The 60948-nt window shown below is 31.8% G+C and overlaps 4 protein-coding genes and 1 pseudogene across 11 annotated transcripts; all 5 read right to left on the bottom strand.

The window, feature by feature from the left end:
* Positions 1–4993: 4993 nt before the first annotated feature.
* LOC144568722 (uncharacterized) lies at positions 4994–9256 on the bottom strand. 2 transcript variants are annotated; one of them, XM_078319091.1, is made up of 2 exons: positions 8739–9256; positions 4994–5214 (listed from the first exon to the last, which is right to left on the bottom strand). In XM_078319091.1, the coding sequence occupies exons 1-2, from the start codon at positions 9073–9075 to the stop codon at positions 5015–5017; spliced, it is 537 nt and encodes a 178-aa protein (XP_078175217.1). In that variant the 5' UTR covers positions 9076–9256; the 3' UTR covers positions 4994–5014. The 2 variants fall into 2 exon arrangements, with proteins under 2 accessions (XP_078175217.1, XP_078175218.1); XM_078319092.1 differs by having other exon boundaries at positions 5000–5127; positions 8739–9250.
* A 2392-nt stretch (positions 9257–11648) lies between these two features.
* On the bottom strand, positions 11649–13763 carry GLIP6 (GDSL-motif lipase/hydrolase 6). The gene is made up of 5 exons (XM_078318314.1): positions 13523–13763; positions 12994–13139; positions 12173–12654; positions 12047–12054; positions 11649–11893 (listed from the first exon to the last, which is right to left on the bottom strand). The coding sequence occupies exons 1-5, from the start codon at positions 13761–13763 to the stop codon at positions 11649–11651; spliced, it is 1122 nt and encodes a 373-aa protein (XP_078174440.1).
* Positions 13764–16272: 2509 nt separating this feature from the next.
* Positions 16273–20283, bottom strand: LOC144568561 (uncharacterized). Of its 6 annotated transcripts, none has more exons than XM_078318929.1 (9): positions 19964–20283; positions 19442–19464; positions 18810–19072; positions 18635–18706; positions 18481–18548; positions 18216–18360; positions 17670–17750; positions 17129–17218; positions 16273–16680 (listed from the first exon to the last, which is right to left on the bottom strand). In XM_078318929.1, exons 3-9 carry the CDS (start codon positions 19068–19070, stop codon positions 16666–16668), a joined length of 732 nt encoding a protein of 243 aa, XP_078175055.1. In that variant the 5' UTR covers positions 19071–19072; positions 19442–19464; positions 19964–20283; the 3' UTR covers positions 16273–16665. The 6 variants fall into 6 exon arrangements, with proteins under 6 accessions (XP_078175055.1, XP_078175050.1, XP_078175053.1 ...); XM_078318924.1 differs by having other exon boundaries at positions 16273–16659; XM_078318927.1 differs by having other exon boundaries at positions 16273–16656.
* A 10809-nt stretch (positions 20284–31092) lies between these two features.
* LOC144568183 (uncharacterized) lies at positions 31093–35377 on the bottom strand. The gene is made up of 9 exons (XM_078318443.1): positions 35080–35377; positions 34371–34567; positions 33948–34117; positions 33110–33394; positions 32940–32998; positions 32761–32797; positions 32574–32645; positions 32142–32469; positions 31093–31548 (listed from the first exon to the last, which is right to left on the bottom strand). The coding sequence occupies exons 1-9, from the start codon at positions 35249–35251 to the stop codon at positions 31213–31215; spliced, it is 1656 nt and encodes a 551-aa protein (XP_078174569.1). The 5' UTR covers positions 35252–35377; the 3' UTR covers positions 31093–31212.
* An 8586-nt stretch (positions 35378–43963) lies between these two features.
* On the bottom strand, positions 43964–45379 carry LOC144568396 (putative ribose-5-phosphate isomerase 2 pseudogene; annotated as a pseudogene). The gene is made up of 2 exons (XR_013515653.1): positions 44089–45379; positions 43964–44029 (listed from the first exon to the last, which is right to left on the bottom strand). The product of XR_013515653.1 is annotated as a putative ribose-5-phosphate isomerase 2 pseudogene (transcript).
* Between the last annotated feature and the right edge of the window lie 15569 nt (positions 45380–60948).

Raw genomic sequence — 60948 nt, 5'->3', positions numbered from 1 at the left:
GCATTATGGAGACACAAAAAATGGAAAGACATTTGAACCCTCTCTATCATATTTATCCTCAAAATTGTAAACATTATTATATTTGTCTTGTACAGTTTTAAAATATATAAAATATATCTAAAAGTAATAAATCAATAATATTTTAGACTCTTAAAACTCAAAATACGATATTATTAATAAATTATAAACCATTAGACTGTTTTACTTTCTCCACTTAATTAACATCATTGAGAGCTAAAATTTCTAAGTGCTCCACTCTTTATTTATTTTTTTTTCTCTTATTCCTCTTCATTTATTCTGCACAACATCGATTATGTAAATGTGGTTGTCAGTGATTTCTCAAGATCTAAATAAGAGAACATTGATTGAATCACGCACTATCAAGTAAATTTTAAAGTTTAGCTTTTGCGTTAATTTTTTGATCGAATCACGTACTTTAGAAGAATAATGTTATTATTATAGATTTAATAAAATACGTCATTTATAGTTTGGAAGATTATATCTCAATTTGAACTTTAATATTTGTTCATAAGACTGCTAAGAACAAGTCTAGAAATTCAACGTGTCACATTTTTTTTTACGGTTTGATAGTGATGCAATGACTTGCTATAAATTCTACCGTTATACTTCTGCTGCAGGGGTGTTTCCGTTTCTTTTAGGCCCTGTTCGGTTGCACCAGTGGGAATAGGAATGGGTACGGGAATGAAAAATTTTAAACTGAAAATTACTGTTCACGTGGGAAAAAAAAATTCAGTCTGAATGAATTTTCATTTTCCCACGTGAACAGTGATTTTCACGGTGCAGCCGAACAGGCCCTTAATGTCAATGACATGCCAAAGCTGTGACATGTGACTATTTCGTACATTAATAAAATTATTTACTAATCTGGAAACAAAATACATTTTTAGTCAGATATTTATTAAAAAATGAAAGTCCACTCCATCTGCAATGAGAAAATTAATGGGTCAATGAGAAATGTTCAATACTTCTTTTTTTTTTTTCAATTTGTAGGTTAAATAACATTTTGTTACAAACTGCCTGTCTGACTGCGAATTATTCTCATTTCGGAAAAAGGTTGTATTTTTTTAAATGTTTTTTTCTCCATAAGTACCATGTATATATACCGATAAATATTGTACTTTTTTTTTTTTTTTGAGACAGATGTCGAATATTAAGATTAATGGGTAATCCTTTATCGGAAAAAATAAATTAAAATATTCAACTTCCAGAAAAAATAATTGTCAAAATTTGAAAACGAAAAAAAAAAGTACTTCCAAATTAATGGTAAACATTTTTACATGTTGTGAATAAACAGGAGCTATTAATTAATGGTAAGCATATTTAAAATTTCTAAATATTGTTACCTAATAAAATGCATCTAGTAGGCCCAGTTTTATAAAATGGGCCAAGCCCAATCCATAAATGAATTTGTCATATAATGTTGGAATATTTAGACAATAAAATTACTAACACACGAACTTCAAAAATCATTACAGTTTCTTTTTCTTGGAGAAAACCTAATTAAATCAACAAGCACAACGAGAAAACAAGAAATAAAAAAAGACAATAAACTTTGAGGGTAACAACTAACGTATACCAAAATGGGTACTATTTTATTGGTAAAAATTAAATTAAAGAATTCAACTTTGAGGCACGAAATTGTAAGAAAATTGAAAAAGAAAAAGAAAAATTACTTTCAAAATCCGGCCTAATATTTATTAGGCGTTGTCTTTGCTATTTCTTTGATTTCAGAATTCTCATTTGCAATTTAAAATTGAATAGAAGACCAGACTCAAAAACCGACCTTGCAACGGAATAATATAATTACTTAATTACGGAGTTTTTAAGTTCATATGGTGATGATTTGATATTTTTCTAATATTTATTATAAGTTACAGTTCATTGAAAATAAAAATGACAAATCCACAAGGCTAGGTTGATAGTGCAGTTTGGGTTCGATTTTCATCGGGTTGAATCCGATGAGTATGGAGCCATCCAATACAATTTAAGATTTGTCTGCATGAATTTTAAAAAGGGACCAGATACGGATTTTAAAGCGCATCAAACAATTCTAATACCTATCGAATCCATATTTACTTTTAACAGACATCGGATACAAATCAGATAGTGTAAAACTATATCTGTATCCGTTTTTATTTTTTAGATACCGATTAGATATTAGATAAATATGGATACATATATAATATTAAATGGATACTAATACGAATATTTGTTTTTCTTATAATAATAAATAACATAATTTTTTCATAATATATATATATATATATATATATATAGAGAGAGAGAGAGAGAGAGATGGGCTATGGTGCATTGCAATGCACCAACCCTCTTATGCATTGCACTATAATCACGGATTTAAAGTTCAAACGACCGATCCGAACCGTTAGATGTTTAATCCATATTGAAATGTGCTTGGAGACCAAATTTTACATTTTTTGGAATTTTTTTACTATTTATTAAGTATTTTTGAAAATTGCTGTTTTGCTGTGAACAGTAAAAAACAGTAAAATTTTCTGGACCATCAGATCAGCGACTTTCAAAATTGCTTAATAAATAGTAAAAAAATTCCAAAAAATGTAAAATTTGGTCCCCAAGCACATATTAATGTGAAGAACAAGATGAACGGTTCAGATTGGTCATTTGGACTTTAAATCCATGATTAATAGTGCAATGCATAAGAGGGTTGGTGCATTGCAATGCACCATAGCCCATCTCTCTCTCTCTCTCTCTATATATATATATAGAGTTAGGCTGGGGTGCTATGGATAGCATAGTGACCTCTATGCTACGGCTCAATATTCAAGTTTTCAAAATCCAAACGGTCGATCCGATCCGTTCATCTTATTCTCCATATTAATATCTGCTTGGAGACCAAATTTTATAATTTTCTGAATTTTTTTTACTATTTATTAAGCCACTTTGAAAATTGCTAATCCAACGGTTTTACTGTTTTGTGCAGCCACTGTTGGATCAACAATTTTGTAAAATACTTAATAAATAGTAAAAAAATTCAGAAAAATGTAAAATTTGGTCTCCAAGCAGATATTAATATGGAGAATAAGATGAACGGTTCGGATCGACCGTTTGAATTTTGAAAACTCGAATATTGAGCCGTAGCATAGAGGCCACTATGCTATCCATAGCACACCAGCCTAACTCTCTCTCTATATATATATATAGGAGGGATCAAGTTACAACAATTTTTGAGTTACAATAAGTTACAACAACTATTTTCTACATTTTCAAAGTCCAAATCGTCAATCTAAACCGTTAGATGTGATATCTATAATAAAATGTGCTTGGAGATCAAATTTTACATTTTTTGGAATTTTTTTACTATTTATTAAGATGGGTACAAAAACTAGTCAAATTCAGACCATTGAATTTTGTACTCATCTTAATAAATAGTAAAATAAATTTCAAAAAATGTAAAATTTGGTCTGGAAGCACATTTTATTGTGAAGATCACATCTAATGGTTTGGATCGACGATTTGGACTTTGAAAATGTAGAAAATGGTTGTTGTAACTTGATTTGGATCATAAAAAACAGCGATATTCAATAAATCTAAAACAATAGTAAAAAAATTTCAAAAAATATAAAATTTGGTCTCCAAACAAATATTAATATGGAGAACAAAATGAACGGTTCGGATCGACCGTTAGGATTTTGAAAACTCAAATATTGAACCATAGCACCATAGTTCTCTATGCAACCCATAGCACTGTAGCCAAATCCTATATATATATATAGAGAGAGAGAGAGAGAGAGAGAGATGGGCTATGGTGCATTGCAATGCATAGGCCATGGTGTGCATTGGACCATAAATCACCGATTCAAAGTCCAAATGACCGATCCAAACCGTTCATCTTGTTCTCCATATTAATATGTGCTTGGAGACCAAATTTTACATTTTTTGGTATTTGTTTACTATTTATTAAGCCACTTTGAAAATCGCTGATCCAACGGTGACTGTTTGGATCATAAAAAACAGCGATATTCAATAAATCTAAAACAATAGTAAAAAAATTTCAAAAAATATAAAATTTGGTCTCGAAACAAATATTAATATGGAGAACAAAATGAACGGTTCGGATCGACCGTTAGGATTTTGAAAACTCAAATATTGAGCCATAGCACCATAGTTCTCTATGCAACCCATAACACCGTAGCCAAATCTTATATATATATATATATATATATCAAATTATTCAGACATTGAATATCGAATATCCATATCTAATTTTTGAATATAGATACGTAATATCCGACCCGTTTGCACCCTACATCGGACCCATACTTTCTCTAGTTGAGAGCACGAATTGGTCGAAATAAATTTATATTAAGTTTATCTAAATGAAGCAAAGATATGGCTAATAAAAGTGAAGTGACACGCTGGAGAGAACACGAGACAAGTAATGCTTTAAAATATATGATAGGGGACCACATGGCAGGGAAATGTGGTTGTGGAAATCTAAAGCCGGACGAAAATTAATTGTCAAATCATTACTGTTATACCAAATGAACTTAGAGCTAGTATTTATATATCAAGATATACTTTTTTTTTTCAAAGTAAAATTTATAAATTATTGTTACCTAATAAAAGGTAATATTTTGTATACCTAAATCTATAAAGTGGGAAATATTTAGTATATATATACCTGACCCAAAACTAATAACCTAAATAGTTGGGCGAAGCCCAATTCATAAATGAATTTTGTAATATAATGTTTCAAGTTTCAACATTAATTAGACAATAAAATTACCAACACATATGAAGTTCACAAATCATTACAATTTTTCATTCTTGAAATAACCCTAATAAAAGCAACAAACTCGAGAAAAAAAAAATTAAGCATATAATAATTCAAAATGACATGGTCAGAGTAAATTAAACTCCGACAAATAAAAACAAAATAAAATTAGATGAAAAAGGCGAAAACGAGAAATTATATATATTAATGAATGAAGATAGTATTCATCATAAATTCATCTCAACACACCTCCATAATGGTGTCAAGTGCGGGCCGCCATGGCCGGTCCCGCCGCACTATCTCAAAAGTCTCGATGACATCTCCTGCACGGTCCTCGATGCACTCGGCACCGGCTGGAAACAAGCAGAAATCACTCAGATTTGAAATTATCCTCACAATTTTCTTCTTCTTTTCCCTCTTTACTATTCCCTTTTTACAACCTGATCAAATATTATTAAATGGGGGAGAAAAATATAAGCAAATTATTTAATGATTTTTATTACAAATTATCATTTAGCCTGAAGAATAAACTAATCTGAATGTACAATTTAACATGGCACACTATGTGATATATGTAATTTGGATTTTTTTTTATAAATAAAATTAATTTTAATTATTTAAATAAAACAAGCACCATTGATTTAGTTTTTATAAAAAATAACTCCACGGTGGAGGGGGAATTTAAATGTTGTTCTAAGGAATCTGCGATGGTCATTTCTACTTATTCCTCTCTCTATGTTTTTTTTTTTATAAAAATCAATTCAATAGTGCTTGTTCTATTAAAATTAGTTTTATTTTTTTTAAATCTATAATTTGTGTTTAGTGGGGACCATATATATATACAAATTCTAAACAATATATATTACCGTAGATGCAGTACGTGCTTAAAATCGATCTGTGTATGCAAAAATTAAAAACTAGCTTGAGAAAAGTTGAATTCTGAATAGGCAAAAAATGAATTTTGTAATAGGCAAAAGCTCACTTATATATGGATCTAGGTGTAATATTCAATATTACAGACTTGGTTTTCAAAATCCAAGAGTAATAGTTGTCTATCTCTGTTTCAATGTGACTTCGCCTCTGCTTAAATATTGTATGTGTACTAAAATGATAACATTTGAACAATAATGTCACTCTATATATGCAAATTAGAATGCTTAAGATAAATTTTCTGTCCATAGCAACTTTAAAAATGCTTTAGATAATTTGTGTTTTATATTACATTTGGTCTTACATGTTATCAGGTACATTTTCATATGGAGATAATGTTGAAAGGTTTATATATATATATATATATATATATAGAGTACGGCTAACGCGCTTCCTCTAGCATATGGGCCGAAATGCTTCCGGTGGAAATTTAAAATTTCAAAATCCAAAAAGTCGATCTGAACCGTTCATCTCCTTCTTCATATTAATATCTGCTTGGAGACCAAATTTTACATTTTTCTGAATTTTTTTATTATTTATTAAGCCACTTTGAAAATCGCTGATCCAACGGTGGCTTAACAAAACAGTAAAATCATTGGATCAGCGATTTTCAAAGTGGCTTAATAAATAGTAAAAAATTTCAGAAAAATGTAAAATTTGATCTCCAAGCAGATATTAATATGAAGAAGGAGATGAACGGTTCAGATCGACTTTTTGGATTTTGAAATTTCAAATTTCCACCGGAAGCATTTCGGCCCATATGCTAGAGGAAGCGCGTTAGCCGTACTCTATATTATATATATATATATATATATAGTAAGGCTACGGTGAGTTGCAAAGTAAAACACATTTTTACTTCACGCAATATCTTTATTTTCAAAGTTTAAATAGCCGATCCAAACCGTTAGATGTTTAATCTATATTAAAATATGCTTGGAAACTAAATTTTACATTTTTTGGAATTTTTTTACTATTTATTAAGCTACTTTGAAAATCTGAAAATCCGGGTGAACAGTAAAAATTTCTGGACCGCTGGACCGGCAATTTTCAAAGTGGCTTAATAAATAGTAAAAAAATTCCAAAAAATGTAAAATTTGGTCTCCAAGCACATTTCAATATGGAGATCATATTGAGCGGTTCGGATCGGTTGTTTGAATTTTCAAAATGAAATTTTTTTGCCATGGAGTAAAAAACATCTTTTACTCTATAGCTCACCATATATAGCTCGTCTCTCTCTCTCTCTCTCTATATATATTTATTGGAGTTAGGCTGGGGTGCTATGGATAGCATAGTAGCCTCCCGTGCTACGGCTCAATATTCCAGTTTTCAAAATCCAAACGGTCGATCTGAACCGTTCATCTTATTCTCCATATTAATATCTGCTTGGAGACCAAATTTTATAATTTTCTGAATTTTTTTACTATTTATCAAGCCACTTTGAAAATCGCTAATCCAACGGTTTTACTGTTTTGTGCAGCCACCGTTGGATCAACAATTTTGTAAAATACTTAATAAATAGTAAAAAAATTCAGAAAAATGTAAAATTTGGTCTCCAAGCAGATATTAATATGGAGAATAAGATGAACGGTTCGGATCGACCGTTTGGATTTTGAAAACTCGAATATTGAGCCGTAGCATAGAGGCCTCTATGCTATCCATAGCACCCCAGCCTAACTCTATTTATTGAGATAGGCTAATATACAATCGATTGTTTCTAGCCTCCCGTACAACCAAGTTGTTTTCCGATTTTAAAGTTCAAATGATCGATCCAAACTGTTAGATGTGATCTCCATATTAAAATGTGCTAGGAGACCAAATTTTACATTTTTTGGAATTTTTTTACTATTTATTAAGCCACTTTGAAAATCGCTGATCCAACGGTAGCTTCTGATTTTACTGTTTAGTTAAGCCACCGTTGGATTAACGATTTTTAAAGTGGCTTAATAAATAGTAAAAGAATTTCAAAAAATGTAAAATTTGGTCTCCTAGCACATTTTAATATGGATATTACATCTAACGGTTTGGATCGATCATTTGAACTTTAAAAATTAGAAAACGACTTAGTCGTACAGGAAGCTAGGAACAATCGATTGTATATTAGCCTATCTCTATATTTATTTATTGATGTTTAAACTTTTAGAATGGAGATAATCAATTATATGCGCAATGCATAGTACCGTAGTATATTCTCACTTATCTGTTAATATATATATATATATTATGTACAATATTGATGAAGAAAAAGTAGTATTATGAAAATTTATGGGGGGTGCGTATATCAGTTCCCTATCAATCTCCAGGGTACTTTTGAAATATAATGATCATGTTTAACAAAAATGGATTGCTAATAATTGGTTTGCATCTTTTGTTTCGTACGTAACTTTGAACAATTTTTAGTTCTAACTGTCAATACAATTATGATAATTATATAAAAAACTACAAAACTATTAAAACTGACAAAATGATTTTATTGTCTTCGTATCAAATCATTAATGCACATAGGACCTAATCTAAGATCCGTAGCTAATTCTCAGGTACCTGATTCAACACAATTGAAATAGACGGCTCAGATTTACTCTCGGCTGATGTCTATTCAGGATGGCGCATGGGGGCGGTATTATTTGTGCTTTGAGATCATGCCAAGTTAAAAGATAGATCCTAGACTGTCCGTTTCAATTGTACTCAGTCAGGAAATCTGAGGGGATAATTCCCTATGCTATGCATATTATATATATTGCCAACTCTAATATTTGGTTATATGCGATTATTGCTTAACACAAACACTAATTTTTGATAGAAAAATTAGAAAATCTTCCTCGTGATAAATTATTGCTTACATATATTACGATTTTTATCACACCTAGAGATAATATATCCGTAATACACATTATGATACGTACCTAATCAGAAAGAAAAAAACATATATACATTGGCATTGAGTTGGAGCTCATACCAAATATATTCCCAAATTAATTAATTGACAAACTCTAAATCTTTATATAGATTATATTTAACTGGTTAATAATATTATTACCTCCTTTTTTGAATGCAATAGATGCTTTGTAAGACAAAGAATCCATCTCCTCGTCAGTAAGCACCGAGTACAACATGTCGACGGGAAGGAGGAAGTAAAGATGGCTCGGTTGGAGCTTTTCGTCTGCCGTCAGACCAGGTACACGCAAACCGACGCCGAGTTCGGCCGAGTCACACACGAACCATCCAGGGTTCTCAACCATGAGCTCTGATGCTCGAACCGGCTTCTGAAATTTGGTGATGGTTCCATCTGTGACAGAGATGATCTTGATAGATGATGATGCTCGGGTGTAGAGTTTGCATGTCAAGGTTGGATGCCCCATATTTGCCTTTTTCATTGTGTGTTGAGGCAATTAATTAAGTGAATGCTTAGGAGGCAGATGAAGCCTCCTAAGCAATGATATGAAGTGATATTTATGTATTATGTATGTATGTAATGTGGTTGTTTTTGTACAAGTGGCTACGCTAGCATATGTTGGTGTACGTGTCAAGTTGATAAAGAGCAAACCATGAGAAAGTATAAGGGGTTTTTAGGAGAGAGGGAGAGGGAGAGAGGGAGAGATTTGGAGAAGGGTCGCTTTTGTAGGGAAGTAGGCTGAGGGAGAATGGCACATGGCTTTGAGACATGGAGAGATTGGGTCTGGTTCATTGGTTGTGCATGGAATAGGACAAACCAATCATGGATTATTGGTTTTGTGACTTTTGTCTCTTGATCCTTTGTGTCTGTGTTGGAGCTTCAACACATTATTTGTGGGTCTAATTATTACACAAACTATTTTGTTTTTGTCACAAATCAGTATTTAAAGTATACATAGAGAGAAGCGAAGAGGGTCTCATGGATATATCATAACAATTTTGATATGATTTTTGACATGCACTCCCGAATATAGAGACTTGGTAAGGAGGGGAGTTGATTTAGTAAATTTTAAATTTGTAAATATCAAGACATAATTTTTGAAAATATTGACTGTATGTAAATTATGGAATAATAATTAAAAAAAATAACAATAGAACTAAGAATTATATAAAGTGATATTTTCGCATGAACAAATGATTTTTAGATAACAATATACTTTCCTCACTAGACATTCAGGACACTAAAAGATAAAAAAATCCAATAAAATTCAGCAAGTTCATACTTATAGTATACTGACCATTTTTTTTATTTTATACCATTAGCAAGGAGATATATAAATTCTGGTTCTCCTAAGCACTAATAACAACTTTCAAATAAGTTACATATCGAATTGCCAGAGAAAATCCACAATAAAAGAACAATGATAGAGATCGACTGTTGAATCAATCAAGGAAGAATCCTCCTTATTTTGTTTCTGATTGGTTGGGCTGTCACCAAACACCCCCCTAGCTATTTGAAAACAAAATTTGGTTCATTAATTGTATCTTTCAAATTTTTAATTAATACAGGACCCTTTAGCTTATTTAATTTTATGTAGAGGTTCATTGCACCTTGGCCTCGGAATTTTCATTTAAGGTTTGGAAATTCAAATTCAAATAATAATTTAATAATGTACTAAATAGTTAGTTTTGTGCTCTTTATCCTCCAACAATAAAATTTCCTTATGTTTTTTACATTATTTATGATATACCCACATAAGTTGTCAATTATAAGACTTTCTCTCAACCTTCTAAACCCAAATGCTGGTTGCATGCTACTGTTGGCCATTTTTTTCCCCTTTTTTAGAAAAAAAAAAGGAACAATGGGACTATTAATGATCCTTAATTAGATTAATCAAATAAAGTCAAGTATAGTTCATTGACCACTAATGAATTAATGAGCTATGTCCAGCTTGATTTCATTTCTTAATGAGGTGAAGGACTATGATATAGGTCTCCTGAATCTCACCAACAAAAAACAAAGTAATAAATATATCAGACATTCAGACTCAATTGTTCCTTCATGCCAGCTATATATGTTCTTAAATCTATCATAATGTACGTCGTAGTGATTATGAAAAGTGTACATTAGAATAATGATGTTTTATTGATATAAACAAGCTAAAATATAATTATATGTGAAAAGTGATTATTCTACTTCTGTTTTATGTATTTATTTATTTTTATTAATTATTATTGTTGCACATAACTCATAATTAACTGTGTCAATTGAATTTTATCCATCCTTGATTAATTTCCATGCCACATAAGCAGTGAATCTTGTTGGTACATGTTCTGGTTGTACAATGATTATTTCTAAAATATAACTCCAAAAACTTATACTTTAATGGTTAGGAGCCTAATCCGGAGTTTAGTATGTTATGATTGGAAGTTGGAACTTCAAAAGAACAAAATATATTATATAATTATTCTGACAAGATGTTAAAGACGCGTGTCTTTTTCTTATTTTTGTTTTTATCTGGATTTGCTGTTAATTATCTCACAATCATAGGTCAATCTTAATTTGAAAGACAATTTACCTAACTTAATTTATATATTTCTGACAATTATAGAATTATTAAGTAGCTTAAACGTTAAACCATATGCAAATTAACGAAAGAAGCATTAATGTAATTATTATTTGTGATTTCTGAGAGATTTTTTTATAGTAATTTTTCCGCGCTGTTAAATCTCAATTCACAAAACTCAACGACGCACAGGAAGCGATTTTTCAATTTTAGATATCAATTATTCATTTTTGGATAACAATTTCAACAATTAAATCTAGGCCTAGACAAACCACTAACCGGGCTGAGGCCCAGTTTAGGAGTAGGCAATATAATATTTCTGACAATTATAAAATTCTTAAGTAGCTTAAAGTCCAAACCATATGCAAACGAAAGAAGCAATTTAATTATCATCCTCCAAAAATTGTATCTTTTATTCAGTATATCTTCCCTTGTGTCAACACCAAATTAATCCAACAAATATTAATTTTAACCCTATAATTTCTATTTCATTTTTTCCTTGGAGGCAGTGGCATGTTGACCAAAGTTTTCAAATTCATAGGCCTTATTTTGGAGATATCACCATTCCACATTGATCTAAAAATGAGATTATATGCATGCTCTGTTGGATGGAAAAAATCCCAAAATATATACTGATTTGGATCTTTGCATAATTCATACTGCCCGGTCCCACATTGTGACATCCCTCTTTGGGTTCCTGATCCACAACATGCACCTAAAGTTTCATTGAACCCTGCAAATATATAGCATTGGATTAATTGAAATTCAATTAATTAAAAACAATTAAAGAAATTATGGTAAGCTAAAAGTATATTTAAAGTCTGCAGTTCTTTGAAAACATTAATGCAAAAAATTTAGTTAGAATTAAGCGCTATTTGATTAAAACATATAAGCCTTTTACCATTAATTTAAACACATGACATCAATCTATGGGTGTAATGGAAGAAAAACACTATGAAATAATAATCTGACTACATATGAATAAATTTAAAATATATTCTATAGATGTCACAAATTATTGAACTTACCATATTGCTGAGGATATGTAAGGAAAAGTTCAACGACATCAAAAACATCTGCATAAACCGGTACCACTCCATCGTACCTGGCTGGCAATTCATTTACCAAGTTCACCAAACCAATATTATAGTCCATCACCATTTCATTCACGCAAGCATTACAATACTCAGTCGAACCATTCGGTAGGATGAGCCTAGCCGGAATACACCCAACAGGCCCAAGTCCGAAAATCGCTATCCGTCGGGCCCCCAAGTCATAAATGTGTTGTATAACTTGAGTGAATTCTGACAGCATTTGTCTGACAAATTCATTAGGGGCCGGCAAGTTGGCCCCGGTGGGGAAGAAGTATGAGAAAACATCGTTCAAGGCTGACTCAAAGACATAAAGTGCTTCTCTGATGGTTTCTTTGTCGATCTTGCTCTGGGTTACAAGTGTTTCGAATTGCTGTAGCTGGACTTGCAAAGGCGTGACACCCTGAAATTTGGATAAAGAAAAAGGGATATGAATGGTAATGAAATTTGATAAATATTTTGAAATATAGGAAATACTTTGTACATCCCAACAAAAATAAAACCATCTTACATGTGCCTGTACACAAAACATTTCATAATACAAATTACAAAGGAAGGGTTAATTGGATAAAATGTACGAGATATGAAGAATTTGAAGGCCGTATAGGTATGTTATATAGGAATACTTCCATTTAGTGATCAACATTTGAAACTAATAAAAAGAAGGTTAACAAACATTCATTTATTTTGAAATTATTTTTTCCTTTAATTTAATTGTGTTCAATCTAAGAAAGTTGCGTACCAGTATCTCGTTAGTTTGTCTAAGGACACCACTACCAGCACTAGCAAAGTTGATGCCATTTGCTGGATACTCTTTGAGCACTCCATTTTTCAAAAGCATTTCTATTTCTAGGTAGGGCTTTTGCAAATCCACCCCTAGTTCTTTTGCTACATGTGAAAAGATCAAAAATAAAATAGCAAAAATTAGAAAAATTGTTAATAGTATGGTAGCATATTACGATCTTACTTGGCTTCTCTGCTTCATTTCACCAGATTGAGAACAAATTATTAATAGTTTGGTAGCATATTACGATCTTACTTGACTTCTCTGCTTCATTTCACCAGATTGATACCAGTATATCTCGATGAAATTAAACATGAATTAGATGGTACCAGTCCTGATATACAGGGATCAGTTAATCATACTTTTATATACCTTTTGTATAAATATAAATTAAATCACAGAGTTTCTTCTCTTGTTCAAATTTTTTATAAGTTCCAAATATAGAGTAGTCTAAAGAAATCAGTATTTGTTGAAAAATATTACAAACCAATAAAATCAGCAACAGTACGGCCATTGGTAAACCGTCCAGTTGGCCGGTGGAAGAAATCCTGACCGTAAGGTGCGAAATTTGCCTGAATGGTGCAATTCTTGTCATAGGCATTGTTACCAGCATCTAAGATAGAGTCTCCAAACAAAAAGACGGTTTTGACCCTGCTAGATGAGATCAAGCAGGCATTGAAGAGACACAGAAATGAGAAAAGGTGAAAGAGAGAGGTGACTCTAAACATGGTGTAGCTGTGCATAGAGAGGTGCCCTTGTCTCGGGTATTTAAAATGGGTCAAGACATGAAATGCTTAATTGCACATCCACTTTTAAGTTAATTACTGTTGGTTGATTGGATCATATGTATTATTAAGGGAACGTTATATATTGCAACAGAAGTTTTTTTTATCGAAACGGTTGCTTTTACATTTGTTGAATCGACATGCCCATCAACTTGAACCGCAACTTTTCTAAATGGTCGTCTGGAGATACACTATGGTTTATTGAGCCTAGCTCTCTATTTCACAATCAAATGTCAAGCATGTCAAGTTTCTCAATGTGTGGACTAAATTCTCTGGAGTGAAAAAATTAAGATCTAATTAATATGTAAAAAATTCAATATTAAATTTCTAACATATAAGAATTCTTTTTTTTTTAAATAGTGGGGAATCCCACCAGTTTCTATTGAAACTTATAAAGGATGGCCATAACAAACTCCAAATTTGGAGAATGCAATAGCATACAAGATCCACATTACAACACATAACAAAAGAAAGAAGAAATTCAAACTACAACATATAACAACTTGATACCCTAAGCTAAACCACCACAAACTACAAGAATGACAAAACAAGGCATATTAGCATTCAATTCATGTCAGAGCCAGAAGAAGGTCGGTACCAAGCATAAGGGTTCCATCGTTGTGTTCCAGGGTGGAACCCTTATGCTTGGTACCGACCTTCTTCTGGCTCTGAACATATAAGAATTCTAATAATATAAATCTGAAATCTACATCTTTTAAAAATTCCAACATTTCATTTTATAAGCAAAACGGACATACTGACAGAAAAACTGCGCACGAAGCATTTAGGACCATAGCTTCATTCATTCAGGTGTGCACGGGATCCGGAACATAACCCATTTCGTCCATGTTCTTCAACCCGCCGGCTCAAAACATGGGTGGCTTGGGATCAGGTATAACCTGGAAGGATGCTCTCAATATAGTCATTTATTGTATGTTTTGGATCCAATTTGACCCGTTTTCGAGCTATCCATTCTCTATGTAGAAGATCAAGATATGCTACATACTTGAAAATGTCATCTCCACATATTTAATTTAATCCAAAGGTTATTGCCAGAGTCAATAATTTTAAACCCGACCCGTTCAACCTCAATCAGCACATTCTAATAGTTCAGTGGGATGGAGAATAAAATAATTTATACGAATTTACGAGATATGTTGGCACTTAAAAAGCCACTAACCTTTAAAACAAAAAAAAAATTACGAGATAAGGACACGGGTGTACCAAAAAACAAAGTCAAATATAAAAGAAAGCTGCAACGAATTTGAATATTTTTATTTTGTTTTTTGGTTGCTTGTAGTAGCAAGTGATTTGTGTGCTTCTGTTATAACAGAAAAGAATCTTTTTGCCATGCCATTTTTGTTTTCATTTATGGGTCCACTAACTGCTAAGTTAATGAATGAGGCTCCGGTACTATGCATCGCGCATATTGATCCGTACTATATATCAAAATCTTTATTATTAAAGTTTAAATAGTTAATTTGAACCGTTCTGATACACATATGAAATTTGATGGTAGATAAAATTTTATATTTATTTGAATTTTTTTTACTAACTTTTAGATAGATAGAAAATCACTTAATATAAAGATTTTAAACCATTCAAAAGTAGTGATTTTTTATATATCTAAAAAACAAAAAATTAAAAATATGAAATTTAATTAGCAAGTATATTTAGATATAGTGATAATGTTAAACGGTTTGGATTGATCGTTTGAAATTTGACAACAAAAAATTATATCAAATCATAGTACTGACTAATCTAGGCTTAGGCTATGCATAGTACGATAGCCTCACTGTAATTTGATTCTGTCATGCCTTCTTTCCCACATTTGAAGGTTACTGACAATTTGATCAGGTCAAATTAAGGTCCCTGACAGCCATTTATAAAGTGAATTAGGCTTAATTAATTAATTTCTATTTTATAATACAAAACTAGACAAAACCAAGTAGTCTAGAGCTTGTTTTCATCGCGTACTAGGTCTTTTTTGTTGTGAAATGTTTTACATTTCTTGCCATTTGCAAATTCATAGACGTTTAAAGTTTTGATGTGAATTTCTTAAGAAAATATGTTGCCAAATTCATATTAAAATTTAATTTATAACAAACATTAAACACATCAGACCAATCTTCCCATACGCGAACCGGCCTATCAACCGGTCAGACACGACCGTACTGTACCACCAAGAAAATTAACTCTACAATCCAGCGGATCCAGATCCTCTAAGGTAACTCAAACTTTGAGTTTGGATCCGAACCACTCGATCAGAATGCAGGCTACCCAGCTCAGGTTAGAATTCAGATGGCTCCTTTAATATTCGTGCAAATTCTGATTGGATGGTCAGGATACAAACTCAAAGTTTTGAAAAGTGTACCAAACAGGTATACAAATTGTCGGTGCGAAAACACGCTGCATTCATAGAAATTAAATCTAGCATTGTGCCTTTTCAATTAGTTCTAAAAACATAAATTTGTATGAGTTCCTTTTCTTTCTTCTCTGCTAGAGATATACAACAAGCCACTGCATCTTCATCCTTTTAAAGCGAGTGGCATTTAAAGCTATCGATGCATATTTACATTGAAATCGAGAGAAATATAAAAAGATAGCATTCTTTAGTTGTTTCCCTTGCACATTTTATAATCGAAAACTACTCTTCACTATCTCTCAACTCCTCCTAGCTCCGCCACGGTGAATTGCTTTTTTAGTCTCTTTGTTTTATTTTTGTAAGGTTTTCTTTTTTCAAACTCTTATCGAGTTATTGGAGTTGAATGGTCCGAAGTTGCAATCGAACTGGATCCGCTTCAGTGTCGATCGAAGCATTAACTTCTCTTCCTTCCTGCTGTTTTCAAACAATTGAGGTCTTTACAACAAGTCCCCAAGAAAGGAAATATTACAAATAAATACCATTATATTGGTAAATGTGGTATGAATAAGAAATATGCCATAAAACATGCTCTGCAATTCAATAATTTTAGTAATGATTGGTGTTTTAAAAATTATTGCCAATTTCACATGTACCCTTGTAAAATGTGAAAATATCATCCATACCCCTAAAATTAAAAGAAAAATTACCGACCCCACAAAACATGTACTACATATTCCACATTTTAGCTGCCAAATATTTCTATTATAAAAGGGGTAATTAGGGGCTCTTTGTTTTCTTAATCTTTGTCGAAAAAGCTAACTCATTAATTAGTGACCTAATGTTTACCACATTTCCAAGGAGCAAGATTATTTTTATTTTCAGATTAAAAATTTTTTTATTTTTTTAGGCATGATAAGAAATTATTCAATAAAGAGAGGAAAACCTGTTGTCTTCTTCTTCGATGAAAAGCCGTCAAAGCTCTCGCCATAACAACAAGAGGAAATATAACTCCAGCAACTCTCAGCACAAGCAGCTTTTGAAAAAAATAAATAAATAACACATCATGCTCAAAACAATTGTTCAATTAACTGAAATAGATGTTGCATGTCTACTACTGGAAAGTTTCACATTCACATAGTCAACTCAGCCGATTCTCTCAGTACAAGTAGGGTACCATATATGAATTAGCATCCTCTGAGATATCTCAGACTTTGAGTTGATCTGTGGAAAATCCAGACAGTTCAAATCCTTTCTGCACTAATCTCAAAGCACAATAATATCGACCCCTGCATTCCAAATAGGCACCGAAAAAAATTTGGCTCGGCTTTAGATAAACTGTAAGTTTGAGATATCTCAGAGGATACGGACTCACCAGATACAAGTAAATTAAAGGCCCGTTCTGAGAATTAAATGACATTCGGTAGTCCTGAAAAGTAAATAACAAATTTTGAGGGGCATACACAAGTTTTCCTCTATGTTCTTACTGAAAATAAAGCGAAGGAGTACTGCTCGGCACCATCAATAAGTATAGGAAGCGCATGGCGTAGCACAAGTAGAATCATGAACTGTTACCATTACAAAAAAAAAAAAATGTTCAATATTTCAAACTATACTTCACCATAAGACAGTAAATTTAATGCTTATTAACATTTTTTCTCGGTCTGGTTATTAAACATGACCAAAACCTAACTGTTATATATTTTTATATTTATTTCTATGATTATTAAATGTATTTGCCCATGTATTGAGTTTTGACTTTCTGAAATTTAATCTATCTTATTTCAATTCAACCAAACAAACCGAAATTTACTTCGGTTTTTTTTTTGGTTCGGTTGTTATTCGGTTGGTTCGGTTAGATTTTTGAAAACTAAATAAAATTTTGGTTCGACTATTTTAACTGAACCGAACCGAACCTTTGAACTCCCGTAACCAAAGGACAAGAAAGCAATAACCTAATCAAAGCTTGAAAGTGAATAAAATATATAAATTTTGTGTGTGTGTGTGGGGTGGGGGGGAGGGGGGGGGATTACAATAATGGCAACAGATCGGCAACAAATGGAGCTTGTTGTTCTTGTAGAATACTCGTCGTATTCTCCTATGATGTCACGATCCGATGGCACCATTGTAATTACTTGAGAATCCTGGACCTCTTGTCGTGTTACCTCCCAATTTCCTCTGTCATTTCCAAAATAATAGCAACAATTACTTTTCCATAAAAAAATAAAAACAATAAATGATAACTGAGAAGCACTTGATTTTTTTTTTTTTTCCTATTGAAAACAACTACTAAATTACCTAAAATTCATCGGCAAGCCTCCATAATGAAACAAATGTTGTGGTGCTGTATAGCCTGGCTTGAATTGCTACACAAACCAACAGAAATATAATTCAAATTTTAATAAATCAAACTGGAAAAAAATCATTAAAAATTAGTGAAGAGAGGAAGGACCTGAAGGCAAATCTCACAAGTAGTGTCCCCCTTTTCATTACACCAGCGCTGTATACACTTTCTATGAGCATACTGCATTTTAGAAAACAATCAAATAAGTAAAATTCAAACATTTTAAATTCTTTGCATTACATTTGAAAAACTACAAGGTGCAAATTGCAATTTTAAGAGGTACCTTCAAACTGCCACAGCATGAACATGGAGCCTCCAAATTCAAATCAAAATCTTCTTCTTGGCAAATTCGGCACTCAACCAACTTATGGGCTGGGCCCACCTCACCGAAACCTGATATATTACCGGATTCGGGTTGGTGGGTATCATTACCCGGCAAAGGAGAAATTGGTCCGAGGTGTGCTTGTTTTCTACTCTTTATTGCAGCTTCAAGTGTCGACTCAGTCAAAAGGCGGTCCACTAGTAATGCCAGGTGGTCCCCCATTCCTTATTTAAAAATTCCAAAATGTTTATGCGAAATTAAGAAGACATATTTAAATTTATCTTTTCATTTGGAGGTTTACTGAATGTAACATAAAATAAGGGGCTAAAAATGGAATTTCGGTACATAAATAACCATTGGTACCCAAATGACTCACTCATGTGCAATATTTGTTATATTGTCCTTCTTTTGTTTTCATTCATGGCCAGGGTTTCAATAAATTTAACAAGTAATTGCATGAATTATATGTTATGTACAAGGCCAAGTAGGCTATGAAATTTTACAATTTAGAAACATGAAAAAATAACTAGTTATAATAAAATGGCAGGGATTTTACAAGGATATAAATTAGATAATAAAAGTTAGATGGTTACCTTCAAAAGAACAAGTGATTGAGCTGCAATGGAAAATTGAAAGAAGAAGTTAATCAAACTGTCATGATTTTTTTTTTTAAATTGAATTGTTTTACATTGACAAATTTACAACAAAACTTTTCTAAAGAAGTAAACACTTTTGACCCCCAACAATTAAATTACAATTAAAAACGAAATAAATAAACAACAACTATGTTTCATTTATTAATCCTAAACCCAAAACCCTTAGTGAACCAATAAAAACGGAGAAAAAGGCACGCAATTTTCCTTATCATTTGAGTTCAAAAATATCACCAAAACAAAAATGAAACGCGAAACCTCTCAGTGAGCACTTGAACTGAACCAATTGGGGAAAAAATAGAAAAAACTAATACTCGCAAAATCAGTAATCCAATCAAAATGGTTTCACAAATTGAACCCAATAGAAATGATAAACAAAACGAACCAATCAAGGAACATTTTGTTCAATTAAAATTACACCAAACATTAAAAAAAAAGAAAAAAAAAAGAGAGATCTCTTACTTTTAGCAAGAAAGGTAGAATAAACCAATTGCGAAAAGGAGATGCGAGAGATGGAAACTGCGCAAAGGTGGCAACTTTCTAATGGGGATATAGAGAGAGAGAGAGAGAGAGTAATAAACCTGAGAAGAGGGAAAGTGAGCAGTGCAAGAAGGGTTAAGAGATACTTCCAAGGTGGGGTTTTGAATAACGAAAATGTTCAAGCGAAGGAAGTTCAAGAGAGAAAAACCAAGTTTATAGAGAAAGAGAGAGAGAGAGAGGAGAGAAGAAGGAGAAGCAATTTGTGGGGAGAAAGCAAGAGATGGAGTAGAAGAAGAAAGAATGACAGAAACCCCCAAAACAAACACTCGAATTTAAACCGACTTCTAAACTGTTTCACTATATCACAGAGGACTGACTATTTTACAAATCACCCCTCGATAAATATTTATTTGTGAACCAAGATCCTAAGCAGAAGAGTCTAGTTTCTCTGTTGCGCTTTCTGTAAAAGAAATCATGTTGAGAGTTGAGACTAAGTGAAAGGGAATTTTTTAAAATAGTGAACCGCATTATTTTTTCTACAGAAGTTGAGACACAAATCATTTTAGGGGTTAAAAAATGGCCGAAATATAAAATTCTATCTGAGACCAAATGTGGCTTAACGGGAAGCATGCGTTTGACACATCCTCCACGTCCTCATTTTGTTACCCTTTATAACAGGACATTGACCTCTCCATTTAAAAAACACTGGAGGAGATTGTTTCATCCTGTACGTTAAATTTTAAATTTGACGGATCAGATCACCAGCTACGAGCACTTCAGTAAAATAGAACAGAAAAGATAAGAGATTTGTGTGTGTGTGTGTGGGTGGGTGGGGGGGGGGGGTCTGCTAAAAAAATGTGCATTAAATATTAACAATTGTTCGATAAATTATTAAATTTAGTGGTTGAAAATTATTTAATATTTTACGAATAAATATTTATTTATTAATGTGTGGAGTATACTTAATTTAATAAAAAAATATTATGGATTAATTGGTGAAACTTATATTTTTTAAATTTGTATTTTATTTAGTTATCCTAGTAAAAATAATAACAGTAACGATTAGCTAGATCACAAGATGGTTCAATTATTTTTAAACTTGAATGAGTTACTTAGTTTTGATAAATATATTTTTATAGGTTTTTTGAATAAAATTATTTTTTTTATATTGTGTTTCAGATTTTTGTTAATGCCCGTATATGATTAGATAGAAAATGAAAACTGGATTATTTTTTTTATTTTTATTTTGCATCTAACAAAATATAAGAGGCAAAGGTTATGCGGATCCTCTCAAATTTTAATTTAGATGTCAACAAATAACAAAAGGATAAATTGGATAATCACACCATAATATAAGTTCCCAAACTATTTTGTGATTGAAACTTCAAAAATAATTAACCAGGTGACATGTGCCGATTTTTTTATTTATATTCAAAAATAATAAAAAAAATAACCGGAAATTTTTTTTCCCAGTTTGAGTAGTTTTGGAAATACAGCAGCAGTTTGGTTGTTTTTTAAAATTTTATATTATTTTTGGATATAAATAAAAAAATCGGTGACATGTGTGTGACAGAGAGATATAATTAAAAACCAAACAATTAATCCTACAATTAATTTTTTTTTGTCACTTCCTCTATAAAATAATATATTTTGATGTCACAATTGAGCCGTTAATCCCCATGCACGCTCCCTTGTGGTTGTAATAATTACCCTTTCTCTAGGCAAAACACGAAACTAATCTATAATAAGTATTAATTGATCGATACATAGTTTTTTATATGATCTGTTTGAATAGCAATCATCAAACTACAAACCTCTACTTCAATTGATGCATGTGTCAAGGTCTCAAGGATTCAAAATTTGAAAAGAGCATTATTAGTCTAACAGTCACATCTTTTTTATTTTGGTATGTAAATTAATATCATAGTAGATATTCTTAACGCTTACATGCTTAACTCATGCTTTTATTTTATTTTATTTTATATTCACCGTTTCTTATTTCACAACAATAAATAATAAACAATAGTTTTTTTTTTTTTTGGAATAATGTCAATAAATAACCGTATGTATTTATATATAGTTTCGGATCCTTGATAATGAAATATATTAACAATATTAACAATACATTTTCTAATTAAGTGTGACATTAATTAATTAAAGCTAGAGTAGTATGCTAAAATAATCAATTAAATTAAACAGATACTTGGTGTAAAGAAAACTAACAGTTCCTTTAATAGGATGTTGATTGGAGATTACCAATACATCAAATATCATGGAAAAGATATCAGTGACCTAGTTTAGCTAAGATAGAACAAATTTCCAACTTGGTGTTGTATTCAATTTGCAAAAGCTATTGTATATTTGGTATAGCAATGTATTTCTACTATGCAAGTAGCTAAATCAAGTTGAATTTTTGTATTTCCTCTTGGATGCAAAATTCAGTTTAAGGACCAATTTGAATGGTTGTCTCTATCAACTGTCAACATAATCACTTGCTTTGTGGTTTTGATATCTCACTAATTAATCTATATAACAAATATGGTATAGCTTTTGGTACTTACTCACCCAAGTATTTTGAAGAAATATTATAGTCATGCATGATGAATATTTTTCTATATAGTAGCCAAAAGTATTTCTTTTAATCTCAATTTGGGAAATATAGTTGCATTTGTATGTTATCTAATTAATCTCATTAAATCAATATGATTATAACATATAGGAAACTTGGATATTCTTAATGGCAGCATTCTCCATTTGAAATTCGGATCTCCAGAAGTAATTCAAAATTTGAGTTTGGATATGGACCGTCCGATCAAAATATTCACGGATATTAAAGGGGACCTGTGAATTGTAACTTGGACCAGATTCTGATTAGACGGTCCAGATTCAAACTCATTTTTTTAGTTACTGTAGGGAATCCAAACCCCCTCATTGTGAGCGGTTGCAGATTCAAAATTCAGATAGAATATTCTTTATCAATATTGAAATTTGAGACCTCCATATTTCTCAAAACGAAAAAAATACAAACCCAATTATATTTCTCAAAAAGAGGGAAAAAAAGGACTCAGTGAGCCATTGGTGTTGATAAAAGGTGGAAACAGATGGTAGAAAAGAATCAAATACAAATCTTAGATTCTAGAATTTAAATTCAAGTCAAAGTACTTGCATCCTCAACTAATTTCACCTCACCACATTTTCATGAATGCACAAGTGAAGGTCAATTAAGATGACCTAATTGAAACAAAAAGAAGCGATACTTTTTGTGTTGTGGAAACTGCTCAAACATTCAACTCTGTCACTTGCGTATATACCCCTAAAAAAATATGATTTTCCGTAAGTATACTTAATTTACAAAGCCTAAAGCATCTGTAAGACTCTAACCACAGACATATATAGCATCAAAAATATCTCTATCTCTTTCTCAACTGGATTATATTTTGATGTTTAAAAAAAACATAAACATTAATCTGGTGTTTTGATAGATGATTAGTTGAGAGAAATCATTTTTAGAACAAAAGTTATATATACAGTTTTGGAATTTGAGAAGATAATTTTTAGAAGTATATATGTAAAAGAGTTGCAATATTTTTCCTAATAAAAGAGTAAACTTAAACAAAAAATTACTGTATAAAATTTTGAAAAAATTATTCTGTATGATATTATGTAAAACCCAACAACAGGCACTTTGAACCAACAAAGATATGTTGTTGGATTAGAAGTAATTCCAAGGGTAGCTTTGTATATTATAACTTGCAAGGGTTGAAATGCAAATATTCCTTCCATGTTTTAATTTGGGATTTAGTTTCTTCGGTTGGTTAACCACAAAACCTAGCTACTTGTCTTCTCCATACCTTTGGAGAGTGATGACCAAATTAAATTTCTAATTAAGTATGATTTGACTTTAAAATGATTCAATCATATTCATATCTGATTGCTTTCTGTTTGCACAGTTCTTAAAATAAAAGACCAAAAAAAAGTTTAATCATAGAAAATATACTTCAATTAAGTCCAAGTAGTCTTGTAAACATTTAAATCTTAATTTAATGTAACTTCTCTGATTGGATTATTTTCTTTCATGGATTAAATAGATGTTATTTTAGGTATAACATTTTTGAAAAATAAAAATCAGGCATCTGTTCTCATATTCTAGGACAATAAATAGTCAATTTGTGCACTTTTGCTTTTTTATAATTCTACTTGTAAAAGACAACTTTGATGTTCCAAAAGATATCCAAGGAAATTTAATGTTTGAAATGGCTTATGTGATTCTGACAGGTGGCATTTGATGAATAGTCTAGATGCAAAAAGAATAAAATAATGCTTGAAAATGATGAATTTTATACATTTAAAAAGGGAGGCATACATTAATTTTAAAGAAAAAAAGATATAAATAGTCTAGATGCATCTGTATCCATAGTACTCTTAACTCCTATAGAACTCAAGGACAACGTTTACAAAAATTAGGTTTATATCACAAGAAAAGCATTTTGTGTTGTCATCAAGTCAAGGCAGTTAATGTATAATAACTTTATTTTGGCACTTTAAACTCTTCTAATTAAGAAAAAAAGCGAAATCTTTGAAAAAAAAAAAAAAAAAAAGGTATGTATCCATAGGACTCTTGATTAAGACATAATCAGAGTAGATATAAAACAATATTTTTTTAATGAAAAATGTGACCTCTCAAGAGATCATCTACATCAACTACAGACTTAATGCAGTTTCACGAGTTTCATCTCTCTACGGAATAGCATCTAAAATATGGTGAGTTGTAACTTGTACCAGCACTCAATCAAAAAAAAAACAGAGAAAAAAAAGAGAGAAAAAAACAGAGGTAATCTACATCGAATGGAAGCACATGAAGGACACTAAACTTGGGTCACAAAGTATCTCCAACTAGAGAGGGTCAAGTTTGTTGAGCATACATCTCATATGCTTCTAACAAAACCACATAAATTAATATAGGCTCTTTGATTTGGACCCCTTGTTATACTAATTTAGATTATATGAGTTCTAGTTTAGTTAGTATGCTATCATCACCTGTGCCCCAAATATTGACTAAAAAAATAAAAGGTAATTACTCTAAACTAAACCACTGAATAAAAAATACCAATTCCCCCAAAATTACCGAATATATATGAACAAATAATTGTCTCTTTTTTATAATTATTATTCGACTTAGTGCTTGGTGTAATCAGTGGTGGACCTAGGTATTAATTAGGAATGACTATAAATTAAAATTAGCAATTTTGTGTTTTATATTTTATAATTTTTACAAGTAGTTATACTTTTAGTCTTCTTATAAAATAAAATTATAATACAGTAATTTAATTTAGCCTCCTCAATCTCAAATTTCTAGTTTAGTCCGGGATGTAATTGCACAAAACTCTAATTAAGCTCGAAATAGAATCGCAATTAATGTTCAAACTGTTGAACAAAAAATTGGACCACCAGTAATTTTCTAAAATGCCTAAATTTCAACCTTTGAACATGCTACGATATATAGCGCATGCAAAAGAAACCTAATTATAAACTTTTCAAAACTTTATTTCTAGGCCCAATATTTTTCATCTATTTTCATGCTGCTATTCAAATCATGCATGTCTTTAACTCCAAGCTAATCATCCTCCTAATCCTCTAACCCACTAATTACTAAGGACCACTAAATTTGGTAAACTATAATTAGCGTACAATCCATGAAAAAAAAAAAAAAATGTTTGGGGCTCACAAATTAGAAATATGTGTATCCATATTTCTGTCAATCATGCTTTACAAGTTGTTGTCATATTTCTATTTGGGATGGCACATTATTTTGTATATTATTTGCGTTAAGAACAATAGAGTGCAATCTAGTTCCATTTCATTTTCTTAATTTTTTTTTTTTTTAATATCAGTTCCAATTCAATTTGTAATTCTAGTTTCATTACATATCTATCATTAATTCATTATTAATATCGCCAAAGCCATCTCCTTTTGTGGCAAGCAAATGATTGTCTTTTAAAACCATAGCTAGTCATAATCCTAATCCTCTAGCCTCTAGGTTATTGTGTAATAAACTTGTAAGCACTAAATTTTGGCCCGGAACTTGAAAGAGTTTAGATACAATCATACAAATCAATTATAGTGGAGCTGTGGAGGGGGTGTTGATGCATGTATGGCACTAGAGGACACTATAACTATTAATGAGGATAGTTTTTGTGCTACAAGTTCACAATGTTACTTTTTAATAACATTTTGAGTTTGAAAATCAAACTACCAATTCAAACAATATATATTGATTTTTTTTCCACAAGATATGCTTTTATATAATTTTTTTTTAATATAGGGTTTGTTTAACACTGGATCATAGGTTAAGAATTGAATGAATTAAATTGGTTGTATTAAAAATACTCACATTATTATGAAAAAAAAAATTGTGGATATATATCTCAGCAATAAGATCAATATCTGAGTTTTGGATTAAATAATTAATTTGAATTTAAACTTTTAAAATTTTAAAGATAAAGAGAGATTAAGATAATTTGTGGTACCAAAACTTGTGACACCGAAACTATCGTCTATGGCCTATGTGGTACAAAATAGTATAAAAATATTACTTAGTGAATATAGTATGTATTTCATTATTTTGATTTCAAATCAAATAGAACATAACATCAACATAAAAATCAATTAACATAGACAAAATTTCCTTCATAGGTTTGAGACAATTAAGCCTTCTAATTCTAAATATCTATAAAGAATTCTTCAACGGGATTTCGTTCCTACGCCTCCGCCATAAAAAGGGATTTGTATCCTCCCAGGTGCCTGACTCAAGCAAATTGAAACAGACGGTCTAGATTTATTCTCAGCCGGTATCTATTCGGAATATTGCAGGAGACAATATTATTTGTGCTTTGAGATTCGTGTCAAGTTAAAAGAACGATCCTGTACCGTCCAATTGTCCTCAGTCGGATAACCTGAGGGGATGTAAGTTCCATAAAAGAATATTACTTTAGCTACTAGCCTACTACATTATTTTTAATTACTAGACTTTACCCTTAATTATCATAGCTTAATCGGTAAAATTTGATTTTTTTTTGAAGTCAGAAGTCAGAACTTTTGATTTGCTCCAATTAGACTGTTGGATTGTCTCTTCATATAAAAGAAAAATAAAAATTTTATGTGGATATATTGTGGCATCTAAATAAATTTTTGCCTGACCTTGTAACTTATTTTGTTAGTGCTCCATTAACTTTTTAAACCGAAAGCAAACGGAGTAGCTTCATTAAGGCAAATTAGAAGCCTAATAACATGAGAGATACAAGAATGGACACTTAATTGCTAGCTTTGCTCGAATTACCAAACTAGAGAAAAGGGCAAGAGAAAATTATTTTTTGTTTGGCTTACAGTGCTTTTCTGTATTTAGAGTAAGATAGTCAATTTATGGGCAAACCGGGTACTCCGGTAAAAATGTAAATGCTTTTCTTATTAATACAATCGTTAGTAGGCTATCAGCCACTAACTTTCAAAAAAAAAAAAGGTGAACTCTGGAGCTCATTGGTAACAATTGACAAAGTTTGGTGCCCAAGAAAATAGTGCCAAAATATATAGGAAAAGTAATTGAGATTTTTTGAAACGGATAATTTAATCAAGAGAATGAATTTGAGTAAAACTAGAGTGTTCCTAAGTTTATCAAGTCTCTTTGAACTTAATTCTCAAATTTATCAGATTAATTTCAAATGACGAATTCGAACCGTTGAAATCCGTCTACCTTACGAGTGATGCATCTATATGCAAAAGTTTTGAAATTTTGAATTAATTTAGTATAAAGTCAAGCGGTCAAAATTAGAAGGTTTATAAATTAATTTTATTTCATTTATTTTTTGAATGTTTTTTTTTTTACCAATTGACTATTTGACTCTATACAAAATTAATTCAAAATTTCAAAACTTTTGCATATAGATACATCACTCGTAAGGTAGACGGATTTCAACGGTTCAAATTCGTCATTTAAAATCAAGCCAATATGTTTTAGAATTGAGTTTAGAGACTTGATGAATTTAGGAACACCCTAGTTACTCATGAACTTTTGGCTTTTGTAACAAGGAGTTTCATCTTTCCAAATATTTAAAATAATATAGTGTATGCCAATCTGTTTTATAGTAATGTGTTTTCTTGGATTCTTCAGGTATACTTGAAATTAACGCGACAGCATGATGACATATTCCCAACTTAATTTCTTAAATAAAAGGTTTGTGCGGACAAAGGAATGCCAGAGATGATGAATTGCAGGAATTTCTTCTAACCTATCATCACTAGTATCATTTTGTTTGGTCCACAGACCTTTTACAGAAGCATTTATAAATTTCACTGAATATTATTTGTTGGTATTTCCTCTATGCATTCATATACTATTTTTCACCAAATGTAGTTTTGATTGTCATCTACCAAAGCCTTTTTGTATGAAACTGTTGGTTCATTTCCACAAACAAAAAGTTTATTGAAAATAATATTAACAATACAACAATGGTACTATAGCCAATGATTTGTTCTTAAAAACCCAGCTAATCATTCTCCAATACTCTGCTTCTAAGACATTGATGTACTTATAAAATAGATGCACAAACTTAGTAAGGACCAGTCTACTTTCCACTAGGGATTGCTTGGATGAGGTAACTAAGATTAGAAATAAATCTAGTTGAGGAGAAACAACATGATATATGCACTACCTTTTGATCATTTATTTTCAAAAGATCTCCAAGTTTTGACAAGGAAGGTTTGTCAAAAGATTGCTTTTAGGCAATCGCATTATGGCATTACACTATAATCACCAAGTATAAAATAACCGGTATAGATACGTAGCGCTGCATTAAATAATCTCATACATTCATAGGAGAGAAACCAATAAGCAAGAAAAAATATAGTCAATATTAAGATTTTATCAACAGATAATGTGGTAATAAATTTTGTACCGGTGAACTGTTAAGTTTCCTATGTCCGAGCATTTACTTTTAAGCATGCTAATATTTGAAAGGTATTTTGAAGTATAAAGTTTTCAAGTATAAGCATTCATAGAGACACTCAAACTTGGTACATAACTTGGTATGCAAGGCTAAGTAAAGATATGGTAAAATTCAACTTGTCTGCCACTGTCAATTTTTCTCAGTACAATACATTACATGCCCAATTCATAACAAGATTTCCTGCAAAGAATTCATCATAGCTTTGCACTGAATTGAAAGAAAAATACAAGTTGACCTATGGTTTGAAGTTCAAGCATTAATGTCTCTGTAAATTAAGAAAACCATTGTTGCAACAGTTTTCTCTCAGTGTGCAAGTTTGTTAAAAAATCAGAACTTACTCTATTTGCAAAGATACGAGAGAAATAAGGTACTCTCCTTATTTTTTTTTTGACTAAATTGTAAATGACAAGAAAATGTATTTTGACACCAAATTTTATATTTTTTAGAATGTTTTTACTATTTTTTAGACAGGTAGAAAATCGTTATTTTCAAATGGTTCATAATCTTTATATCAAGTGATTTTTTACCTATCTAAAAAAATTAAAATATTTAAAAAATGTAAAATTTGATCTCCATACACATTTTTATATAGAGATCATCTTTGAACGGATCAGATCGGCTAGTTGAACTTTAAAAACAGATATATGGATCTACACTACATATCAATATTTGCTTTGCAAAAGTACCACAACCTCATGACATTTAACATCATTATGTTTATTTCTTTAGGAAAGGGTTAAAAATTATTTAAATTATTTACACACCAAGCATCCAATTAGAAGCAAGTCTCCTGGGGAAAAAAGAAGAGAAATGAGAACACCTGTAGAGGTCAGAAATAGAATCACAGAGGCAGATAATGTGGGGCCAAGGAAGTCAGTTTCAAACCAGATTTTAAACAAAGGAAATATATCAAATGAATAAATGATGCATATGAAGTCAAAATCTAACCATCAAAATAGAAAGAAGGGATCAGCTTTCAGCAATTAAAAGTGGGGAAAGCTTCATGTGCAAGTGAAAAGGATATAAAACAGTGTACCCCCCACCATAAACATGTCATTATTACTTGCCTATAGATCCAGCACAGGGAAATTGCTGTTGCATTGGTACGAAGGATAAACCATGATAGAGAAAGGAGGAGGGATTTTGAATTCTGTAAAAGGATTTTGAATGTCTGGGACATTCATATTCTTACAAGAAGTTCGGATATAGTGGTGTCAATGACAACTTTGTATCCGTTTATCCGACCCGTATTGTATTCAATTAGAAGGATATGGATAAAGTTTGCTTATTGGGTACTAATTTTTCTCTATTGATAAAGTTTTATTTTTGTTAACAAATATGAATATGAAGATGCTTCTTACCGGTTGCAACCCTAAATCCAGTGTTGCAAAATGCGGTTCTATGCGGCGCATATGCGTATGCGGTTGGAAACCGCATAGGAAAAAACATATGCGGTCTAATATGCGGTTCCGCATATGCGGTTCCGCATATGCGGCCGCATATGCGGTTCTATGCGGTTCTGCATATGTTTGTATGCTATAAAATTTATGTATTATGTTCTGATAATTGACTTGTGATATGTTTGTATTATGTTATTTTATGTTCTTTGATATGTTTGTATTATGTTGTTTGTGTTTTTATGTTTGTATTTTTATTTTTGTTGTGAGATTATGCATATAATGATACAAATTATATATGAATTCTTATTTTAAAATCCGCATATATTAGTCCGCATAAAAATCCGCATATGCGGCCGCATACCGTATATGCGGTATGCGGTGCCCTTCCGCATACCTTCCGCATACCGCATTTTGCAACACTGCCTAAATCGGATACCTTCATGCTTGTGAAATAGCAAACAAATAGTGGGCTAGAAATAACAACATATAGAGCTCCTTTACACATGGGCTTTTCAAATGTCTTGGGCCGACGACTATGTTCATTTTTGGGCCTGCCAACTAAAGACCCATCTCTAATTAGTAATACTGTGATGAAATACCAAAACGGCAATCCACCGATAACATCTCCAAGTAATAAACCGATCCATTTTGTAATAGACACAAATGTATGAACAGCAAAAATTGTAAGGAGAAAGGAGCAACTTTGACATTATTTCATTAAGCATGGCTATAGCCTCATATGTTTACTTTACATGCACAATGAAATCACTTATTGCTCTCTAGTATAATCTAATTTTACAAGGGCTAACAAAGAGGTATAATCACGCATGTCTCATGGAACAAACTCCTCCACCCTTCGGGGGCGGTTTGCATAGAAAACCCACAAGACAAGGCACAACAAGACACCAGTCGCAATTAGGGCTAAACCGGCACACACTAACCTAAGGTGACCTTCTAAATTGGGGCAGTATTGCGTCGTGATAGTACTAAATGTATCACGCACAAATTTGCAATCTTGTAAATTGAGAAGGAGAGGTGTGTAGTAGTACAGTGCATAGCTCACATTGGCAGCCATTACTAGTTGATTGTATATTATAGGATTTATTGTGCTACGATTGTATGTGCATGAGCTTGAACCGGCATCTGTGCATGTATAGTTCTGCCACACCTTCATGTGAAAAAAATTAAAATTAACACAATTTCATAGTTTTTTTCAAAAAAAAAACACACACACACAATTTCATAGTAAAAAACAATATAATCATTAGAGAATGTAACCATTAGCACTAAATATCATAGGCATTTACTTGTATGCAGTTGTATGGTTTTTTATCTATTTATGCATAGATTGGTAAGAACTACAGGCATTCGTATTCAGAAATTTCCTAAGAAAGAAATAACAAAGTCAGAATCATTGTGCATTTGATTATTCTGCAAACAAACCTAAACTTGTTGCATCTTATAATTAAATATACAAAATGTTGCCCAAGTACCTTGCCAAAAAAAATACTAAGAGAGAAAATATGCACTTATAATGTAGCCTGTAAGCACTTGTGATATCATAGGTAATGTACTTGTAAGCGATTGTTATGGTTTCAACTTTCTCTATTCATGCATAAAAGGTAAGAAATGTGGACATTGCATTAGTATTCAGAAATTTCCTATACTTTTTGTATCTTATATGTAAACATCTGAAATAAAAACTCCATGTACCTTGCCACCAAAAAATTACTAAGAAAACTATGCACTAGGAGCACATACCAAGGATGCGTTACCAATAGGCACCTCTCTCGATTTGCATTCCCGGTCATGGAGATCAGTGTCATAAGGGGAACAGAGGTAAGGCAAAGGAGGCTTGTATTTTCTCCTGTAGTGGGTCCCACCACTACCACTCTGACTCTGCCTTCTCCCAATAGAGGATATGACACGGTTGACGATTTTGACCATTTGAACCACAACTTCCTTACTCTGGTATAGAGTTTGGTTAGTAATACGCTCGTCTACACAAGGGAGAAGGTTACTTAGTGCCGTTTCGGCTTGAGGGTATCGCACCCATTCATCCATAGCAGTACATGTATCTCCGGCCGCACTGTCATATGTTAGAAATAATTACTTCCATTTCAAAAGGCCCTATATAAAGTATATAATGCTCTCAACTTTTTTTGTTAAAAAGGAAAGTCATTTTATTTTTACCTTTGTATAATGACAAACACACCAAACAGCATAAAGGTTATTGCCACAAGAAACCAACCACTAATCACAAATCTGAAAATTTAATTAATTAATCAATTAATTAGCAGGAAAAGAAAAGGATGTCAATTTCAGAAAAAAAAAACTCCATAATAATGCGAAAATTTCAAAATTAAGGAGCTAGACTTACATGTAAATTGCATGCCTGTGGCCACATACTGAAAATGCTGCACAAAAATCGAAACAAAAATAACGAGTCGTTAAAAATCTATAAGAATATAAATTTTAGTATGTATTTCCTACAACTTCAAAAAGAAAATTTAGTGTAGAGCACAATTGGAACATTAAAAAATTGAAAAGAGTACATACTAAATCCAAGCAAAGCAAGGACAAGCATCAAAGAGGCCACCACGATAAGCATGTGTCTCCTGAAATAAATGCGAGCTTTTTAGGTAAAATCTAAAGGGTACATGTAATACATGCAAGACTATTCATATTAGGAATTCGCAAAAGAAATACATGAAAATAGAGAATCATACACATCTCCAATAACAAGCTTGATCTTTCTATAATTCTCCTGTGTCTTTTGTGATATGGTCCCCCCCGCATCAGTCAAGTCTCCTTTGACTTTATCAATCTGCTGTTGCACATCAGAAGGAAGGTAGACAGGACCCACATTGATTGTACGTGCAAAAGAGAGGAAGTCGGTCACATTTTTTAGGATTTGAACCGTGAAATCTGACTGGTTCGCCACAAAATTTAACGTTGATATGGCTTCAGCATTGAATTCGTTTTGACCAACTGTTAGTAGGATGCATCCAATGCTGCTCCAAGGAGGATAAGTTAGAATAAGTCTACACTGCCTAACTCATACTATTTCAAACAACTAAAATCAGACAATGCTTAGTTATAGTTGGCACAAGGCAGTTCATATCTGTAGCTATTGTACCAAATTGAGATTTCTGGGTACAGTGCTTAAAAATATATGGGGTGCAACAGTACCACTTTCTTCTATTAGAAGAAACACCAGTTATCACAACAGGAAGCAAGAACAGCATCACTCCATCCCCTTATCTAAATGGGTCCGGATCCCCTAAAGTAACAAAATTTTGAGTATGGATCCGGACCGTCCAATCAGAATTCGGGCCAATCTGGCCTGAGGTGGAATAGATGGGGCCTCTTTAATATCCAGATCCAAACTCAAAATTTGGGTTACTTCAGGGCATCAGAATTACTATCTAAACCGACAAAAAACCTAAAGGATGGATACTGTGTGACATTTAACTTAACTTTTTAAAAAAAAATAGGTAAGCATTCAGAACTAGAATCTTTCAAAAAGGTACAAAACATACGAAAACAAGGTTCAATGTGACTTACGAGGCAGCGCAGGTGAAGAGTATTAGTAAGGCAAGCCACGCACTGGATGGTTCTCGCTGTTTGGCCTTTCCTCTCCATTTGTGGCAGAAATGGAGAGAAAGTGCGACACCAAATGAGAGAAACCAAATGGTCGCAAGTAGAAATCCAGTGACACCGGTGAATGCAACTGACTGCAACAAAGCATTTTGTCAGATTGAGCCTTGAAATAAAGTATAACAGATGCAAGTTAAATCTTTCATCATAAAAAAAGGTAATTTCAGATTAATTTACTAGATTATATTGTTTTTTACTTAAACCGTATAATAGTCTCGATGCTGGAAACTTTAATCATGCAACATATCCTTGCTTTTTATCTGACTAAATGCATGTGAATAAAACAATATAGAAGCAAACTAGAATCACACAACTGATATTGGTACGTACCGACCAATAGTGCTCGTTGGTAATATTCCAGCCATCCACATAAAACCTCAATTTGTCGAGAAAATCAGGCCTCTTTGTTCTTTCTTCGGCCAAAATTAGGGGAAATTTCGCAACCGGTTCCATTGCTAAAGGGCCAGAAGCATCCTGTGGAATGTTTTTTAATAAACCCTTGGCCCATTGCCCCAAATTACTCGCCTCTGAAAATTATGCACAACAAAACTCCAAACATTCAGGAAAATTAAGACAAATCACCTTTAAAAAGTAAGTTTGGTAACAACACCAAAAGGATTTATTAATTTTGTGCGGTGGTGTATTATTGGAAATCACATCAGCAGATCTTAATAACAATTCTGGAATTCCTGAGAGATAGGTGCTAAGAGATTTAGCACATAAAAATAATTACAAATTGAGGAGTTTAAGAGGACCAATAAACAAATGAGAAAACCAGCGTAGTTGAAGTTGATCTATGCACAAGAAGAGATCTTTCTGACCATATATCATTCAGAAAATGTGTATGCCGTGGGGACACCTTCAAATGCTACCACGTCATCTTAGGCCGATAACAGGTCAGAAATAATTACTGATGTGAATGTGTTGCGCGATCAAGCTCCAATTCAACAGGAATGATCAAAATGGACCGAATGGAGAGGATCACGACTCCCATAACACACATACATACTCAAAAATGAGAGATTATCAGATCACATACCAGGTACGATCGCTTTCCCTTCAAACTCCTCGGTTTCTCCTCCGATACTCTCCTGCCCGGCCACTACTTCAGAGATGGCGACAACGACAAGCAGCAAAATCGAGATCGTGACTCGGCGTGAAGCCATGGGAGGCGACAAATCAGAAAACGGGAAAGCACAGTCCCCCCACATGCATACGCACCTAGGGTTTCAGTCGCATGTGGATCGTTACAGTTCGACTCGATTGGCAGAAAAAATGGAAGGAGATACTGGTACTAATAAAGTACTAACAGAGAAAAAGATGGCGCGCTGTGTGAATAGAACTGGGAAGGGCAGTGTTGGCCAACTTATTAAGTGCGCTTTTTCATTGTCTGAAATCCCTAAAGTAACTCAAATTTTGTGTTTCAATCGGGACCGTCTAATCAGAATTCAGGCCAATCCGGATAAGCCTGTAATCCAAGCACTCCGTAATTCGTGCGGATTCTTATCGAACGGTCCAGAGATATACTCAAAATTTGAGTTACTTTAGACGACATAAATTCCGTTTTCATGGGTACATTGGGTAGAGATTGTAGAATTCGTATCACCATTTACCTTAGTTAACTGAAATTTTGAATTTATATCTTGACCGTCAGATCTGTGTTGTCGCCATATTAAAGGAACCTGTGCATTCCATCCGGTCTGAATTATGATCGGACGAATGATATCCAAACGTAAAATTTCAGATACTTCATTGAATCCGAATTTAGATTCTAGAGACGAGAAGTGTCGAGCGTTGTGTTGCTAAAAAGCGTGCTCCTTTGTCGGCACCTATAAAAGGAGCCATGCAATATTAACTGCTCCTGGCGTACAAGTCCTGGTGCTACAAAACCGTCTGGGGACTAGAATTTGTTCACTTGATTCCTTAAAACTTTTTTTTTTTTTTTTTTTTTTTTAGGAATAGGAATAGGAATAGGATCATAGTTCTCTAGTAACAATAATAAATTATCTATATAGAATTCAAGAGAAATTAGATATATGCACAGTGAATATTAATGGAAAACGCTGAGAGTGTTTACTAGATTATGTAAGTTCAAAATATTTAGAAATTTCATTACTGTATAATAATGTTTATAAATGTCTTTAATTAAGTAAAGTGAATGTAGCCAATTGTGATATAATTATATTAAACAATAATAATTATTGACCCTTTGATTCTAGATACATGTAAAAATGTATTTGAGTAGTGACAATTGACGAGTTTATTTTCAATCAATTAGCACTAAAAAAGAAAGTTCTTAAGATTTATTGTTGTTAAAAATTAGAAATTTGACCAAAAAAAAAAAACAGAGAGACATTTGGTAAAACCTCAGTAGAATCATTTTCTTATATTACTTTATCACTATAATCAACAATTCACAGGTTCTTATATGCACTTATAACTACGTGCGCGTGTGCATGCGAGTTGGTTCTATTTATGATTTTATTCTTGCATTTATTAATTATTTGTTCAAAAATAGGAATTATTTGGGAGCAAATTTAAGGACAACAAACCTCTAATAAAAATTTCCAAAATCATTTTCTGCACTACAATCGAAAGTTGTTTAATTTTATTATCGTTTTGAAAATCATAATAGAATTTAGGAAAAGATCCTGGCCTCCGAGACATCATATCCGAACGCGTCCCCTTCAACTAGTTTAACATAAAAAAAATATTTTAATATTGCCTAACTTCCATTTCTAATGCTCATATCAAAGTTTTTAAAGTTTTGTTTATAATATTTTATAATGCTACCTTCAAGCATTTATACCTGTATCTGTAAGCATTTAATTTCTAAATTTGTATAATTTTAACTCTTAACTGCTTTTGTCTTCAAATCAAAAAAAGAAATATTATATTCACCCTTTTTTTTTTCTTTCTCTGATCATTCTCCTCCATTTTTCTTACGACTCGTGCTAAATTTTACGAATCTATAAATAAGAACATTTTCTACTTGATTTTCTCTTTCAAATAAAATACATGAAAAAATATTTTTGAGTTATTTTAAAGTCGTTTGTTTTTTTAAAAGTAAATCCCATGAGCACTTTAAATTTTCAAGCTTTTAAACTTCATTCTACAACCATTTAAACATTTGATGTCTACCATTTAAATAATATGTTGAATTATTTAAACCTCTGATGCCGATCATATAGTATTAAGTGTTTAAGCCTTTGTCTAAAACCGTTTAAAATAGTTGTGTGAAACTTATTTTTAAATAGTTTCCATGTCAAGTTTAAAAAGTTGTAGACCGAGAATTTAAAGCTTAGGAATTTTAAGTGCTCATGAGCTTTACTTACAAAAAAAAATGACGACTTCAAAAAAAAACTCAAATGTATTTCTTTATGGATCTTATTTGATATATTAAATTGAGTATAAAACATTTGTATTTTTAGATTCGCAAAATTCATCACGGATCGTTGGAAAAATATACAAAAATGATCAGAGAAAAAAAAAGATGGTGAAATAAATCTTTCCTTTTTTGACTTGAAGACAAACATAGTTATGAATTAAAACTATCCAGATTTAAGATTTAAATATTTGAAGATAAATGTTTAAATGCTTGCAAGTAGCATTGTAAAATGTTATAAACAGAGTTTTAAAAACTTGGATATGAACGCTGAAAATAAAAGTTAGATATTAAATACTTGAGAGGCACACTCAGGAATTTATTTGATAGGCAATTATCAGGCTCCCATAATTTATATGAAATCTCACAAAATTTCTTGATATATTAATGATATTTTTCTTACTAACATATATTAATTATTATTTCTTGTTGTTTCTAGAAAAGCGATGGAGTATATCGCCCTAATAATATAACAAACACAATACCTGAGCAATAGCTTTGAATGATTAATTTGCATAATTGCAAATACTTAGATCATTCGAGTGGCTTTATTTAGAGATGAAAATGAATTGGACCAGAATTTTTACAAATACATGAGAAAATGATTTTAAATTTTTAAATCGGATAGTATAGCTAATTATTCGTGCTCGCATTTATCAAGAGCGAGCAAGATATTTATTGACAATTAACATAAGTTATATTATGTTGTTGCCATCGTTGTATGATATGGGTATTAGCTTCTTTGTAATATTAATATTTATTTATAGATGTTAGCACTATAAAAATTACTTTGTAATAAAGTTAACGTATTATTTGAAATATATAAGAACAAATTTTGTTTTAATATCTGAATTATATTTGTATTCATTCAATCTCTGATTCCTATTACTTTATTATCCGATTCATATACTATATGTATTTATATAAAATAAAATAAAATAAAATGAATACAGAGGGGTCCATATTCGATCCATTTTCATCCTTTGTTATATTAGCATATTGCATTCATGATACAAATGAGTACAGTGCTTCAGGGTCTTTGCACTACTGATACACCAAGTGCATCGAATCTTTCTAAATAACGACACGTCCCTTTTATTGCGTAATTAAAGCTCTAGATCTGGAAATAACAAATCTCGTCCGAGTCATGAAAATAAATATCGCACATGGATATACTATTACGATTCCCAACGCATCACGTGGCACAATCTACCGCGTTGGTTCCGTCGGAATGTGGCGTGTGGATCCCACCGAGTCAAAAAGTAGTCCGACTCTTGAGTGCGTTTAGGAGCGCCGAATCTTTCGGCAGGGGTGCGTACTACGTAGCTTAGCTAATCCCTTTTTGGTAGATAACGGATCAGAACTTTATTAATAGCCCTTTAAAGAGAAGTTATTATCGCTATTGCCATTGTAGTTAGTTAATTTGTTTGTTATCAGCCGCTAGTCAAAGTTTCATTCGGTGGAATTAAGATTTGAGAGTGATAGGCTGATCTGATTGCTACCTCCGTTAATATTGGGGAAATTTTTAGGGGCATTTTAGTCATGAAATTAGGCGTGAAGCGCTTTCAGAGTACGTGCAAAATGTGCAAATGTTTTTCCGGTAATTTTATTTCAGATTTGTTGTGACGCCTTTGATGCAGCCATTTCTATTGCATTTGAGTAATATAGTAACAAGTTTGTGAGATATAATTTGAAAGTAATTCCTTATTTCGTGGTGCAAAATATATGACAAATTTATTGATTTGTGTATGAAACAAAACAAAATATTTGTGTACAACGCACTGTCCATATAACTCATTAAATTCAAAATAATTTATATAAACAATATTGGAAAAAATAAATTTCAGTTATAATATGTGATGGCTGACAGCTATAGAACATTGATCAAAATCAAATGACTACTTAACCAACTTGTTATTTATTCAAATTCTTTTTCATATCTCATAAAAAAAAGGTTCAGCTTGTCGGCAAGATGGCGCATGTCAATATCTCTTACTTTTTTTTAGAATAAAGTGCAATTTTTTTTTTCGTATATGAAAACGAGGAAATTGACAATTGCCTTGCATTTTTTTAAAATAAAATTGGCAATATCGGTGAATTAACAAGTCAGATAAAATTAAGCACTTTTTGATACACCCACCAATTTTTTAGTTATCTAAAAGGCAACCTACTTCCATTAGACAATTAAAGCTAACAAAGATCGGCCATCTAAGATACGGGGGAAAATGACATCACTGTTTGCCACCATAGAAAAATCTTTTGAGTACTCTAAAGAACACAACATAGTGTAAGCATAAGCAATTCTTTTCTTTGAATTGATTTGCATTGCTTTTGAGTTTTTCGGTCTTCGATTATTATTATTTAGTGGATGAATTTAAGACTTGAGACGTTTAACTTCTTTTTTGTCAAATAAAAGATTAAGCGTGAATATTATATGAAGTTCTATTAAGTACGAATAAGAGTGAAGGGCAATATGATTTGTTTTATTTATCAGATGGACTTGAGACGAAAATACTTCTAATAATCCTTAACATTTCTTTCTCTCTCTCTCTTTGAAAAACATAGTACAATAGAGTGTTGATGCTTTGAAATCTAACAATATTTAAGTAGGCAACATAAAAAACGTCATATGACAAATAAACACATGTTGATAATTTGTTGCTTACAAGGTCAAGGATTATCTAAAATTATAGGTGAAAGATAATTATACCTATAAATAAACGTGATAAATCTGAATTAAATCTTTGCATAAATGTAAATGGTTTCAAGGGTACATTTCAATTATATACTACTTCCGTTTGATATTATAAAACAATTATTCAAACTAAAAAAATAAAATTATAAATGCTTTTATCATCATTATAATATGGCATGTATAGCGTTTTGCCAATATAAAGGTTGTTTAACCTTCAGTCAAATAAAATTATTTTTAATAGTTGAGTTTAATGGTTTTTTTATGTATGACCAATCAAAATTCAAATGGACTTAAATTTCAAACATATCGTATCTAAATGATTGATGATAAATTTATAATTTTAGTTTTTTGTTTAAACAATATCTTAAAAAATTATAAGATAAAGGTGCCCCCAAAAATTTTATGGACCCTAAAATTACCAAAATACAAAAGCATAACCAAGTTTCAAAATAAAATTATTGAACTTAATAGTGTACATATTGTATCGCCAACACTCTTTTACTATCATCACAGCTCATCTTTTGGTACCATAAGCAATATCCACCCAAAAAAAAAGTGAATCTTTGATTATCAACTCCCAAAAGATTAGTGCATTACATGTGATATGTGATCATGACCTAGACAAAAAAAATGCCATTTTGCTAGAAACCATTAGCTATATGTTATTGGGCAAACGACCAAATCCCGGAATCATTACTGACCTAATTCATATTCTTTGGATCTGGTCAGGTAAGGTATTAGGTATATCATGTAATACATCATATAAAATTAAAAAGGGAACTCTTAGGTTGTGGAAAAGCGTTACCTAAGATAATTTGTGGTGGCTATATATTCTTGGGTAATTGACTAAGCAAACGCGTATCACTTTTCTTGTGATAGATACATGGAATACTTTATACGTTCATGCATTAACCAATAGCACACTTCTATATTAAGTTATATTAAAAACTTGTTATGTTAGAATGAAAAATTGGCAGGGCACAACCCAACATGCAAATTGATGATTATGACACAATACGGTATGTGGTCACGTGAGTCATACATGATTAGAACTGTTAGATTTTGTTCGAATGTTGAATTTTGATAAACTTTTTTATATTACGAAAAAAATAGTTAGAAGTGATCAAGTATGACCAATCACATTTGAATACGACACACATTTACTTGACTAGTAAGTCGTAACAGTTCCTTCAAATTTGATCACAGCTCAACACGTAAAATACTGACTTAGTCACATTACATCACAATATATGACCTAAATCACAGCGCAACTAACTAGTCATGACATGGCACGTCGGGAATTTACATCTTAAATAGCTATATGTTATTCGGCAAAAGACGAAACCTGGAATCACTACTAACATTCTGATCAAGGTAGATCATATAAAAGGAAAAGGAAAACTTGTAGTTTGTGGAAAAGCGTTACCTAAGATAATTTGTGGTGGCATCATATTACTGGGTAATTAATTAAGTAAACGTGTATGATTATGCAACAAAAGTACTTTATATATATTGTGATAGCTGAATTTTTTTTATAAACCATAATTAAAAAAAATTATGAAACCAACATGATTACTTTTTTTTTAAAAAAAAAAAAATCATAATAACTGAAATGCCGATCCGAATTTTTTTTTTGTGGGGGGGGGGGGCGAAATGGCAATTTGGTCCAAAATATTTTCACAATTTTTCAAAGTATTTTTTATCGAAATCTGTAAAAACGACTCGGACTGAATTGCCATCTCAAAAAATAGGACCGAAATGACTTCTCAGTTCTTATGGTTTTTTGAAAAACAAAGTACTCAAGTTAGTTTGATAAAATCTATTTTTTATTTATGATTTCTGAAAAAAAAAAGCGTGATAGATACATGTAGCGAGTCTGTGTCCTCCAGATATTTGAAGTACAATTTTTTTTTTAAAAAACAGACGATTCAGATTAATTTCAACTGAATCAAATTCAATTTGGCGCTGTTTTGAGATTCATTCCAATTTAAAAAAAATATTCAGATTTATTACTTACATCTCAAATACATGCGGTGATAGTGTGATACAGATTCGCAGCACACATGGACATGGCATGTTGCCAATTTGACCCGTGGACTTTACGAAGATGAATATATTATTTACGCCGACTTGATTTATCGTTTTTAAAAGTTCAATATACTTTTGAAGAAAATTTAAACTTGCTGGGAATAGGACGCATTAGAAAAAAAAAAAAAAAAAAAAGATGATTCCGTCTGCTATAAATTATAGTATAGTGTAATCACTAGTTTTTTTTTTCTGATAATTTATCAAATTTGTGACAATTTGAAATAGGATTTGCAAAAAAAAAAAATGTTTCTTTCAAATAACTTTCGTGATATCTAGAAACAAATTACAAAATTAACGAGTTAAAGAAAAAAAAAATGCTATGTACCCAACTATTGAAGCAATTATGAGACATTTGCCTGATAAAACAAATATTATATAGAAAATAAACATATTTGACAACTAAAAATATATAACAATTCATGTAAAATATTTTTACCAAATAATATATAAAGTATTTGTAGGATATAAGAATGTAATTTACTCTATGGACTAAACAAAAATATATTCACAGTTTGAACCAAATAAAAATATAGTTCAGAAACAAACTTTATCCGAAAAGAAAAAAAAAATAAAAAAGGTAAAAATAAAAAACTAAAACAAGCAGCATAATTGATGGCATGAGACATGAGTAGCCCCCAAATTAAAATTTGTGCCATAGAGACAGTGGTTCATCTCTCGTTCAACCGCGCCCCATTGTACTAGTACCAACTACCAAGTGGCACCGTACCAATTTAAGATTACCGTCACGGATGGCAATTGGCAAATCGAGCTGTTATTTGTTTATTCGGGACTGTTTTAAGAGATTGCCTTTGACAGTATCAAGTGGCACGGTACCAGTTCATTTGTCTGGCTTTTTATGTTTGACAGTATCAAGTGGCACTGTACCAGTTCATTTGTCTGGCTTATGTTTATGTTTGACAGTATCAAGTGGCACGGTACCAGTTCATTTGTCTGGCTTATGTTTATGTTTGCATATCATAGCTTTATTTTGTACGGATCTCGCGTTATTGGAACCGAGACAATAGAATACATAAATTTGGAGAAATAATTTACCAGTTACCATTAAAAAACCAGAATTATATTCGAAAACGGAAGAGTATCCTCTCCAATATGTGTAAAAGATTTCCTTCATTTTAGTATTTTACGGTTTGAGATTTACTCTCAGCCACTTTGAGATTTGAGCTAATGCAGCGGAGAGGCAGTATTATTTGTGCTTTGAGATTCGTGCAAAGTTAAAATAAACACCAACAAGAACTTGAATACCCGGGGTAGGTTTTCAAAGCAACTGCTATACCCCTTTCTTAAATTTGCAGAGAATGACCCAGATCAGAAAGATCATGTGATAAAAATGTTCTAAAAAAATGGCATGGGGCTGGTTAAGCATTTGAAAAACCAATCACTTCTCAGTTTTTCATAAACCAAAGTGGAGCCGGTGTATATTCTGTCATTTAAAAGTTTCCAAATATTGTTACCATTTACTTTTATACTTGTATATGAATAGGAAAGAGGATTGAGGTACCAGCCACCTTTGCACCTCATCTGTTGGTACCAATACCGACCTATCACATAACAGTAGGTACGGGTCGGCCGTACCAGTACTAGATAGCATGGTTCTCCTTCCTCTTTACAAAAATTTCAAGCACAGTCATCTTACCTGTATTCCTTAAAACTACAATAGTTTCCTTTTTAATTAATATAAGTATAATATAATCACAATATAACATGATATCGGATACAAAAAACCAGTGCATCCAATAGAAACCAAACAAACAGCTAGAAAATATAATATTTAAATAAAATAAAAAATTAAGATGAGGAAAACTTCCTATATTAGAAGTTATAAACAGCACCTATTAGTGCCATTACAACATCCTTGATACACAAAATTCCCCTTCAGGATTTAAAAAATGAAACAAAAACCATCAGGATATATTGCCACTACCAGATAGATAAAACCCACAAAACCCATTATTCCCCAAATTTTCTCTCCTCTCCCTACTTGTTCAAAATCACGAGCGATCCATCTTTCTTTGCCATAACAACATTTGTTGCCATGTCAAGAAACATGCCGTGTTCAATTACCCCAGTGAGTCTAAGCAACCTATCACTTACCTCATTCAAATCACCACTCACTCCTTTCTCAAAAAACATTTCTATGATATAATTCTCATTATCTGTCTTGAAAGGCTTATTATCCTGATCAACTCTAAGCCTCGCACTAAACCCGATTTCATTTTCAAACAATTTCTGAATTTTCAATAGGGTATAATTCCAACTAAATGGAACTATCTCGACCGGTACAGATAAACCAGTACCACCCAGACAGCCAACCATTTTGGTCTCATCTACTATTACCACAAATTTACGACTAGCCCCCTCAATCATTTTTTCCCTAAAAAGAGACCCGCCTCTTCCCTTCACCAAATTATATTTTGGGTCAACCTCATCTGCACCATCAATTGATATATCCACAATTGGATGTGAATCGAGGGTGGATAACGGTATACCAGCCTTGATCGCATGTTTCTCGGTTTGTTTAGATGTTGGTATTCCAATTATGCCTGTTAGAGACCCGTTAAGCATTAATTCCGCAAGTCGGTCTATGAAATGAGCAGCGGTTGAACCGGTGCCGAGACCCACTACCATGCCAGACCCCACCATGTCAGCGGCCCGGTAAGCCGCAACCCGTTTCATCTCTTCTTGTGTTAGTTGGATTGAGTCAGGTTTGTGGGGTAGAATGTGAGGAGATGAAGGGAGAGGGTTGCTTAGGGTTTGTGTGCATGCCATGGGGGTTCTCATTTTGTGATAGATGCTAAATTCAGAACAAAAATCGTACTAAAATAATTTCTAATGGAGATTTCAAGAAGGCCGAATTGATATCTGGATAATTTTTGTGTGATGAAAAGAAACAGCTAAAATTATGACAATTTATAGCAGGTAAGCGTTGAAGTCTAAAATTAAATTAATGCAAACCTGCGAAAATTCATCCTCTTGCGAGGAGGAGACCACCCGTAAGGCCGTAACTAAGGGGACGAGATATTAAATAAGAAAGAAATCGGAAAAAATCGAATAAAGATTATTCTTTCGAGAAAGAGAGCGACAGGTTAGAGGTAGGGTTAGGGTTTGATTGTAGCGTGTGAAGAGACGGCGGAAAGAGAAAAGAAAAAAAAAAGAAAAAAAGGGAGGGAAAAGAGTGGAGGCGGGAGGGATGGGGTTGATAAGGCTTGTAATCTTGAATTTCTAATGGAACACCAAACAGCTTTCTTCGACTAATATTTTTCCGAGACGTGTCACGTTAATTAAGGTAAATTTGTCTTATGTTAAATTTGCAATATAATTGAATGTAAAATTAAAATATATTAAATTATTTTAAAAATTATTTTGATATTGCAAAAAGGGTGATTGGTAAATGCAAATGTGACAAAACACCGTTGGTTTTGAATCTGGTTATGCTTTGTAACTTTATTTTCGTTTTCAAAATTCAAACATTTGATCTAAACTACTCAACATAATCTCATATTAAAATGTGCTTGGATTTTTTTTACTATTTTGATAGATACAAAATCATTGTTTTAAAAGATTTTGAATCATTCAAAATAGTGATTTTGTATCATTCAAAATAGTGATTTTGTATCTATTTAAAAATAGTACAAAAAAAAAAAAAATATAAAATTTGGTCTCCAAACACATTTTAATATAAATATCACATTGAGCAGTTCAGATTGACTGTTCGGATTTTGAAAACGGAGAATATAATGCGAAACATGATTGAAGCACATAATAATGCATTTTAACCCCACTCTTTTATAAAATACATGGATAAAAAACATACTCTTTAAGTTTATAAGTATTTGAATTATAGGATTGATCCAATGGATATAATATGATATTGAAGTTAATAATTGGAAATTATAATTTGCAATTAGTAGAGAATGCTTTTATTTTTAACTATTAACATTTGGTTTAGTTTGATACTTGAATCACTAATTCATCACAAACAGTTATTTTATTTTAATAACCCTTTCTATATTTGTTCACTGAAACTCTTAATTAAAAAATTCTTATTAAATTAAATAAATATTTTTGAAATATCCGTGATCAATATTTAATACAACATAAGAGCATCTACATCCCTAAAACTCAAAAAGATTTCTAAATAACTGTTAACTACTTTTTAGAAATTATGGTCTTTAAAGTTTCTAACTCTCACATTCCTGAAACTCATTTTAGAATTTCTATTAAGCTACGTCAGCAACAAATTAAAAAGGAGAAACAATTTGAGCAATCATTTGGCCAACATAGAGTTTATAAATAGTTTTTTAATAAGAAACTTTTCTGCATAGTTTCTAAATAAGAAACTCTCCCACATCCCTGAAACTGGATTAGAAACTGCCACGTCAGATTATAAACTCTAATAGTTTCAGACATGTAGATGCTATAAAGATTCAAATTTCCTCTTGATCTCTGCACTTTTCAACTTTAAAAGAGTTGGTCTAAGGATTAATATTTCCTTAAAAAATAACGTAATTTAGGATAGGAAAAAAAAATATTTTTTAACACGATCTAATTATAGACTCAATTTGATCTAAATTTAACAATTTCATATATCAAAATGAGAAAATTTTAATGCTTTGTAAACCTTATACAATGTATAATGTTTACTCTATTAACATATATCTACAAGAGGAGGGTTCAAATGCCTTAATTTTTTGTGTCTCCACCATGTCTCTATTTTTAAAAACTTTAATAATCCAAAATTTAAAACTTAAAAGTCAAAATAAAACCGTTGGATATGATCTACATCATTTTATCTATGCACGTATAAACAATTATGACATTTCAATTTTATTTTGATTGCCATCAAGAGCTTGTAAAAAAAACACTAATTTGGATGTCTAGACGTTGATTTTTTAACTTATTGATTCACATAAAACACAAAATTGAAATGTGTTAATTTTTTATGAGCACATAGAGAAAATAACATAGATCACATCTAACGGTTTTATTTTGACTTTTAAGTTTTAAATTTTGAGTTATTAAAATTTTTAAAAATAGAGACACAGTGGAGACAAAAAATAGAGGTATTTGAACCCTCCTCTATCTACAAAGTTGTTCAAAATTTACTAATGTCAAAATATATCTTAAAGTTCTTACATTCCTTGCTAACATTTCAACATGGCTAAATTGGTACACCTCATAGTAGAGGTGCTATCGGATCGGGTTAGGTCCGGATACTATTATATTTGGATCCGTACTCTAAAAGTGTTCGGGTCCAAATTTCGATCCACATATTTATTTGTTTCAAATCGGGTTGGGTTCGGATCCGGATACCCATCTACCCGAAGATATTTCAGGTCCAGTCTTTCGGTTCAGGGTAGATAGATATCCATAACTTGTTTGTAGATTATCGGGTCCAGTTCGGATACGGAGCGGGTATATATCACAACTCCAAAGCATTTGAAAAATCATTTACATTTAAATATAATAACTTCTTAAACAACTCATATCATAAATCATTATAATATAAGTTAAAAACTATTACAAAATAAAAATTATACTATTGATCTTGTTCATAAATAATAAAATATATCATGTTACATAACACAATAAAAATAATTACTCTATGGTTGTAGAAGAGATATAATTTTTAGAAAGTAAAATATTGGAGATGACGATTTCATTTTCTATGGTTCAAAAAATATATGAATGAAATACTAATAATTTGTAGAAATGACATATCAAAATGATATTAAGACAAATATTGAAGGATGTATCCATAGCAATAAATTTTACTTAAAAAAATTAATGCGGCTGTTATGGAAGGAATAAATTTGACATCCATCTGTGTGTATAAACATAGCGAACATGTGACTGCATTATATTTTCTCACATTCAAGTTGTGAAAAAGTACTGAGCTCACCACGGCTTATGCAAAAATTAATATGCAAAGTTGTATTTTTATATATTAATAGTTATTAATATATGTTTTATCGGGTATTTATATGGGTATCGGGTCGGGTTCGGTTATGGGTTAGATAATTAAATGAAACCCATATTCTACCCATTACAGTATCGGTTCCGGTTCGGATCCGAATTGGATATTTAATTATTAATTTTATGAACGTACCCATAATTTAACCGGTTATATTTTTTAAATCATACCTTATCCAAATTAATCGGATCCTTCGGTTCCGGATCGGATTCGGTTTGGTTCCAAATCAGATCCGAGTAATCGGGTAAAAGTAGCACCTCTACCTCATAGTTAGTAGTGCCGGATTAAGAGGTAATTTTTGTTAGTTATCTTTTAGCGCTATGAGAGAAAATGCCCAAATTTAACAAAGAGACTATATAATCTATACGTACTCTTCTAATAACTTTTGACAAATCTTTCCTTTTCATAAATTGAGATTGCTGTTTGGTGAGAGACGGAAGATACATGATAGGAAGATAACAGACAGGAATTATAACCTAGTCTCCGCGTAAAGTTCCAAGATAAGAGGTTTGCTAAATTAAAAATGAAAATAAAAGTAAGAGGCTTGGCGTGTATTAAAAAGCAAAATCTTTGACCATTAATGGAATTCGCGTCCTCTGAGATATCTCATATGTTGCGTGGACATTTTGGAAAATCTCAACCGTTCAAATAATACTGGTTCCCTGCGCTATCCCCGAATAGGCACCAGACACGTCGGTCACGCAAAAGTTGAGATATCTCAGAGGATACACACTCCCATTAACGAGGGAGCCTCAAACAAAATCTATGATCTTCTGTGGCTCTTGCAGTGTGATTACCTTAAGAGAATTTTTGTATTATTCCCTTCCTATCAAACTACCATGATAGGATTTTCAAATATTCGTATTGCTTTTTAGCATATCTCTGAATAAATATATATAAAAAAAAAATTAGTTTTTGTGAGTTTCTCTTATACAATTATTGAATAGTAGATAGTTTATATCCGTATTATTTTAGAAACTTATGAACATTTTTTTGAAGAAAACATATCACTTGACAATTGTTATGTTGACAATATTGATAAAAATCTTTATTTTCGGACTTTTGTAATTTTAACTCTTTCAGTCACAAATCCAATCATGTTAATACATATAATTCGTAGATAGTATATACTAAATCTCATTACGAATTAAATTCTAGAACCTGAAATGTCACTTGGACTTTGACTTGATACTAAATTGCCCAACGGGAACTGTCACAATAAATCTAACAAATATGGTGTTGTTCTCAACACCACACGACTTTCTCAGTAATTTATTCTAGTCTAAAGTCTTAAACAAATACAAGTCAGTAGCATTCAAGATGGAAAAATAAATTCCCAGCAAAAAAAAAAAAAACACGAAAAGCGGTTGTCCTTTGGAAATAAACTTCTTACCAAAACTAATTTAAGGGAAAGGGGTTGGTCTGGAGAGGTCCTTTGTAAATTCTGTTCTGCACCTGAAAGTGCAGACTATTTATTTGTAGAATGTTCATATGCTCAATGCATATGGACTTGGATTGCCTCTTATAATAATTTTACTTTTTATGGTCAAAATTTAGATGATCTCTGGTTAATTGAGGCTTGTATACCTTTAAAAGATAGGAATACTGTAATTTTAATGCTTGCATCTGTCCTTTGGACACTCTGGTTAGAAAGAAATAGAGTTTGTTTCAACAACTATGAACCCTTGAATATTAGATCACTTGGTGTCAAAATTATTTCTTTAGCTCATTTATGGTGTACCTCTATACCTAAGAACTCTTTACTTAAATTAAGTCTAATGATGCCGTCTGATGTTAAGGACCTCCCAGATCAAGTTCAGGAGGAGGACACAGGCAGCCTGGACACTGCTTCCTCAGTGGAACTATTGCTGTCCCTAGCAAGAGAGACCCCCCCACCAATTCACATCTGGATGGTGGTAATGGCAACCACCAAAATCCAATGTCTGGCGACGAACCGACTGAGGATGATGGAGTAAATTGGACAGCTTTAGAATAGTTCTATTTGGTTTAGTTGTTTCAGTTTAACTAGTTTTATGTTTTTGTTATGCTCTTATGTCTTTTTGCATTAACAGTGCTGGATTTGTTGTATGACTCTTTTGTTTCTGTTTTTGGTATCCAATCTGGATATCATCACAATAAGTATTTTGGTTTCAATATGAAATCGGTGGTATACCCACTACTTCTAAAAAAAAAAATATATATATATATATAATAAGTCAATTTAAAAAGGTAAAAAGAAATCCACTCTGCATGTACATTAGAATTAAGGATGCGAATAGATCCAATATCATCCATATGGATCTGACTACGAATTTGAACGAATTCATTATGTTCGAATGTATACGGATATAAATACGAATATGAACAATTATCTGTATCTGTATAATTAAATTTTTTAAATATTCATTAAAAGCCGACAGAAATATTCCCACTTCTTTATCTTTTCTCCCAGTCTCATCTCAATATTTGAAACAATTGCTGGTATCATTATTCTGTTAATTTTATAACGCGGCGGCGGTGTCATAGGCCATTGAGACGTTGATCCTTTTTCATCGTTAATGGTATCAATTCCAGATTTCATTTGTTCCGCTGGCCCAATAAATAAAATTAATATGGGCTACCATCTGTCGCATTCCTCACTATACATACAGGCCCATAGTACTCAACAAGAGTGACTGAAAACAGCGATTTTCAATAAATCTAAAAAAATAGTAAATAAATTCCAAAAAATATAAAATTTGGTCTACAAACACATATTAATATGAAGAACAAGATGAATGGTTCGGATCGACCGTTAAAATTTTAAAAAGTCAAATATTGAGCCGTTGTACGGAGGGGAGCTATGCTATGCATAGCATGCTAGCAGGTTCCCTTTTAATTGTCTGAAAATTAATTACCCCTCATATAGTTATATTACTTCAATTATGTTCTAAATAATAAATCAATATATTACATTAGATTTTTTTTATACTTTATTATAAATTTTTAAAATGAAGATTTTTCAGAAAAATAATGCGTTAAGATGCACACAGAAATTTTCAACTTTTGACCGCTTGACTTGATACTAAATAAGTTCGAAAATTTTAAAATTTTATATGTAAATAAAGCTATCAAGAAGGAGATTGGTTTGAAAGGTTTGGATTTTGAAAATAAATAAACAACTTATAAGCATATGTCATAATATGCTTAATAAAGAGCATAACCGGACTCGGTTTTAGATTATTATTATTTTATATAATTAAACAATTAATATTACTACCTAAAACTGATAATTTTATTAACTTTAAGGTGTCGGAATATATATAGTGTACTCATTTTATATTTTAAGCTTGTTAGAATAATATATATATATATATATAGAGAGAGAGATGGGCTATGGTGCATTGCAATGCATGGGCACCCTTGTGCATTGGACCATAAATCACCGATTTAAAGTTCAAATGACCGATCCAAGCTGTTCATCATGTTCTCTATGTTAATATGTGCTCGGAGACCAAATTTTATATTTTTTGAAATTTTTTTACTATTGTTTTAGATTTATTGAAAATCTGAAAATCCGGATGAACAGTAAAAATATCTGGACCACCGGATCAGCGATTTTCAAAGTGGCTTAATAAATAGTAAAAAAATTCCAAAAAATATAAAATTTGGTCTTCAAGCACATATTAATATGGAGAACAAGATGAACGGTTTGGATCGGTAATTTGGACTTTGAATCGGTGATTTATGGTCCAATGCACAAGGGTGCCCATGCATTAAAATGCACCATAGCCCATCTCTCTCTCTCTCTCTCTCTATATATATATATATATAGGGTCCGGCTAATTTGCTGCCGGCAGCATTTTAGCCGGAGGTGCTGCCACTGTTTTTTCTATTTTTTGATGTTCAAATGACAAATCTAAACTGTTAGATGTTTAATCTATATTATAATCTACTTGGAGACCAAATTTTACATTTTTTGGAATTTTTTTACTATTTATTAAGCTGGTTTGAAAACCGCTGATTTCAGCAAATTAGCCGCAGCAAATATATATATATATATATATATATTTATTTATTTTGCACGACTCCAACAATAGTGAAGACATTTTTAGATGTTGTAGAATAACATTCTCTAAAATTAATATGTCCAAATATTTGGAAAATTTGGGTCACAAATTTGTGTTTTTTTTTTTAAAAGAGGCAAAAGCCCATTTTCCATTAACCGGAAAACATAATTACAAAAGGTTCTTAGATTTATAAAAATAATTGTGTTCAATCACCTCATACTACTGGTGATATATAAAAACAGAATATAGAAATAAAAATTCATAGCAACATAACAATAAGCCATATAATAGAGGTTCTTAGATTTGGGTCACAAATAAATTCATTCCTTCCAAATTCAAACAATTAGTTTTTTATCTTTCAAAATTTTTTTTTCTTCAAAGAATTTTGCTGCACCTAATGGAAAAACAGAAAGGAAGAGTTGATGTCTCCGACTTCACCGTAAGGTAACTATTGGAAAATAATTTATTTAATTAGATGACTTAGCAAAATTACGTGTCAAACTCAACAGGATATATATATAGTCGATTGATCTGCAAAATTGCATGTCCCGAACTCAGCATAACTTTAATTATGAGAAAAATGTAATGTACTCCGGGCTACAGTCCTCCAAAAATCTCTGTATATAAAAACCTTCCCTTTTTAGCTTAGTTCTAACGCATTTTTAACTGCTACAACTGCCATAATTTCAACTGTATGCTATAATTTCAAATACAATATGTATGTTTACATAATTATATGTGTTTGTTTATAGGATAATGTGTATGTTTACAGAATATTATGTGTATGTTCACAGAAGGTGGTCCCTAACAGATGTCACGCATTTTCAACAGCTGTCACGCGTTTTTAACAGCTTTCACCCGTTTTTATGTTTACAGGATTTGTTGAATTAGTTTACAGGATTTAGTATTGATGTTTACAGAATTAGTTGAAAATATTCAAAGATTTTTGAGAAGCTGGAGTTGGAGGACTGTTAGCTGCTTCCTTTAATTATATGACATAACTACCTAGTTCAATGCACAGGATAAATAAAAATCCCTACCTTTGATAAATGAGAATATACTATTAGAATTGGTGATTAACTCAATAGTTAAAAGATATCCTTTTTCAAAAACAAAGAAGTATTACATACAATCTGACCTGCATGCCTGACACTAATATTATTTAATTATACCTGAGCTCTCAGGATGGAGAGTGCCCGATCAAATAAAAAAGTTGAAGCGCCAAAGGATGAGCCATCTTTGCTCGATGTGATAGAATTTGTGCTGGAAAATCTAACAACACTTAGTGGCGTGCTTCTATATTTTATAGCTTTCGCACTTATTTCATTTTTTGATGGATTAGTATACGATAACTTAAAAAATTGATCAGTTTTAATTTTGTTCTGGGTGATTCCTTCATATGTAGGTCTACTTGTGGTGGCTGTGCTGATCATGACAAATGCTCTGCGAGAAGAGTATGCTCCACAGTTTTATTATATGTGGACCTTCTTCTTCTTCTTCACCGTTATTTATATATATTTTGAAGTACCGGGTTTTACATTTATTCTGAAGCTAATATGGACAGTGGTATGCCTTCTACCCATCCCAGTTCTCATCATATGGAGGTTGATGAAACAATTAATGTTCCTTTCAAAGACCGGCGTAAGCATCCCCTCCTCTCCTTCCCTCATCACAAATAGTATATATTAAACAAAAAGCTAGGACTTAATTTAACCGATTGATATAATTAATTAGCGCATACGAAATTAAAAGCCAACCTTTTTAATTCTTTCTCTATTACTTATTAAATTTAATTCAGGGTTGATCCAGAACGCAATCATCGAAGACTCGTCAGTCTCAGGCATTCAAAAGATGATGTTGTTCAAAACAGATAGCAAGAAAAGTCCCTACCAAAGTTGTTTTATAAATCACTTATTCTTGCATTACTATCATCGCCAATGTGTTTAATTTGATGCCTTATTTTTTTTTCAAAGAAACACCAGGTTTCGTTCAATGAAATCATAAAAATTGTTCTGCGCTAGCTACTCAATGCATTTAAAATGAAGACCTCAACACAAAATGATTGTTCTGCGATTCTGTACTTTCTTTCTTTTTTTTTGTCTAGGTATGTATGTGTTGTACTGTATTATATGTACAAAGCAGGTCGTAATGCAAGATATGCAATTAATTGTTTGCCTTATTTTGTATTGCTGAGCATGACCAATTTCTTTCAGGAAGATTGCAGTACAAACTACTAAAATTTCTATTTTTTGTTTCTTTGTATGCTTTTTTTTTTTATTAAAAGATCTTGGTATACTCCAGCATCTTTTAAATGTTATTCTCAAGAATTGAACCTGTAACATCTTTTAAATACACAATTCGGTTGGAGTTACTTTATTATTTGAATTATTATATATGCTTGTCATTATAATTATAATTGATGTTACATAAATAATTCACCACCTTTAAAGAGTCAATGTGATGTGTCAAACAAAAAAAATGAATGAAAAAAAAAATGGGTCAAAAATCCAAATCAACCAGTCGGTTGCACTTGGTTCATTATATATTTCTATGATTATATCCAAATGTTTTCTCCTCTTATTGGTTTACTTTGATTTCAAATCCGCATAAAAACAAACTAACGGAGAATCAAAGAAAGACAGATAACAGTATAGTCACAAGATTTGCAAATTATACCTGAATTATATCCTAATAATTTGTTTTGTGGGTGATACCGAATTGAATGCCAAATTATTCGGTTGACCAAACTTTGACCAAATTAAATCCGAATAATTCGCGAACTTTACTAACTTTTTCCAAATTTTATAAATTATTCATAAATTTTTTCTAATTTTTTTCCAGAACATTTTTTTTATTCTGCTCTCTTGCAGAACTGAGACTTCTGATCTAAATAGTTCCGAATCATTCTCGAATTATACTTGAATTATTTCCGAATCACAAACTTTTAACATCGCCAAAATCGAACTTAAATAATTCACTTGTCACTATATATAACAGGATAGAGCAAGAATAGAGCTACAGTGTGTTAAGAATACACTGGAGACTTCCAGTTTTGGTTCAAATAGACATGACAAAATAGCATCTGAAGTCTGAACCTTCTCCAACGATCACACCAGGAAATGATTCTTCCGTACCAGTGCGTCACGCAAATGATAAAGGAGTTGATAGATTTTTACTGTCTTCTGTCTAGTAATTAATCTCAGTAATTGTAAAAGCTTAGCCTTAGTTCTCTATATAAGCATGTCTTCTTCTCTATTACTTCATACAGTACCATCTTCTACCTAATTGTCATAAAACCATGGATGCAAACAACGCAATCCACCAAGTAATTGTGAATCCCCGTGAAAATGAAATGTTGGCCATGTTTCTATTTTACATGGTACTCTCAGTGGAGACAATTCTGCGTTCGCCCAACAAATTGGAGGGTTTTTGCGGTAGTGTCGATTTTGGTTGTATGCTAATAATTTTAATATCGGTATTAAGAACCTGGTTTTCCAACAACCCCCGGGTTCATCTTGAGGTGCGCAATATCCTCAATTACACGTCTGTGCTCATTGTGATCAACATGCTGATCGCAATCAGCTCACGCATCTGACCCAGTAAGCGGTTTCCGGCAGCCTCATTCTGGTTTTCTTTTTCTTTTTCTTGGTTTTTTTTTCCAGCTGTTGTTTTAATTAGGATTTAGGAGAAATGCTGCTTTGTTTTCTTTTTTCTTTTTATCTAGTTAGCTGTTGTTTTAGGTTAGTAGTTTTCAAATTTATGATTTAGTTTATTGTATGAAGATGTTATCAACTTTTGTTGGTAAATTTTGTTTTTTGTTTTCTCATTAGATTGTCTGATCAATTATGTGGCTTCATGGAAAGTTACCTTCCACCGCATTGCAAGAAGAACCAATTTAACTTTTAATATTACTTTAAGGCAAAAGCTTCTATGGACATAAGGACTTATTTGTAAAATGAACATATTTTTATTTTCAAAGTTCAAACAGTCGATCCGAACCGTTCATCTTGTTCTCCATATTAATATGTGCTTGGAGACCAAACTTTACATTTTTCTGAATTTTTTTACTATTTATTAAGATGGGTACAAAATTCAATGGTCTGAATTTGATATTTTTTGTACCCATCTTAATAAATAGTAAAAAAATTCAGAAAAATATAAAATTTGGTCTCCAAGCACATATTAATATGCAGAACAAGATGAACGGTTCGGATCGACTGTTTGAACTTTGAAAATAAAAAGGTGTTCATTTTACAAATAGGTCCTTATGTCCATAGAAGCATCACTCTTACTTTAATGTTATTTTCTAACGAATGACGGTAAAATTCATCTTTCACTCTTATTTTTTTTAATATTATTTTCTAGCAAATGACTGTAAAATAAAAAAAAAAATTGAGCAGGTGCATAGGCGGTGACATCATTTACTTTTTTTCATTTCACAAAAAAAATCATTAAACTGGGGGTTTGAAACTTTGAATCTTTGATATTTTACAAGTAAATTTTATGCACAAAAGAATAATCAATAATAAACAAACAAATACGCCGACACGAGCAAAATATCATCGGTATATGAGGAACATTTCATCTTATTAATTTTTATATTACAATTTTGATACAAATATCCTAATTAAAATTTCTTTGCTTGGAAATAAAAAATTTAGGAGTTAATTTTTTTTTCAAAAAATTGTGTACAATAATTTCAGACATGATGATTTTATTTATAGTTGATTTTCAAACTTCTATTTTTGTTGTTTGTGACCGAAAACAAATTTATTTTTATGATATGAGCTTAAATATGTCCGACCTCATTTTTGTTTCAACTTCTAATATTATTTTGAGTGGTATCAAACTTGTTACAGATACTTGGTATCAAACTTCCAATATTTTAGAACACTTAATTAATTGTTACAGATATTTGGTACCAAATTACTTACATCTTTAATCTTATTATAACTATCCATAATACTATCTTTGTGCAACAATTTAGGGATCAAATTAACACAATTAAAAAATAAACAAATTGTTACTCGTTGAAGCTATCTTTTACACAAAATCAAATACATGAACCATAAAAAATAAAATAAAATAACAATATATTAATAGCATGTGAAAGTAAAATTATATCTTATCATATATTTTGTTCCATGGTGGTCGGGGGAGGTTATTTAGTTTGTTACATGGATCCGGTACATATATTCATGCAAATGTAAAGGATTAATATTCGGAAATACGTATTGTAATATCATACTGTATTAAGATTAGGAAAAAAGGTAAAGCTAAATGAATAATTAATTTTAACTAGATGTCATCGTGTTGCTTTGCCTTAATTTACTATATATGTTGTTTATTTATTTGTTTTATAATTATAAGTGTTTAATTACATTGTTGGAGTTTGATATATTTTCTTAATAATTTGTAAATTATAATAAATGGAATGAGCTTAATGCATGGAATGTTGCGTGGTTGAATTTGAGGAGTATTAAATCATGAACCCTTTAAAATATTTTTCATCAATTCAGATAATATGTTCGTCAATTTTAATGCCTAATTATTATTTTTTGCCATTCTATTAAGATTTTCTAAAAATATGTACGCTATAAAAGTTTGAGACAGAATCCGTGTGTTCTTTTCAATATCATACACATGTATATGTGCTTAAATTACATGCTTTAATGCATATATAATTAATATATATCCACTTATTCCTTTAGTTGAAATGCACAGATGAACCATTTTTCAATGGCTATAGTTCAATTTGCAAAAAAAAAAAAAAAAAAAAAAATGATGATATGTAACATGTAAAAAACAAAACCATTTGCAAATAATCAATTTGTTAGGAACCATTGCATCAACACCCTACGAATATACAAACTGCGCGTGTAGTATGACTGAATTTAGAAATATCAGTGCTCACACAGTTGAGACAATTTTATCCACCAAACAATTAATTAGATTTATGAGTTTCCTTTCAAAATTAGATCAGTTAATATCTGTTGCACTTGACCATAGGTGACCTATAATTCATGTAATATGACCTAAATTATTTGTTTTAGTTAATTACGTATAAATTATAAATTACTACATTATATTTATAATATATTAAAAAAAATTACCATTATGGCTTACTAGGTAGTTTAAAGTCCGTCTATATATTCTTGTTTTTTTTTTTTAGGAGAAAACCCGTATGTATTTGTATTAAAATCAAAGCATCTTAATGATTACATCAAATGCTAAATTTAACAAAGAAAATAGATCAAATTGTTCTACCTAAAATTCTCTAGATTATCAAACTGAAATTTAAATTTTCTAACTTTCTCTTTGTGAATAGTGAAAGGATGAGGGGCTATTTGTAAAATGTTCAGACAAGCTGGTATCATTTACCAGTTCGTTCCAAATTGCCCATTTCTCTCCCTGTTGAAGCTGATTTTCGTGCCAGTAACACCTGAAGTTGCTGAATTATCCTCATTGACCTTCTATTCGGAAGAAATTAGGGTTGATACCTTCCTCAATGTTTGGTCTCCCGGCCGTGTGCCCGATTCGCTAAGTTATCTGGTTGTTCAGTTCTCCTTGCTCAGTTTGCTAGCTGGTGTGGTCCACCTAGTGCTTCCCTGGTGATGTGTCTGATCTGAATCTGACCTAGTGCTTCCCTGTTCTGGTTGATTGAATGAAAGTGAGGTTCAAACCGTGATAGGATTTTTTTTTAAAATAAAATATTTGCTCTCAAAAGCAAGAGGTTATTTTCGGCAAGCAGAGCTCCAACTTTTCTTTTCAAGCAGGGCTCCAACTAAATATTAAACACGTATTTTATACCAATCTTTTTATCGTAACTTTTCTAAGAAGTTATCTACTGACTATATTAATTTGTCTCTCTGTTTGAATTCCGCACACAACTTTTATAATATTAAAATTTAAACTGGTTCTTCTTGCTCAATTGACCAACAAAACAAAAACATAAATTTACAAAAAAAAGATAATCTTGCTCAAATGCCGTTTACTCAAAGTTGTTCTCAGCACACACCATATTTGTGACAGGATATATATATATAAAAGGAGGGGCCAAAAGATAATTTTAATTTCATGAAAAAATAAAACATACATTACCAACAAAAGTTCATAATCTCGTACAATCTACTAAAGCATAAAATTACAAAATATTAGCCTAAAACAACCAGTCAGAACACAACTAAATATGAAAGCTGGGGGAGAGCATTGTAATGGTCAGGTTCCCCAAAATGACCAAAAGGATGAACATCGTAACATTGCGCACGACAAGATTTATCTTGGGGGCAATGAGAACAATAATGAAACAATAATGAGAACAAGAAGTGATTAAGAACAATAATGTTTTGCTTTGCTGGTATATTGCATGGGTTGGAGTACATTTGTTGGGTACTTCGATATTAAACTAGTAATGTAAGCTATTTCCAGTTCAATGGAATGGGCCTTTGGCCTTTTTTTTAAAAAAAAAAGAAAAAGAAGAAGAACAATAATGAAATTGTTATGAAACACAATAAAGATACACCAAGATGACCAGAAAGATGAATATCGTGGAATTTGTTAGGAAGCTGGAGAAGGACTTCCATAAGAAGGTCCAGGAAGAGTGGCACCCCGACATATGTTAGATTTTTGCTCCTAAGTTCTCTGCCAGCGTCTCCTTGAGCTTGCTTCATTACTACTGGGGTTTGCGAGGGACTATTGTGCTCTTCTGGCTGCTATCTTTACAAGTTAATTATCTTTAGCTTTTCATTTTCATTTTCATTTTCGCCCAAGGGATTGTAAATAAAAACTTCCTTTTTTAATATCAATATATCTGTTGGCGGCACTTCGCCGCCAACCATCAAAAAAAAAAAAAGAGGAGAGCACACTGTAGCAGGAAATAGAGGATCATTACCTCTCCTTTTATAACAGAAGTTGCGAATTGTTTTTTTCTAAAGAAATAAAGAAAAAGTTTAATTACCTGTGTTTTAGTAGGCCGATTCATGGTCTCTGATTCTGTGTCTGAGCCCATCTGATTTCTTGATTCATTAGGTTGCTATACGTGGAATGGAAATCAAGTAAAGCAGACACAAACGCCAGACTACCAGATAGAGAGAAAAGGGCAAAAGGAGAAAAAAAGGTTTGATAAAAGTACTAGTGCCAACCTGCCATTCAAAAAAGGTTTCCAAAGTTTGTCACACTAACACCTCTGCGTGAATTCGAATGCTCTGAGATATCTCATATTTTGACCAAAGATATGGTTCACTTTTTAATTCTCTGTTTTTTTTTTTTCACTTAATCTCCTCTCTGTATCTCTTTCTTCAATGAACTGTTTTCTTTCCCACTCTCCCCATCAAATTCGGGTTGCAGCCTTTGGTAAAACTGGACCTATGTGAGAGAAGCACAGAGGTAGAGACCATAGTGACAAGGTACCCGAATTATAGCCGTTTAATTCTTTTTTGGGGTGATGCCGAACCGAACACCGAATTATTCGGTTGACCGAACTTTGACCGAATTAAACCCGAATAATTTCCGAATTTTACGAACTTTTCCCGAATTTTACGAATTATTCACGAATTTTTCCTGAATTTTAGAACAATTATTTTTTTGCTCCCTTGCAGGACTGAGATTTCTGGTCCGGATAATTCCGAATCATTCCCGAATTATACCCGAATTATACCCGAATCATGAATTTTTGATCTCGCCGAACCGAACCCGAATAA

This window comes from Carex rostrata, chromosome 17 (genome assembly GCF_964058835.1).
Source record: "Carex rostrata chromosome 17, lpCarRost1.2, whole genome shotgun sequence".
NCBI classification, from domain to species: Eukaryota; Viridiplantae; Streptophyta; class Magnoliopsida; order Poales; family Cyperaceae; genus Carex; species Carex rostrata.
The sequence above is the reverse complement of the archived record's forward strand: the minus strand, read 5'-3'. Positions and strand labels throughout refer to the sequence as shown.

Excerpts from the sequence above, each read along its gene's own strand:
- LOC144568561 (XM_078318924.1), bottom strand. The coding sequence starts at position 19,070 with ATGGGGGACCACCTGGCATTACTAGTGGACCGCCTTTTGACTGAGTCG. Across the intron at positions 18,707-18,809 it reads CATGCTGTGGCAGTTTGAAG|TATGCTCATAGAAAGTGTAT; the intron begins GTACCTCTTAAA and ends TCTAAAATGCAG. Across the intron at positions 16,660-17,128 it reads ATCGAAGAAGAAGACAACAG|CAGGAAGGAAGAGAAGTTAA; the intron begins GTTTTCCTCTCT and ends GTTTGAAAACAG.
- LOC144568722 (XM_078319091.1), bottom strand. The coding sequence starts at position 9,075 with ATGAAAAAGGCAAATATGGGGCATCCAACCTTGACATGCAAACTCTAC. Across the intron at positions 5,215-8,738 it reads TATTGCATTCAAAAAAGGAG|GTTGTAAAAAGGGAATAGTA; the intron begins GTAATAATATTA and ends ATATTTGATCAG.
- GLIP6 (XM_078318314.1), bottom strand. The coding sequence starts at position 13,763 with ATGTTTAGAGTCACCTCTCTCTTTCACCTTTTCTCATTTCTGTGTCTC. Across the intron at positions 13,140-13,522 it reads TACTGTTGCTGATTTTATTG|CAAAAGAACTAGGGGTGGAT; the intron begins GTTTGTAATATT and ends TTTCACATGTAG. Across the intron at positions 12,655-12,993 it reads GACAAACTAACGAGATACTG|GGTGTCACGCCTTTGCAAGT; the intron begins GTACGCAACTTT and ends TCCAAATTTCAG.
- LOC144568183 (XM_078318443.1), bottom strand. The coding sequence starts at position 35,251 with ATGTGGGGGGACTGTGCTTTCCCGTTTTCTGATTTGTCGCCTCCCATG. Across the intron at positions 34,568-35,079 it reads AGGGAAAGCGATCGTACCTG|AGGCGAGTAATTTGGGGCAA; the intron begins GTATGTGATCTG and ends CATAATTTTCAG. Across the intron at positions 33,395-33,947 it reads CTCTTCACCTGCGCTGCCTC|CATTGGATGCATCCTACTAA; the intron begins GTAAGTCACATT and ends TCCTTGGAGCAG.